At 50.1% G+C, this 71,732-nt stretch overlaps 1 protein-coding gene across 3 annotated transcripts; it reads left to right on the plus strand.

Annotated features, from left to right (window-relative positions):
• The first annotated feature begins 2,221 nt into the window (after positions 1 to 2,221).
• On the plus strand, positions 2,222 to 38,338 carry cd74b (CD74 molecule, major histocompatibility complex, class II invariant chain b). 3 transcript variants are annotated; one of them, XM_085996023.1, is made up of 10 exons: positions 2,222 to 2,475; positions 11,957 to 12,123; positions 13,000 to 13,082; positions 18,304 to 18,366; positions 19,265 to 19,360; positions 21,269 to 21,380; positions 22,084 to 22,194; positions 26,160 to 26,360; positions 29,899 to 29,943; positions 32,401 to 38,338. In XM_085996023.1, the coding sequence occupies exons 1-10, from the start codon at positions 2,375 to 2,377 to the stop codon at positions 32,406 to 32,408; spliced, it is 987 nt and encodes a 328-aa protein (XP_085852149.1). In that variant the 5' UTR covers positions 2,222 to 2,374; the 3' UTR covers positions 32,409 to 38,338. The 3 variants fall into 3 exon arrangements, with proteins under 3 accessions (XP_085852149.1, XP_085852148.1, XP_085852150.1); XM_085996022.1 differs by having other exon boundaries at positions 2,226 to 2,475; positions 11,954 to 12,123; XM_085996024.1 differs by lacking the exon at positions 26,160 to 26,360 and having other exon boundaries at positions 2,231 to 2,475; positions 11,954 to 12,123.
• Positions 38,339 to 71,732: the final 33,394 nt, after the last annotated feature.

The following is a 71,732-nucleotide window of genomic DNA, read 5'->3' on the forward strand; positions in this document are numbered from 1 at the left end:
CAGTGCTCCCTCAGTACTGCCCCTCCGACAGTGCAGCGCTCCCTCACTACTGCCTCTCCGACAGTGCAGTGCTCCCTCAGTATTGCCCCTCTGACAGTGCGGCGCTCCCTCAGTACTGCCCCTCTGACAGTGCGGCGCTCCCTCAGTACTACCCCTCCGACAGTGCAGCTCTCCCTCAGCACTGCCCCTCCAACAGTGCAGCGCTCCCTCAGTACTGCCCCTCCGACAGTGCAGTGCTCCCTCAGTACTGCCCCTCTGATAGTGCGGCGCTCACTCAGTACTGCCCCTCCGACAGTGCAGTGCTCCCTCAGTACTGCCCCTCCGACAGTGCAGCACTCCCTCACTACTGCCTCTCCGACAGTGCAGTGCTCCCTCAGTACTGCCCCTCTGATATTGCGGCGCTCCCTCAGTACTGCCCCTCTGACATTACGGCGCTCCCTCAGTACTGCCCCTCCGACAGTGCGGCGCTCCCTCAGTACTGCCCCTCTGACAGTGCAGCACTCCCTCAGTACTGCCTCTCCGACAGTGCGGCGCTCCCTCAGTGCTGCCCCTCCGACAGTGCGGTGCTCCCTCAGTACTGCCCCTCCGACAGTGCGGTGCTCCCTCAGTACTGCCACTCCGACAGTGCGGCGCTCCCTCAGTACTGCCCCTCCGACAGTGCAGCGCTCCCTCAGTACTGCCCCTCTGACAGTGCAGCGCTCCCTCAGTACTGCCCCTCCGACAGTGCAGTGCTCCCTAAGTACTGCCCCTCCGACAGTGCAGCGCTCCCTCAGTACTGCCCCTCCGACAGTGCAGCGCTCCCTCAGTACTGACTCTCCAACAGTGCAGTGCTCCCTCAGTACTGCCCCTCCGACAGTGCAGCGCTCGCTCAGTACTGCCCCTCCAATGGTGCGGCGCTCCCTCAGCACTGCCCCTCCGACAGTGCTACGCTCCCTCAGTACTGCCCCTCCGACAGTGCAGCGCTCCCTCACTACTGCCTCTCCGGCAGTGCAGCGCTCCCTCAGTACTGCCCCTCTGATAGTGCAGCGCTCCCTCAGTACTGCCCCTCTGACAGTGCGGCGCTCCCTCAGTACTGCCCCTCCGACAGTGCAGCACTCCCTCAGTACTGCCCCTCCGACAGTGCGGCGCTCCCTCAGTGCTGTACCTCCGACAGTGCAGCGCTCCCTCAGTACTGCCCCTCCGACAGTGCGGTGCACCCTCAGTACTGCCCCTCCGACAGTGTAGCGCTCCCTCAGTACTGCCCCTCCGACAGTGTAGCGCTCTCTCAGCACTGCCCCTCCGACAGTGCAGCGCTCCCTCAATACTGCCTCTTCGACAGTGCAGCGCTCCCTCAGTACTGCCCCTCCGACAGTGTAGTGCTCCCTCAGTACTGACACTCCGACAGTGCGGCGCTCCCTCAGTACTACCCCTCCGACAGTGCAGTGCTCCCTCACTACTGCCCCTCCGACAGTGCAGCGCTCCCTCACTACTGCCGCTCCGACAGTGCAGTGCTCCCTCAGTACTGCCCTTCTGACAGTGTGGCGCTCCCTCAGTACTGCCCCTCCGACAGTGCGGCGCTGCCTCAGTACTGCCCCTCCGACAGTGCAGCACTCCCTCAGTACTGCCCCTCCGACAGTGCAGCGCTCCCTCAGTGCTGCCCCTCCGACATTGCTGCGCTCCCTCACTGCTGCCTCTCCGACAGTGCAGTGCTCCCTCAGTATTACCCCTCTGATAGTGCGGCGCTCCCTCAGTACTGCCCCTCTGACAGTGCGGCGTTCCCTCAGTACTGCCCCTCCGACAGTGCAGCACTCCCTCAGTACTGCCCCTCCGACAGTGCGGCGCTCCCTCAGTGCTGCCCCTCCTACAGTGCAGCTGTCCCTCAGTACTGCCCCTCCGACAGTGCGGTGCTCCCTCAGTACTGCCACTCCGACAGTGCGGCGTTCCCTCCATACTGCCACTCCGACAGTGCGGTGCTCCCTCAGTACTGCCCCTCCGACAGTGTGGTGCTCCCTCAGTACTGCATTGGGAGTGCTGCACTGTCTTATTGCTCAAGTCTCTTGAGTGGGGTCTATGAACCCACAACCTTCTGACTCAGAGGCGAGAGAGAGAGAGAGAGAGAGCGCCGCCCACCGAGCCAGGGCTGACAGATGACTCTGGGAGCTTATATTCGAGATCGGCTCATGTTGCGTTAATTACGGTAGGGACTTTCCAGGCAGGTCAGTGCCAACTTCCTCTTCAAGACTGGTTTAGAAGTGATTAAAAAAAAGCCTTTATCAAGCTGCGCACACACACATCTCTCTCAGTACAAGAGTGAAGTCTTCAGTCTCGAACGGACACTGCAGCAGATATCTTGGTAAAGACAAGCTAGCGGAGTTTGTATCGACGAGGAGCCAGAATGTCGACTGATGAGCAGCAGAATGGTTTGCTGAATAACTCACAGCAAGATATTGCCAGCAACTCCAGTGTGGAAACCAGGGGCATTGCTACAGGGCAGAGGTAAAGCATTTATTTTTTAATTCGTTGGGGGAATTGTTGAAATCCTGGTGAGGGAACGGAGACACATACCTTTCGAGCCTAATGTTTGAATAATTGAACTTTGGCTGGTGTAGTTGGTTATAACAGAGGACTCTGCGAGACCCCTGAAGATGTTACAGGGTGGTTTCTTACCTGCAGCGTCCTGCCATTTAAAAAAAAAAACTAGTTTTCTGGATCTGGGCATCGCTGGCAAAGTCTGCATTTATTGACTATCCCTAGTTGCCCCTTGAGAAGGTGGTGGTGAGCCGCCTTCTTGAACCGCTGCAGTCAGTGCGGTGAAGGTGCTCCCACAGTGCTGTTAGGGAGGGAGTTCCAGGATTTTGACCCAGCGACGATGAAGGAACAACAACAACTTGTATTTATGTAGCGCCTTTAATGTAGTAAAACGTCCCGTGGCGCCTCACAGGAGTATTTTAAGACAAAAAATTTGACACCGAGCCACATAAGGATAAATTAGGGCAGGTGACCAAAAGCTTGGTCAAAGAGGTCGGTTTTAAGGAGCGTCTTAAAGGAGGAAAGAGAGGTAGCGAGGCGGAGAGGTTTAGGCAGGGAATTCCAGAGCTTAGTGCCCAGGCAACAGAAGGCACGGCCACCAATGGTTGAGCGATATATGTCTTGTCGGGATCGTGCATTTGACTCGGAGGGTTAATGCACTCAAAAACGTCTGCTCTCTCAGTTGGACGGAAAAGATCCCATGGCCACTATTTCGAAGAAGAGCAGGGGGGAGTTCTCCCCGGTCAATATTTATCCCTCAACCAACATCACCAAAAAAAAAACAAGTTTATCTGGTCGTTACCACATGGCTGTGTGCAAATTGCCACCTTTCTTACATTACAACAGTGACCACACTTGAAAAGTACTTCATTGGCTGTGAAGCGCTTTGGGACGTCCTGAGGACGTGAAAGGCGTTGGAGAAACGCGAGTCCTTTCTTTTCTCTGTCCCCTTTCACGGTGGCATAGTGGTTAGCACTGTTGCCTCACAGCGCCAGGGACCCGCGTTCGAATCCGGCCTCGGGTGACTGTCTGTGTGGAGTTTGCACATTCTCCCCGTGTTTGCGTGGGTTTCCTCCGGGTGCTCCGGTTTCCTCCCACAGTCCAAAGATGTGCGGGTTAGGATGATTGGCTATGATAAATTGACCCTTAGTGTTAGGGGGATTAAATACGTGGGGTTACGGGGATAGGGTGGGATATGTGTTGGTGTAGGGGTTACGGGGATCGGGTGGGATATGTGTCGGTGCAGGCTCGATGGGCCAAAATGGCCTCTATCTGCACTGTGGGGTTTCTGTGATTTCTGTGATTCTTGGCTCTTCGTGTCATGGGGGTTACGAGGAATCGTTAAAGTTATCACATCGCCCCGGGCTCTGGGAACAAAAGGCCGTTCGCTAACTTTCCAGCGATGGTTCAGTGGCCCCGCACAGCCCGTGACACAATCCGCTCGCTGCGTTTAAAGTCAAGAGACGGAATGTGGCAGCAGGTCGGTCAGAATCTGAAAAGTGAAAGGTTGACGTTTTGGGAGGGATCGGGGCTCAGAGTCATGTTCATTTAAAAAAAAAACCGAGGCAGTTGCTGTGCAATTTTGTTTGTTTTAAGTATTGAAGTTCTTTAAGAGTCCGCTGCTCTACCTTCAGATCTTTGTGTGTCCCCTCAGGCCACAGCTCGATCCTCTCCCTTTGTACAACATCAGAGCAGGGCTGTAGAAAGTACAGATCATAAATCCGGTGCTGCTCTACCCATCAATTTATGTCAATGAGGGGCTGCTGATTTATTTTCTCTCCTGTCTATCTAATTCTGTTCTAATCGGTTTAGCTTGGCTGGGGGAGCTAATTTCTTACATGACCGCTTTTAAAATTAATAAATACAAATGGTCTCAGGGAGCTGAGGCGGATCCTCATTTCCTCACAATCAGAATCACTCCCTTCCTCTTGACTCCCAGGTGGGCATTTTTCGTTTGGGACCTCGGACAGTGAGTGTCGACGGGCAAAGGGCATCGCAAGCAAATTCAGTGCTGTGCTCACCTCACACACAGGCACAGACACAGGCACACGCAGATACAGACACAGGCACACACACAGACACAGACACACACGCAGACACAGACACACACGCAGACACAGACACACACGCAGACACAGACACAGACACAAACACAGACGCAGACACAAACACAGACACAAAGTAGACCAAGATACAAAGCAGACACAGACATAGACACAAACGCAAACAGACACACACACAGACACAAACACAGATGCAGACACAAACACAGACACAAAGCAGACACAAACACTAACAGACACGACACAGACAGACACGACACAGACACAAACACTGACGCAGACACAGACATAAAGCAGACACAGACGCAGACGCAGACAGACACGACACAGACACAGACATGAACACTGACAGACACGACACAGACACAAACACAGACACAACGCAGACACAGACACAAACACTGACGCAGACACAGACATAAAGCAGACACAGACGCAGACACAGACACAAACACAAACACAGACACAGACATAAAGCAGACACTGACGCAGACACAGACATAAAGCAGACACTGACGCAGACACAGACGCAGACGCAGACACAGACGCAGACACAGACGCAGACACCGACACAGACACAAAACACACGGACTGTGCAGTGTGGGCGTTCACTGGACATTGGCCAGGAGCAGGAGCTTTAGTTTAATTCGATTCTCCCCCCCCAGGGACTTGCTGGGCTTTCTTTGTATCCTTTGGGTCTGAGAAGCTTTCAGTCGAGCCTAAGAAAAAGCATTTTGAATCTGAATCCAGGCACGAGCCGTGGTGTCTAGATTCATGCAGTTTGGACGAGTGCAGATGTTTTAACAATTTTTTTTTTTGCAGGACTTACAAACATTTGAATTTGTGGTTGGATCTCAGTCCATTTAGTTCCCATTGTCCTAGAGGTGATTTACATTGAAGTATATCATTGCGGGTTTTGGGTTTGGCTGGATTGTCTTGTATATTGGGAGAGGGTCAAGACTGACGATCCTGGGTTCGTGGGTGAGGGTTGGAGGGTGGGAGACTGATCTGTAGGCACGAGTGCATCGGGTCTACCTTATATCAGCTTTAGTGGGTATTGAACGTGGAGTGGGGTGCGAGTGGCACCTCACCTCTTTCCAGAAGAATGAGAGGTGATCTCATTGAAACGTATAAAGTTCTGAAGGAGCTTGCCAGGGTAGATGCTGAGAGGCTGTTTCCCCTGGTTACGGAGTCTAGAACCAGGGGCCACAGTCTCAGAATAAGGGGTCGGCCATTTAGGACTGAGATGAGGAGGAATTTCTTCACTCAGAGGGTGGTGAATCTTTGGAATTCTCTACCCCAGAGGGCTGTGCATGCTCAGTCATTGAGTATATTCAAGGCTGAGATCGATAGATTTTTGGACACTAGGGAATCGAGGAATATGGGGATCGGGCGGGAAAGTGGAGTTGAGGTTGATGATCAGCCATGATCTTATTGAATGGCGGAGCAGGCTCGAGGGGCCGAATGGCCGACTCCTGCTCCTATTGCTCATCTTCTAACTTCCCCCCCCCCCCAGATACGTCCCCTTGGTGAGGGGGAGGGGTAGGCAGAAGATCAGCCCATGGGCCCCCCTCATCGGAATTTAAAGGGGCAGTGCCGGTGTAATCAGGTTCGTTGAGTATATTCAAGACAGAGATTGATAGATTTTTGAATATTAAGGGAATCAAGGGATATGGGGATAGTGCAGGAAAGTGGAGATGAGGTAGAAGATCAGCCATGATCGCATTGAATGGCGGAGCAGGCTCGAGGGGCCAAATGGCTGACTCCTGATATCTTATGTTCTTAGAAACGCTCTCCCCAGGACTCTGGTTAGCATAAAACCAGAGACTCGGCTATTAACTAGGATGAAGTCATCAAAACTGGGACGGGCTAATGGGGGCACAGTCTTACTAACCTGTAGTGAGATTGCTCTCAAACAAAATGGCCACCCTTCTATTGGCACAACATTCTTCGAGATATCTTATTTTAATCGGGTCTAGGAGGAAATATCCATGAAGTTTGACCCCACACCATGTAGAGCAGTTGTGTATAATCCATTAGGCACAGGCCCAAGGTTATGTATCGACTGGGTAATCAATAATTGGCCTTTTTGTTTGAGGGCCTGTGTCTGGGGAGCGGCTGTCAATGAATAGTGTCTCTATGACTCTACAATGGCTTTAACTCAAGTCAGTAGGTGTGACACAGAAATGATGAAAAATTGAGATGAGTATTACAATTCTGGTAAATAATTTACTCAACAAGATTAATCTAAAATTTGATTTTAGGAAGGGTGAATTGAGCTGTGAAAATCACTACACGGTCTTGTTCTTTTCCCCTATTCTTTTGCCCTTTCACCTTTCGTTGCACAATAAGTAGAGGAGACCGTTATTCTCTCAGATTTTAATTACGGTTTTAAGCCCCTTCGTGCATTCCCTTGCAAGTACACAGCGTCCAGAACAAGCAACAAGAGCACTAACTATGGGGAAGGAGCAGGGAGGAGTGGAACTAAATTGGACAGCCCTTTCAAAGAGCCGGCACAGACACAAGGGGGCCGAATGGTGCTCCTGTAACCAGTTTTGAGTATTTAATTCAATCTTTTCTTATTAACTCACAGCAGGGTAAATTTGGGATACCCTCCCCCAACGGGAGGTAGTCTAGAACAACGAATCGCACCCCTCCACGTTATAGAACCCGCCCGGTTTTAATTCCCGTTGATTTTAATGGAATGAACTTCGACGGGTTCTATAATGGGTGAGCGATCGACTTTGCAGATTACCGCCCATTGCGAATAATTCAAAATCTAACCCATTGAATCACAAAGCCCGTCCTGTCTGATCTGTTACCCAGGACAACTCATCGCTTTTAACATAATTTTCTTACCCTTACTTCATTTCGCGGACTGCTCCTGATGGTCTTCCTCAACTAAATACGGCGGAATTAGAAGACCAACAAATTAACTGGCCATTGGCGTCTTTGAAGGTTACTGGCACAAAATGGCTGCCGCCTACATTAACAACAGTCACTGCGCTCCGCAATTCAGGCTGTGAAACACTTGTGAGCCATTTTGGCATGATAAAACACTATGTAAATGCAATTGTTAAAATTCGTTCTTGGGGTGTGGGGAAAGAAAGAAGGAAAGAAAGAAAGAAAGAAAGGAAAAACTTGACATTTCTCCAGCGCCTTTCACAACCTCAGGACGTCTCAAAGCGCTTTACAGCCAATTAAGCACTTTCTGAAGTGTAGTCATTATTGTAATGTGGGAAACGCGGCAGCATATTTGCGCACAGCAAGCTCCCACAAACAGCAATGATATAAATGGCCAGATAGCCTGTTTTAGTGACATAGGTTGAGGGATAAATATTGGCCTAGGACATCAGAACTCCCCTGCTCTCCTTCGAAATAGTGGCCATGGGATCTTTTACGTCCACCTGAGAGAGCAGACGGGGCCTCGGTTTAACGTCTCATCCGAAAGACGGCACCTCCGACAGTGCAGCACTCCCTCACTGGGAGTGTCAGCCTAGATTTTTGTGCTCAAGTCTCTGGAGTGGGACTTGAACCCACAACCTTCTGACTCAGAGGGAGAGTGCTGCCCACTGAGCAAAAGAACGGGAAGGGGTTTCTTACAAGGACTAGATGTCCCTTGAATTACTTTAGTTATTATTTGGTATACAGGCCAGTGGAAATTTCCAGAGATCCTGACTGCCAGTTGTGATAGTTTACTTTCAGAAAGCAGGGGATTTCCATGTTATGGTCCAATTTTTAATAACATCCTTAATTAAATAAAAATGAGTCATTAGCACAATCCTCAATCGAGAAACTCCCCCGTATGAATCAAGGCAGCTCCCTGAACATACCACAATCCAGCAACACCTCAAATTAAAAATTCTCATCCTCATGTTGAAATCCCTCCATAGCCTCGCCCCTCTCCCTATCTCTGTAACCTCTTCCAGCCCTTCGACCCTCCGAGATCTCTGCGCTCCTCCAATTCTGGCCTCTTGCGCATCCATCGATTTTAATCGCTCCACCATTGGCGGCCGTGCCTTCAGCTGCCTGGGCCCTAACCTCTGGAATTCCCTCCCTAAACCTCTCCTCCTTCATCATTTCCCCTTGTTTACACATTGACCATTGGCCCCTTGTTGGCTGATTGACCATTGCCTCCTTGTTGGTGGATTGACCATTGCCCCCTTGTTGGCGGATTGACCATTGGCCCCTTGTTGGCGGATTGACCATTGCCTCCTTGTTGGTGGATTGACCATTGCCTCCTTGTTGGTGGATTGACCATTGCCCCCTTGGTGGATTGACCATTGCCCCCTTGTTGGTGGATTGACCATTGCCCCCTTGTTGGTGGATTGACCATTGCCCCCTTGTTGGCAGATTGACCATTGGCCACTTGTTGGTGGATTGACCATTGCCCCCTTGGTGGGTTGACCATTGCCCCCTTGTTGGTGGATTGACCATTGCCCCCTTGTTGGCAGATTGACCATTGGCCCCTTGTTGGCAGATTGACCATTGGCCCCTTGTTGGCAGATTGACCATTGCCCCCTTGTTGGCGGATTGACCATTGCCCCCTTGTTGGTGGATTGACCATTGCCCCCTTGTTGGTGGATTGACCATTGCCCCCTTGTTGGTGGATTGACCATTGCCCCCTTGTTGGTGGATTGACCATTGCCCCCTTGTTGGTGGATTGACCATTGCCCCCTTGTTGGTGGATTGACCATTGCCTCCTTGTTGGTGGATTGACCATTGCCCCCTTGTTGGTGGATTGACCATTGCCCCCTTGTTGGTGGATTGACCATTGCCTCCTTGTTGGTGGATTGACCATTGCCCCCTTGTTGGTGGATTGACCATTGGCCGCTTGTTGGCGGATTGACCATTGCCCCCTTGTTGGTGGATTGACCATTGCCCCCTTGTTGGCAGATTGACCATTGCCCCCTTGTTGGCGGATTGACCATTGCCCCCTTGTTGGCGGATTGACCATTGGCCCCTTGTTGGCGGATTGACCATTGGCCCCTTGTTGGCGGATTGATCATTGGCCCCCTTGTTGGCGGTATGATCATTGGCCCCCTTGTTGGCGGTTTGACCATTGACCCCTGATAGCACTAGCTGAGTGGGGAAATCCCTGGGGCGTTCCTGGTCCTGTAAGACTCAGTTCCACAATTGGCCGTTGAACCAGATTTTAATTTTTTTTGTAATAAATCACCAAGTCCGATCATTAATCTGCAAAGACCTGGATTCTGGAAACACGATGTAAATCGGTCAAATTCGCGGATGATTTGCAGGACTGGGCTGGGCCTGTCGCAGTCCGATGAAACGGGCGCGGAATTATCCAACTGGACAACAGCGGCATTATTTGACAGAATTAATTCAATAAAGGTGCAAAGGTCTTCTACATTGGGCGAAAGAAAGGGGGAGATGCAGTCACTCATTGAATGGTGACCGACTAGCCGGGGAGAGGCTGAAAGAGAGCTGGCGATGCGAGTGGAGCAGCATTCAGCTAAAGCAGCGAGCTGAGCTACATTGCAGGATCAGCAGAGCGTGAATCTGAGTCTGTCACGCTGAAACAGTTTCGTGCTGTAGGTCAGGCACACGGACAAACAGTCCTGGAAGCGCTGCGGAGAACGGCCAAGAGGCCGATTACCTAGTGTTAGCTGATTGAGTTATAAAGAAAGGTTAGAGCAGAGGGAAATCAAGAGGGGCCCCTGGTAGGGTTGCCAAAGCTCCAGGATTGTCCTGGAGTCTCCGGGAGTTGAGGGTTAATTGTCAGCTGTGTTTCAGTGGGCAGCACTCTCTCTCTCTCGCCTCTGAGTCAGAAGGTCGTGTGGTTCAAGTCCCACTCCAGAGACTTGAGCATATAAATCCATGCTGGTACTCCAGTGCAGTGCTGAGGGAGTGCTGCACTGTCGGAGGTGCCGTCTCATAGAGTCATAGAGTTTTACAGCACAGAAAGAGGCCCTTCGGCCCATCGTGTCTGCGCCGCCCATCCCTCCCTGTCCAGTCTAATCCCATTTTCCAGCATTTGGTCCATAGCCTTGTATGCAATGGCATTTCAAGTGCTCATCTTTCGAATGAGGCCCCGTCTGCTCTCTCAGGTGGACGTAAAAGATCCCAAGGCCACTATTTCGAAGAAGAGCAGGGGGAGTTCTCCCCGGTGTCCTGGGGCCAATATTTATCCCTCAATCAACATCACTAAAACAGATGATCTGGTCATTATCACATTGCTGTTTGTGGGAGCTTGCTGTGTGCAAATTTGCTGCTGCGTTTCCTACATTACAACAGTGGCTACACTTCAAAAAGTACTTCATTGGCTGTAAATCACTTTGGGATGTCCTGAAGTCGTGAAAGGCGCTATAGAAATGCAAGTTCTTTTTTTTCCTAGAACACTGCTGGGAGCGACTCAAAAGGGGGCATTAAAAAAATAAATAATTTTGTTTCAACACTTTTGTTTCTCAGTTATAAAATGTTGGAGATGGGTGGGGGGGAGGGGGGAAGGGTGGGTGGTGGGGGGAGGGGTAAGGGTGGGGGGGAGATGGGGCGGCGGGTGGGGGGGAGGGGTAAGGGTGGGGGTGGGGAGGGTGGGGTGGGGGGGAGATGGGGAGGTGGGTGGGGGGAGTAGGGGTAAGGGTTGTTTGACCGACAGTCAAGGATCATCCAATCAGGTGACGAAGAGTCCGTTGACTTTCCAATTGGCCGTGGGGAGGCGGGCGCCTCGAGGACGGATATGTTGGACGACCAATGGCGGTAGAGCGTGGGGAGGCGGACGCCACGAGGACGGATATGTTGGGCGACCAATGGATGGATATGTTGGTCGACCAATGGATGGATATGTTGGGCGACCAATGGCGGTAGAGCGTGGGGAGGCGGGCGACCAATGGACGGATATGTTGGGCAACCAATGGACGGACATGTTGGGCGACCAATGGACAGACATGTTGGGCGACCAATGGCGGTAGAGCGTGGGGAGGCGGGCGACCAATGGACGGATATGTTGGGCGACCAATGGCAGTAGAGCATGGGGAGGTGGTCAACCAATGGACGGATGTGTTGGGTGACCAATGGACGGGTATGTTGGGCGACCAATGGCGGAAGAGTGTGGGGAGGCGGGAGCAGTTGGAGTGGAGAAGGTCATTTGATGAAACCTCCAGGGAGAGAGCCAGTCAGAGCTTGGCAACCCCTTGGACCTTAAAATGTAAAAAGGGAGTCGGACGGGTTCTTGAGGATGAGGAACTCACGGGGTTACGGACACAAAGCGGGGGATGGGGGACTGAGCACGACAGCACTTTCAAAGAGCCAGCACAGGCCCAATGGGCCGAACGGCCTCCTTCTGTGCTGTAAGTATCTGTGATTCTATCTATGATTGAGCATTATGGTATTCCTCCAACTTACTTGTCTGGTCTATATTTCAGCAGCAACAGGTGCTCTCGGAGCCTTATTTGGGCTGGCGTGTCCATTCTAGCCGCCATGTTGATTGCCGGGCAAGTTGCCAGCGTCATGTTTTTGCTGAAACAGCAGGACAAGATAGCGGAGCTGCAGAAGACAACAAATAGGATCGAAGACCGGTATCACAAACCAGCCAGTACGTACCTCCTCTTTCTTTTTGATTTTCTTTTTTAATTCAACCGTTTTGGTAAAGTCCCAAACAAATCTGAGGCCACTTGAAATGGAGCGATAGTAAATAGATCGCAGAGCAAACAGTCCTCGCAACAGTAACCTGAGTCAAAACCAAGCTCAAACCAATCTCTGAAGCAAGAAAGATTCCCAAGCCTGATAAAAATAACTCTCCAGGTGATTTCATTGGCAGTTATGGCGCGTACAGTTACGTGGATAGATTGGAGAAGCTGGGGTTGTTCTCCTTGGAGCAGAGAAGGCTAAGAGGAGATTTGATCGAGGTGTTTAAAATCATGAAGGGTTTAGATAGAGTAAATAAAGAGAAACTGTTTCCAATGGCTGAAGGGTCAATAACCAGAGGGCACAGATTTAAGGGCCAAAGAACCAGAGGCGACAGGAGGAAAAACCTTTTTACGCAGCGAGTGGTTAGGATTTGGAATGCGCTGCCTGATAGGGCGGTGGATACAGATTCAATAGTCGCCTTCAAAAGGGAATTGGATAAATACTTGAAGGAGAAAAAATTGCAGGGATATGGGGAAAGAGCGGGGGAGTGGGACTTTTTTTTATTCGTTCATGGGATGTGGGCGTCGCTGGCAAGGCCAGCATTTATTGCCCAACCCTAGTTGCCCTCGAGATGAGCAATAAATGCTGGCCTTGCCAGCGACGCCCACATCCCATGAACGAATAAAAAAAAAAGAAAATTCTTACTCCCTGGACTGACTGGATTGCTCTTCGAAAGAGCCAGCGTAGACTCGATGGGCCGAATGTCCTCCTGCTGTGCTGTGCTATTCCATGATTCTGTGAGATGTACTAAAAAATATTCCATTGCATTTTATTTCTTCAGGACCTAAACCTGTGATGCACCTGAGGCCTATGATGATGGACATGCCCATTGCCTACATTGATCCGGAGATGCACCAACCAAAGGTAATCTTCAGCCGAGAAAGTAGAGAAAGAACCTGCACTTGCATAAATCAATGAACGAATAAAAAAAACTCAACCAACACTACCAAAAGACAGATTAAGTCGCTGGTCATCTCGTTCACTGATTGCTGGATCTTGCTGTGCACAACATTGGCTGTTGAGTTTGGCCTACTTAACAAGAGTGACTGATCTTCAAAAGTAACTCATTGCGTATGCAGATGTCCGGAGGATGAGATCAAGCATTGCATAAATACAAGGGTCCCAAAATTGGGCTGCTGTTCCAACGGACTCTAAGTCCTGGTGGGAACTTGGTGGAGTCAAAGCAACTGGGCACCAGCGTAGCCGGGGCAGGGGTTAGGGGGCCAATGGCGGAGCCAGTGGAGGGAGAGGTCCTCACCTTGAGGTCAGCCAACACGGCTTTGGAGGACTTACTCCTCCGTCTTCGAGCTCCGAGTCCAGCCTGCGGGTCTGTGCAGTTTCCCGGCTCCGCTTTCGGACTAGGGTCAGTCGGCATTCTCCGCCCCCCCGCCCCCAATTCCCAACTCGATCCCCCCTCCCTGCCAAGTCGCCTAAATGTCACGTAGGACTCCCCTCCCTTCCCCCACACTTGTTCAAGTCAAGCCCCGCGTACCCTCAGTCAAGAGTGCAAACCCTCAGTCGGGACTCTGCATGATTGGCGCTGTAACGCCCGGTATCAGCAGACGTGCACGCGGGATCCCAGCAGGAGTGGGACCTGGAGTCCCATCGATCAGAGTGGAGGGGAACCTAGCGGGATATTCAAAATGGCCCCATTATTTGCTGGGATCATAGTGCCACAAATCTTCTAGACAACAGTCTTTCTCACTGTACAAAGTTCTCCAAATATGGCCTGCAGCAAAATCTCCCCATTAAAGTACTGACTGAGGAGTGGGAGGAACCGACTGACTGGTTTTTCGGTTAAGGTCAGAGCATCTAGTTTCACCAATTTGGGACTTTCCAACCCATTTTCGGTTAATCTTGTTTAGTGTGTATTTTGGGATGGCTGTACTAGGGTTTCAGCCCATGACCACCCGTACACTGAATTAATAAATGGAACGAACTTACATTTACACATCATCTTAGCTAAGGCTTAAACGGAGAACCCCCCCCCCCCCAACCTGCTCTTCTTCGAAATAGTGGCCGTGGGATCTTTTACGTCCACCTGAGAGAGCAGATGGGGGCCTTGGTTTAGCGTCTCATCTGAAAGACAGCACCTCCGACAGTGCGGCACTCCCTCAGTGCTGCACTGGGCGTGCCAGCCTAGATTTGACGTTTGAGTTTCACGGAGCGGGACTCCAAACCTGTTAAGTATGTGTATTGTATTGAACAATTAACACAAAGACTTAAACGTATAACTCAAACAGGTCTTTACTGGTTGGAGGTAGGGACTATACATAGGTCTTTACTTCATGCCCACAGGCGGGAACTGAGGGGAGATCAGTACCCACAGTACTATTTATACCCCTATGGCCAGGAGTGGTACTGCGTATCACTACGCCCAACAAGTAGTGCAGTCCTGTCCATAGGTTCAAAGTAGCACACATATTACATACACAACATTCCTCCCTTCCTAGCTTTACAGTCATCTCCCCATTTAACATAACGTAATAACATATATACATATATAACTTCAGGTTTACATAACAGAATAACATAGATACATAGATAACTTCATGTCAAAACAGATCACAGATTCAGTCTCTGCGGAAAACAGTTCACAGATTCAATCTCTGTGGTGGAGTCGGTTCACGTTGCTGGAGTGATTCATTCAATAGTCCTTCCATGGATTTAACAGTTTGAATTTCCGAACTGAATTGGCTCCGTTCGGAGGGACCACGTGTGTGATCTGGTAGAGGTAATAATGGTTCAGATGGGTCATCTTCTGTTTCGACTTTTCCTTTTCTGCTTCTTGGAGACTCTCTGGGCTCCACTGTCAGCTGCCAGCTGCATGCGCAGTTCCTCCTTCTCTCCCTCCTTTTTCCGTAGTAGAGCCACCTTCTCCCGATGTTCCGTAGACTTTCGGTGCTCCTCCATGATTTCTGTATGGTGGGAGTCGAAGTTACAAGTTGGGCAGGACAGGACATAGTAATATTCGGTGTCGTCCTGATCTAGGCCAGCGAGAGGGTCTTCTATTTCCTCCATACCCAGCTGGGCGTTAGCCAGCTTTTGTTCCAAGTCCAGACATCTTTCCTGAAGAGACTTCTTCATGCGTACCTCTTCATCCAGCTTTTTCTGGGCTTTCAGCAAGTCGTTTACTAATGACCTCATTTGAGATTTTACTACTTCAACTTCTTTTGGAGATTGATTGATCGGACTATTCAATCCCTCTACCGGAGCAGCTGTTTCAGCGGTCTGTTGTTCTACGTTGACGTGAGTCAGCGTACTTTTGGCATCCAAGGGCTGCTCTGTTGCAGTCATCTCAGTCTGTGTTGCCACCTCAGCTCTTCCAATAACCTTTGAGAGCTCCGAACCCCTTTCGTTTGAATATTGAAGTTCGTGTTCAAGTTTTTCCCATTTCAGAGTCCTGTCCTTTAGCATATGCAGGAGTTGGCTGACCGTTAACTCCTCTGACATCAGACGTTTTGTGTGCTCCTGCTCCATTTTCTCCATCAGCTGCTTCTGTTGTCTTTCCAGATTCTCCAACTCTATATCAAAGAACTCTTTCGTTGCATTCAACTCTTGCTCACAACGGCGAAGCATTTGTTCTAATTGCTGTTGTAGTTTGAAATGGAGTTGAGTTCGAGCCCGGTGTCCCTCAGAAATGGGCACATCAGTAGACTTGCCAGACTCAGAATCCACAGTTAAACTATGTTGTTGTTGCTCAGTGGAATTCTGTGCTGAAACTTTGTCTTTTGCACCTGAGTTGGGCTTACCATCATCCGTTCCAGAGTCTGGGCCGACTATCTTCACCGAGTTCTCACTCGTTATTGTTCGTAGGAAATGCCAGTCCATATTCATTTTCCTAATCCACTCCCGTCCTAGTAGTGGAGAACCTCCTTCAGATATCACATATAAGTCCATTATTTGACTGTCTTCGCCCTTGTGGACCACTGCAACCTCTATTTTCCCGATGGGGTACACTCTTTGCCCCGTGTATGTTTCCAATATAATCCCCGTATCCTGTAGGGGAATATGTTGGAATAACTTTCCGTAATCTTTCTTATTTATGACCGTCAATGCCGATCCAGTGTCCAATTCCAGTTTTACTTGGACTCCTTCTATCTGAAGAGTGACCCAAATTGTCTGGAGGTCTGCACCCTTACCAGCGTTGAGTACTCTTAAGCTAGCCAGTTCATTACAGCTTAAGCTAGCCAGTTCATTACTACTAGCGTCTGAATCGGACTCCTGTTCGGTCACCTTGTGTACCTTTGCGTATTTTCCTTGCGGTGACTTCTTGTTGCTGGTCTTCTTCCCTGACCTGCATACTCTAGCTATATGTCCAAGCCTACCACAAGTTCTACATTCTTGGTTTTTAAACCAACACTGGTTCTGATCATGCGTTGTCTTTCCACAACGATAACATTTGCCAGAACTCACACCCAATTTGTGTGCACTGAGCTCCGGTGACCGTAGCTGCATTACTGCCGTGCCTCTCGCTGCGGCTTCGTGTGCTGCTGCCATAGTGACCGCCTTCTCAAGCGTCAGCTCATTCTCCTCGAGCAGTCGCTTTTGTGTATCCTGTTTAAATAAACCACACACAAATTTGTCTCGAAGTGCCTCTGTCAGTCCCGTTCCAAACTGGCAATATTTCGCTAATTTACGCAATTCCAGCAAATAATCAGCATTGCTTTCATGCTGTAGCTGCCTTCTGTCGTAAAATTTAAATCGTTCCGCTAGCATCAGCGGCGTGGGGTTTAGATGATCTTTCAGGACAGTAACAATCTCATCGAACGTCTTATCCGCCGGTTCATCTGGTGATAACAGGTGTTTCAATTGCCCGTATGTCTTCGCACCCATTAAATTTAATAATGTTAGAACTTTATCTTGGTCATGAATTTTATTGGCCTTACAATAATTTTTTACTCTTTCAACATATATGGCCCAATCTTCGAGGTCACTATCAAAGGTGCTAATATTCCCGTGTTTAGGCATTGTAGATTTGCAATTTCTCAGATTTTATTTTGTTTACTTGTTATCAAAGATGGCGGCTTCCCGCTCTTGCCGTCGTCCTCCGCCCACAAAATGGCGGTTTTCCCGCGCTTGGCGGTCTTCACCCGTCCCCCGACGCCGTCTCCCTTCAGCCCCCGAGTGCGGCCCTTATCTTTGGTTCCGATCGCTGGCCCGCGCTGCGCCTCGCACTTGAAGCGGCTCCCGGGCTCTGGCTTACCCGCTCGCGCGTTTCACCGCGGCTCTTATCAGGGATTGCGATCGCCCTTATCTTCTCCAACTTCCCCAGCCCTGTCTTTGCAGCCAACACTGCACGGCTTACCCCACCACCTAGGTTGAACAAGGAAACTGCAGAAAGACTTCTGTCAGTCGCTGGAAGCTGTCAGGATGTTTGCTGCACTCCAGTGCTCAGTCGCTGATGGAGGCTTCAGAGTCCTAAAGCCTGTCGCTTCTAGTGGGGTGGTGATGTTTGAAACCTCTCTTCAACTGCCGCAGGGTAAGAACCTGACTCGTCGCCAGTGTTAAGTATGTGTATTGTATTGAACAATTAACACAAAGACTTAAACGTATAACTCAAACAGGTCTTTACTGGTTGGAGGTAGGGACTATACATAGGTCTTTACTTCATGCCCACAGGCGGGAACTGAGGGGAGATCAGTACCCACAGTACTATTTATACCCCTATGGCCAGGAGTGGTACTGCGTATCACTACGCCCAACAAGTAGTGCAGTCCTGTCCATAGGTTCAAAGTAGCACACATATTACATACACAACAAAACCCACAACCTTCGGACTCCCGAGGCGAGAGAGTTACCCGCTGAGCCAATGTTTCCTTCCTGAGGTTCGGTGCCCAGAACTGAAGGCGATATTCCAGACGGGATCTGACCTAGACGGTGCGATGAATCTTGATTTGAGAACGCTTCAAGAAAGAACGGCTTGCATTTCTATAGCGCCTTTCACGACCACCGGACGTCCCAAAGTGCTTTACAGCCAATGAAGTACTTTTTGAAGTGGAGTCACTGTTGTAATGTGGGAAACTATATTTATTACTATAACCTGTAAAGTAATGTAATTTGTTTTTTGATTGTTATCTCACAGGCCCCGAAACCAACTCCGGCCAAACCCATGACTCTGCTGGAACAAGTGCAGGAACTGCTGAAGGTAATGTTGGAGGGAAACTTTCAAAGCTAATGTCAAATTATAGATCGATACAGCACAGAGGGAGGCCATTCGGCCCATCGTGCCTGTGCCGGCTCTTTGAAAGAGCTCTCCAATTAGTCCCACTCCCCCCCCCCCCGCTCTTTTCCCATCGCTCTGCGAATGTTTCCTTTTCAAATATTTATCCAATTCCCTTTTGAAAGTTACTATTGAATCTGCTTCCACCGCCCTTTCAGGCAGCGCATTCCAGATCACAACCACTCGCTGCGTACAAACATTCTCCTCTTCTGCCCTCTGGTTCTTTTGCCAATTACCTTCAATCTGTGTCCTCTGGTCACCGACCCTCCTGCCACTGGAAACAGTTTCTCCTTATTTACTCCATCAAAACCCCTCATGATTTTGAACACCTCTATTAAATCTCCCCTTAACCTTCTCTGCTCTAAGGAGAACAACCCCAGCTTCTCCAGTCTCTCCACATCACTGAAGTCCCTCATCGCTGGAATCATTCTGGTAAATCTCCTCCGCACCCTCTCCAAGGCCTTGACATCCTTCCTAAAGTGCGGTGCTCAGAATTGGACACAATGCTCCAGCTGAGGCCCAACCAGTGGTTTTATAAAGCTTTATAAAAGTGATTTAATAAGGGAAAATTTGCAGGGCTGTATGGTTCTATAGCAACAACATGCTGTCATATCACGACTTGAACGTAGAGAAATGCCCCAAGATACTGAAGGCTTTGACCCTTCGCCCAAGTTTCTCAACTATGAGAGGAAAAAAAGCACTCGATGGACTCTAAGAAAGTCTGAACGTGGCAGGAGGTTTAACATAATTGAGCTGTGGTGTGCCTACACCTTTGGAAGAATGGTTGGTCGACCGTGACATTTTCTTTTCCTTTCAATGGCAGAAAGAGAACGGAACTAAGGAGATTCCAGAATTCAACAACACCTTCTCCACCAACCTCAACATGCTGAAAGAGAGCATGGAGGAAGCTGATTGGAAGGTTAGTGTTGTTTGATGCTTCATTACGGAGAATTACATAGAATGTACAGCACAGAAACTGGCCATTTGGCCCAACTGGTCTATGCCGGTGTTAATGCCCCACACGAGCCTCCTCCCACCCCTCTTCATCTCACCCTAGCAGAATAATCTTTCTATTCCTTTCTCCCTCATGTGTTTATCTAGCTTCCTCTTAAATGCATCTGTGGCGTACCGATCACAGAACGGACACAATCCGCTTTCCGGTCCGTAGACTATAAATCAGGCGTCATGCCTTTAAGAAGGATCACACCTTTAAGAAACTCGATCTGCAACATAGTTAAGCCCAGAGCGGGGGAGGAGCAGTCGAAGCTGTGCACTGATGAAAGAGATTTGTACTTTGTGTAGTCTCTGACTCCATTTTGTGTTCAGCATGCAGCCTCAACAATTAAACCTTTTCTGTTGAACCTCTCCGAGTTCAGTATTTTTTGCTAGGAGTACGTAGACTCCTACACATCCACACTATTTTCACCTCAACCACTCCCTGTGGTAGCGAGTTCCACATTCTCACCACTCTCTGGGTAAAGATGTTTCTCCTGAATTCCCTATTGGATTTATTAGTGACTCCCTTATATTGATGGCCTCTAGTTTTGGATCACCCCCCACAGCATAGGAACTGGGGAGAAAGCAGGGACAGGGTACTGAATTTGGATGATCAGCCATGATCTCATTGAATGGCGGAACAGGCTCGAGAGGCCGAATGGCCTACTCCTGCTCCTGTTTCTATGTTTCTATGGAGTGGGTCATTCAGCTCCTCGAGCCTGTTCTGCCATTCAATGAGATCATGGTTGATCTCCACTAACTTGCACTGATTTCAACTGAACGTCGGAAAAGCCGAATATCTCGCTGCAGAAATCGTGAGATCTTTGTGGGAAACTTACTTCGGGGTTAACAGCGAACGTCTTGACTGCAAATTTTGGGCCATTACTGAGGAAACTCTTACCCTTCAATGGTCTGTGCTTGATATGGAAGGTGCCTCAATATTAACATGTAGAATAAATTTCATTCTCCAGCTTAAAGTAAGCCCAGTTGGAAGCAGCCCTTTCCAAATATTTTTTAAATGGCGAGAAACTTTCAAATATTGGTGTTCAGAGAGATTTGGGTGTCCTTGGGCAAGAAACACAGAAAGTTAGCATGCTGGTACAGCAAGCAAGAAGGAAGGCAAATGGCATGTTGGCCTTTATTGCAAGGGGGTTGGATACAAGAGTAAGGAAGTCTTGCTACAATTGTACAGGGCCTTGGTGAGACCACACCTGGAGTACTGTGCACAGTTTTGGTCTCCTTATTTAAGGAAGGATATACTTGCCTTGGAGGCGGTGCAACGAAGGTTCACGAGATTGATTCCTGGGACGAGAGGGCTGTCCTGTGAGGAGAGATTGAGTAGATTGGGCCGATACTCTCTGGAGTTTAGAAGAATGAGAGGTGATCTCATTGAAACATACAAGATTCTGAGGGGGATTGACAGGGTAGATGCTGAGAGGTTGTTTCCCCCTGGCTGGAGAGTCTAGAACTAGGGGTCACAGTCTCAGGATAAGGGGTCGGCCATTTAAGACTGAGATGCGGAGGAATTTCTTCACTCAGAGGGTGGTGAATCTTTGGAATTCTCTACCCCAGAGGGCTGTGGATGCTCAGTCGTTGAGTATATTCAAGGCTGAGATCGATAGATTTTTGGACTCTAGGGGAATGAAGGGATATGGGGATTGGGCGGGAAAGTGGAGTTGAGGTCAATGATCAGCCATGATCTTATTGAATGGCGGAGCAGGCTCGAGGGGCCGAGTGGCCGACTCCTGCTCCTATTTCTGATGTTCTTATGTTCAAATCTTTAGATACTGACCGTGTGATATATTTTTATTTTTAACTGCATTGTTTACAGGACTTTGAATCTTGGCTCCGAAACTGGCTGCTCTTCCAACTCATGCAGCAGGAGGATAAGAAGACACCGACAACCAGTGCACCCGAGCCCGAGCCCCAGCCCAGACCCAGTGGTGCGGATGAGTCATATCATTTAATCTTTCTCTTTCTCGACCATTTTCCTCAACGATTTCCTCCCCTCTCTCTCCGCTCTCTAGTGTGATCGCACTGGAGGGGGCGCAGAGGAGATTTATGAGGATGTTGCCAGGACTGAAGAATTTTAGCTATGAGGAAAGATTGGAGAGGCTGGGGTTGTTTTCATTGGAACAGAGGAGGCTGAGGGGAGATTTAATTGAGGTGTATAAAATTATGAGGGGCCTGGATAGAGTGGATAGGAAGGACCTATTTCCCTTAGCAGAGAGGTCAATAACCAGGGGGCAGAGATTGAAAGTAACTGGTAGAAGGATTAGAGGGGAGTTGAGGAGAACCTTTCACCCAGAGGGTGGTGGGGGTCTGGAACTCACTGCCTGAAAGGGTGGTAGAGGCAGAAACCCTCATCACATTTAAAAAGCTCTCGGAGGGTTGTCGGGCTGGAGGAGGTTACAGAGATGGGGAGGGGGGCGAGGTCCTGGTGGGATTTGAAAACAAGGATGAGAATTTTTAAATCGAGGCGTTGCCGGACTGGGAGCCAATGTAGGTCAGCGAGCACGGGGGGAGGGGGCGGGGGGTGATGGGTACCGCGGGCATCAACCCGCTCGCTATAAGCGGTGGGGATTGTATCACCATAATATTTTGTTACGTGTCTTGAAACTGCCGCATCATTTCTGTCTGCGACAGGGAGAAGGTCGTACACGAGCATACTGATGAAGCCAATGATGGCGGACCTGCCAATCACATCCGACGCATCAAAGGAGGCCAAAACTCCCGATGTTGTGCCTGAATCAGAGGGTAACTATGGCAACTGATGCTTAATCTACAGGAAACGCAGGATTGGAAAGGCCCGGCGTGGCTCGCTGGGTTGGTGCCAGTGAAACCGTGAGACTAGCGCAAGGGGAAACACAGATTCAAACTGGTGGAAGGCAAATTTAGGAATGGCGCCATGAAGTTCAACTCACACATGGGTCACCCTGTCCAGAACAGGAGAACCAGAGGACACGGCCTACGCTTGAAGGGGGGGTAAATTCCAAACTCACCTGCGGAAACAATATCTCAGTGAGCGAGTGGTCAATCTGTGGAACAGGCTCCCTCGGGAGACGGGGGGAAGCAGTTAATTCAGTCACATGAAAATTAGAGAGATTTCTTTCTGAAAATAATATTTTGGGATCCAGTGTCTGAGCAATTTGAGACGTGTCGTGTGGTGACTGTAGCGAGCTCGGGAGGAACAGGTGACTTTGGACCTGTGGTTCCCAAAGCTCTCCACCACTGGGGGTTTTCCTCGCCCCGTGTCTGGGTCTGTTGTCGACTCATTGATCGAGATTGATCGCCGTGATCAGTCAACAGCTCCCAGTATTGTTGGAGTGGGGCTTCAAGCCAAAGGCCTGAGCGAGTACAGGATAGATTCACCAGAAGGCTGCTGGGGTTGCGTAAAGGTGATGAAGAGAGACTTGAGATATTTGGGACCATTTGCACTGGAGACGAGAAGGCCAAGAGGAGATTTAATTGAGGTTTGTAAACTTTTGAAGGGCTTTCGATTAGGGAATTGGTTAGGGGAAAGATTGCTTCCTATTGTTGAGGAGTCAATGACGAGGGAGTTTCGGAGAAACGTCTACATGCAGAGAATAGCTGGAGCGTGGGAATCTTTGCCACTGGGAGTTGGGGCAGAGACCAATGCATCTTTTAAGGAAAAACTGGGTAAATATTTGATGCTGAAAATACAGGGCTATAGGGAGAAAGCCTGGCTGTTGGATTTGGGTTGGACTGCTCTGGCAAAGAGGGGACAGACAAGATGGGCTGAATGGCTTCCTTCTGTGCTTAAAGTTCTAAGGCGCTACCATGAGGTTCGACAGCCACAGAGAGCCAAGCTGACACCAGTCGACACAAAAGGCTTTGAATCATCACTGACAACCATTCGATAATTCAGAAAAGCTAACCAGGTTCTACGCACATGCGCTGCACCAACTGCAAAGAAAGTTAACTTCAGTCACAGGGACAGCATTTTTGCGGGGTCGGGGCGGGGTTGGGGGGGGATTATGATTCATTCTTGGGAGGTGGGCGTCGTTGGCAAGGTTGGCATTCATTGGCGAAGATGGTGGTGGGCCTTCATCTTTGAACCGATGCATGCCGTGTGATGTTTGAGTGTCTCGCTGGGCCACTTCAGAGGGCAGTTCAATCAACCACGCCCTGGTGTGGGACTGGAGTCACGTGTAGGCCCAGACCGGGTAAGGATGGCAGGTTTCCTTCCCTAAAGGGGCATTAGTGAACCAGTTGGGTTTTTAATGACAATCCGACAGCTTCATGGTCACTTTTACTGAGACCAGCTTTTCATTTCCAGATTTTAGTTTTGAACTTAAAATATTCAGACTGCTGTGGTGGGATTTGACATCACATTACTGAGATTAATCGTCCAAATCACTGGATTACAAGTTCAGTAACATAACCACCGCACCGTATTTAAGTACCATATTTAACCTGCGATCCTGCAAACATAAGAAAGCATGGAGGGAGAAAAGCAAATCAACCATGTTCCTCCCACAGCCCATGTACACTCCCCCCTATCATGGTCTCTACCCACCCATTTAATCTCCCCCCACAGCCCATGTACACTCGCCCCTATCATGGACTCTCCCCACCCATTTAATCTCCCCCCACAGCCCATGTACACTCTCCCCTATCATGGTCTCTACCCACCCATTTAATCTCCCCCCACAGCCCCTGTACACTCGCCCCTATCATGGTCTCTACCCACCCATTTAATCTCCTCCCACAGCCCATGTACACTTGCCCCTATCACGGACTCTACCCACCCATTTAATCTCCCCCCACAGCCCATGTACACTCGCCCCTATCATGGACTCTACCCACCCATTGAATCTCCTCCCACAGCCCATGTACACTCTCCCCTATCATGGACTCTACCCACCCATTTAATCTCCTCCCACAGCCCATGTACACTCTCCCCTATCATGGACTCTCCCCACCCATTTAATCTCCACCCACAGCCCATGTACACTCTCCCATTTCACGGACTCTACCCACCCATTTAATCTCCTCCCACAGCCCATGTACACTCTCCCATTTCACGGACTCTACCCACCCATTTAATCTCCTCCCACAGCCCATGTACACTCTCCCCTATCACGGACTCTACCCACCCATTTAATCTCCTCCTACAGCCCATGTACACTCTCCCCTATCATGGACTCTCCCCACCCATTTAATCTCCTCCCACAGCCCATGTACACTCTCCCCTATCACGGACTCTACCCACCCATTGAATCTCCTCCCACAGCCCATGTACACTCTCCCCTATCATGGACTCTACCCCCCCATTTCATCTCCTCCCACAGCCCATGTACACTCTCCCCTATCATGGACTCTACCCACCCATTTATTCTCCTCCCACAGCCCATGTACACTCTCCCCTATCATGGACTCTACCCACCCATTTAATCTCCTCCCACAGCCCATGTACACTCTCCCCTATCATGGACTCTACCCACCCATTTAATCTCCTCCCACAGCCCATGTACACTCTCCCCTATCATGGACTCTACCCACCCATTTAATCTCCTCCCACACCCCATGTACACTCTCCCCTATCATGGACTCTACCCACCCATTTAATCTCCTGATTAAAAAAAATGAGGTTCTGCATAAAAACTCCCTGGTGTCCATCAAGGAAAATTCTAAAATATTAATTCATCACGCATTTCCACTGTTCAACACTATGCTTCTGTTAACTTGTCAACCATGGGCCTGAAGAATTGCTGGAAGCTCAATTCACAAGAGGTCTGAGCGAGGGGAGACGTCAACCCAGTGTTCGGGTTCCATTTTATCCCAGAGGTATGAGACTGCGCCCTCGTCCATTCTCCACGTTGACCAAGTCAAGACCGATCTGCTCACTTCTGGAGAGATACAATCCGAAGGAATGGCTCACTCAAGGAAAACTGCCTGGAATGTTCTTGAATGCTGCACCGTGGAGTGATTAAGTCACAGGTTTGCACCTACAAATGCTTCCAAAAGCTCTTAAGTCCTTTGGTATCTCCCCGGAGACTTGCTCGATGTTCCTTTCACTTTTTGCTGTGGAGGCTGAGATACAACCTCTCTCTCCCCATCACCTTCTTTTACTGGGGAGGCAGGAGTCAGAACAGTTACGAATCCCGGCCCCAGCAACATCTCGCTATCACGCACGCCTTGAATGGAGACTCCGAGGCATCAAGGTTGACGTGGGGGAAACAACAACAACTTGCATTTACGTAACACCCTTTAATGTCCTAAAACGTCCCCAAGACACCTCACGCGAGCGATTATCAAACAAGATTTGACACCGAGCCACATAAGGAGATATTAGGACAGGTGACCAAAAGCTTGGTCAAAGAGTGGGTTTTAAGGAGCAGTTTAAAGGTGGAGAGGGAGGCGGAGAGGTTTAGGGAGGGAATTCCAGAGCTTAGGGCCCGGTAAAGCTGAAGGCACGGCCGCCAATGGTGGAGCGATGGAAATCGGGGAATGAGCAAGAGGCCAGAATTGGAGGAGCCCAGAGATCTCGGAGGGTTGTAGAGCTGGAGCTGGTTACGAAGATGGGGGGTGGTGGGGCGGGGGTTGGGGGGGGGGGCGTGGTCAGGGGGAGAGGCAATGGAAGGATTTGAACACAAGGCTGAGAATTTTAAAATGCAGAAGGCAGGATACAAGCAGAGGACGTTGGCATATGAAGAGCACCATTATATGACGCCCATCATTATCTTCCCCTCGTTCAGTGCGCAAGGCGGACACCGACTGCGAGAGGCGGCGCAAGGAGACAAAGATTGTTCCTGGCACCTACCGCCCCAGTTGCGATGAGATGGGCAACTACGAGGCAAAGCAGTGCTGGCCAAGCACGGGATATTGCTGGTGCACGTTCCTGAATGGAACTGAGGTCCCAGACACAGCGACTCGTCACCCATTGACTGGCTGTGAAAGTACGTTTTAGTTTTCTTGATGTACCTGTGTGAACGAATGTGATTTTAAAAAGTCCCCCCTGTCATAGGAACATAGGAAACTGGAGGAGGGCATCCAGCCCCTTCGAGACTGCTCCGCCATTGAATCAGATCGTGGCTGGTCTCCACCTCAACTCTGTTTTCCCGCCTTTGCTCCATATCCCTGGATAACCCTCAACCATAAAAAAAATCTAATCCAGGCTTGAAAGCCCCAGTTGACCCACAGCCTTTTGGGGAGTGAGGGTTCCAGATTTCCACTACCCTTTGTGCAACCTTCCTCCCCGCTAAGGTGCACGTGCACGCAGCCGCGCATCGATTGGGAGGTCCCGTGTAGGCTGCTCACCAGCATTTGCCGCAGGAAAAGATACCAAGCACGAAAAAATAATTAGAGGGAGCATTGCCTTTGTGTGAAGAAGTGCTTCCTGATTCCATTCCTCAACGGGTCTTGCTCTAATTTTAAGACGAGGTCCCCTCGTTCCTGATTCTCTCGCCTCCCCCACCCCCCACCGCCCCTCATCAGAATAAATAGTTTATCTGTATTTACCCAATCAAATCATGTTAAACACCTTGCTCAGATCACCCTTCAACAGTCTCTACTCCAAGGAAATACAAATTCAGTCGAGCCCAATGATAGGCTCACACGATGCCCATGCATTAGAACCTTCCAGAAGGGGTCACCCGACAGGAATCAGGAGCAAAAGCTCTTGGGGTACTGAGTTGAATTATAGCGAACCCCCAAACGCTACCGCAGCCGCGGTCAACCTACGCGGCACATTTTGGGGGGGTTGGCCTTTAGATTGCTGTGGACTCTCGACTAGAATTGGATTTTCCTCAACTCTTCAATGTACATCTTCAGGTCTCTGAATTAAATAACCACATACTGAGACCGAAGCTCATTGGACAGTCGTGCCTACCCAGACTCCTTAGTAAAAGTGAAAGCACTCCGTGATCTGGCAAAGTTGATTTGTCTGCAGGGATTCAAGGGTATGAGCCACTGCCCTCTTGCTTTACATTCTATGGATTGTGCACACAGCAACCACTTGGCACAATAACACTCTGCCCACGAGATGAGGGAGGATGGTTTCACAGGTCAATGCACAACCATAAGAACATCATGAAGCATAGCATGAGAAAAGCATATTCAATCCATTACTCCTACACCTCCCACAGCCCATGTACACTCTCCCCTATCACGGACTCTACCCACCCATTTAATCTCCTCCCACAGCCCATGTACACTCTCCCCTATCACGGACTCTACCCACCCATTTAATCTCCTCCCACAGCCCATGTACACTCTCCCCTATCATGGACTCTACCCACCCATTGAATCTCCTCCCACAGCCCATGTAAACTCTCCCCCATCATGGACTCTACCCACCCATTGAATCTCCTCCCACAGCCCATGTACACTCTCCCCTATCATTGACTCTACCCACCCATTTATTTCTCCTCCCACAGCCCATGTACACTCTCCCCTATCATGGACTCTACCCACCCATTTAATCTCCTCCCACAGCGCATGTACACTCTCCACTATCACGGACTCTACCCACCCATTTAATCTCCTCCCACAGTCCATGTACACTCTCTCCTATCATGGACTCTACCCACCCATTTAATCTCCTCCCACAGCCCATGTACACTCTCCCCTATCATGGAATCTACCCACCCATTTAATCTCCTCCCACAGCCCATGTACACTCTCCCCTATCATAGACTCTACCCACCCATTTAATCTCCTCCCACAGCCCATGTACACGCTCCCCTATCATGGACTCTACCCACCCATTGAATCTCCTCCCACAGCCCATGTACACTCTCCCCTATCATGGACTCTACCCACCCATTTATTTCTCCTCCCACAGCCCATGTACACTCTCCCCTATCATGGACTCTACCCACCCATTTAATCTCCTCCCACAGCGCATGTACACTCTCCACTATCACGGACTCTACCCACCCATTTAATCTCCTCCCACAGTCCATGTACACTCTCTCCTATCATGGACTCTACCCACCCATTTAATCTCCTCCCACAGCCCATGTACACTCTCCCCTATCATGGACTCTACCCACCTATTTAATCTCCTCCCACAGCCCATGTACACTCTCCCCTATCATAGACTCTACCCACCCATTTAATCTCCTCCCACAGCCCATGTACACGCTCCCCTATCATGGACTCTACCCACCCATTTAATCTCCTCCCACAGCCCATGTACACTCTCCCCTATCATGGACTCTACCCACCCATTTAATCTCCTCCCACAGCCCATGTACACTCTCCCCTATCATGGACTCTATCCACCCATTTAATCCCCTCCCACAGTCCATGTACACTCTCCCCTATCATGGACTCTACCCACCCATTGAATCTCCTCCCACAGCCCATGTACACTCTCCCCTATCATGGACTCTACCCACCCATTTATTTCTCCACCCACAGCCCATGTACACTCTCCCCTATCATGAACTCTACCCACCCATTTAATCTCCTCCCACAGCCCATGTACACTCTCCCCTATCATGGACTCTACCCACCCATTTAATCTCCTCCCACAGCCCATGTACACTCTCCCCTATCATGGACTCTATCCACCCATTTAATCCCCTCCCACAGTCCATGTACACTCTCCCCTATCATGGACTCTACCCACCCATTGAATCTCCTCCCACAGCCCATGTACACTCTCCCCTATCATGGACTCTACCCACCCATTTATTTCTCCACCCACAGCCCATGTACACTCTCCCCTATCATGAACTCTACCCACCCATTTAATCTCCTCCCACAGCGCATGTACACTCTCCACTATCACGGACTCTACGCACCCATTTAATCTCCTGCCACAATCCATGTACACCCTCTCCTATCATGGACTCTACCCACCCATTTAATCTCCTCCCACAGCCCATGTACACTCTCCCCTATCATGGACTCTACCCACCTATTTAATCCCCTCCCACAGCCCATGTACACTCTCCCCTATCATCGACTCTACCCACCCATTTAATCTCCTCCCACAGCCCATGTACACGCTCCCCTATCATGGACTCTACCCACCCATTTAATCTCCTCCCACAGCCCATGTACACTCTCCCCTATCATGGACTCTACCCACCCATTTAATCTCCTCCCACAGCCCATGTACACTCTCCCCTATCATGGACTCTATCCACCCATTTAATCTCCTCCCACAGTTCATGTACACTCTCCCCTATCATGGACTCTACCCACCCATTTAATCTCCTCCCACAGCCCGTGTACACTCTCCCTTATCCCGGACTCTACCCACCCACTTATGCTAATTCTATATAATTATTCCCTGATCCCCAAAGAGAATCAACTTCAACATATCCAGCCCTCCTCCACTCTCAAAGAGTAATGCATAGTGTATCAGGAATTGGATCTTGCCTACACTAAATTGGATTTTATAGAAGTTTTAATAAATTATCATTCTTATTTACAATGTTAGTCTGTCTCCCACCTTCAATTATTGTTTCTTTCAATCCTCAGGCCACAGACAAGCAAAAGATCTGAACGTCATCGGTATGAGGGCAAGTAAGTAACCAGTGATTTTTTTATAAGTTCCTTAAATTACATAGAATGTACAGCCCAGAAACAGGCCATTCGGCCCAACTGGTCCGTGCCGGTGTTTATGCTCCACACCAGCCTCCTCCCACCCCTCTTCATCTCACCCCATCACCATATCCTTCTATTCCTTTCTCCCTCGTGTGTTTATCCAGCTTCCTCTTAAATGCATCTACGCTATTTGCCTCCACCGCTCCCTGTGGTAGTGAGTTCCACATTCTCACCACTCTCTGGGTAAAGAAGTTTCTCCTGAATTCCCGATTGGATTTATTAGACCGCCTACTTCCATCTCCTTAACATCGCCCGTCTCTGCCCCCGCCTGAACTCATCTACTACTGAAACCTTTATCCATACCTTTGTTACCTCTAGATTCGACTATTCCAATGCTCTTCTGACCAGCTTTCCACCTTCCACATTCCACCCTCCATAGTTGAGCTCATCCAACACTCGGCTGCCCCATGTCCTAACTCACACCCAGTCCTGTTCACCCATCACCCCCTGTGCTCACTGCCCCGTGTCCTAACTCGCACCAAGTCCCGTTCACCCATCACCCCCTGTGCTCACTGCCCCGTGTCCTAACTCGCACCCAGTCCTGTTCACCCATCACCCCCTGTGCTCACTGCCCCGTGTCCTAACTCGCACCCAGTCCCGTTCACCCATCACCCCCTGTGCTCACTGCCCCCGTGTCCTAACTCGCACCCAGTCCCGTTCACCCATCACCCCCTGTGCTCACTGCCCCGTGTCCTAACTCACACCCAGTCCCGTTCACCCATCACCCCCTGGGCTCACTGCCCCGTGTCCTAACTCACACCCAGTCCCGTTCACCCATCACCCCCTGTGCTCACTGCCCCGTGTCCTAACTCGCACCCAGTCCTGTTCACCCATCACCCCCTGTGCTCACTGCCCCGTGTCCTAACTCACACCCAGTCCCGTTCACCCATCACCCCCTGTGCTCACTGCCCCGTGCCCTAACTCACACCCAGTCCCGTTCACCCATCACCCCCTGTGCTCACTGCCCCGTGTCCTAACTCACACCCAGTCCCGTTCACCCATCACCCCCTGTGCTCACTGCCCCGTGTCCTAACTCACACCGAGTCCCGTTCACCCCTCACCCCCTGTGCTCACTGCCCCGTGTCCTAACTCACACCCAGTCCCGTTCACCCATCACCCTCTGTGCTCACTGCCCCGTGTCCTAACTCACACCCAATCCCGTTCACCCATCACCCCCTGTGCTCACTGCCCCGTGTCCTAACTCGCACCCAGTCCCGTTCACCCATCACCCCCTGTGCTCACTGGCCCGTGTCCTAACTCGCACCGAGTCCCGTTCACCCATCACCCCCTGTGCTCACTGCCCCGTGTCCTAACTCACGCCCAGTCCCGTTCACCCATCACCCCCTGTGCTCACTGCCCCGTGTCCTAACTCACACCAAGTCCCGTTCACCCATCACCCTGTGCTCGCTGACCTACATTGGCTCCCGGTCCGGCAACACCTCGATTTTAAAATTCTCATCCTTGTTTTCAAATCCCTCCATGTCCTCGCTCTTCCCTATCTCTGTAATCTCCACCAGCCCCACAACCCCCCGAGATCTGTGCGCTCTTGCACATCCCTGATTTTAATCACTCCACCATTGGTGGCCGTGCCTTCCGCTATCTAGGTCCCAAGCTCTGGAAATCCCTCCCTAAACCTCTCCGTCTCTCTACCTCTCTCTCCTCCTTTTGAGATGCTCCTTAGAACCTACCTTTTTGACCAAGCTTTTGGTCACCTGTCCTAATATCTCCTTATATATAAGGCTTGTTGTCAAATTTTGTTGGATTATGCTCCTGTGACCCCCCCAGCCCCAATAGCTTTTGGGGGAGAGAGTTCCAGATTCCCACCACCCTTTGTGTGAAGAAGTGCTTCCTGACATCACCCCTGAACGGCCTGGCTCTAATTTTAAGGTGATGCCCCCTTGTTCTGGACTCCCCCCACCAGAGGAAATAGTTTCTCTCTCTCTACTCTATCAAATCCTTTAATCATCTTAAACACCTCGATTAGATCACCCCTTAATCTTCTATAATTGAGGGAACACAAGCCCAGTCTGTGCAACCTGCCTCCAAAATTTAACCCTTTTATCCCCAGGAGGGCGGGAGTGCGAAGGAGGGAGGCGGGTGTGGGGGGAGCGGACAGGGAAAGGAATTGCTCTGCTCACCGTGCGCTGTAACATTGTAAGTGCGTTCCCCAATGTTTTACGCTTAGCGTTCGATAGAAATTGCAAGTACAGCCCAAACGAAATGTCGAAGGCAGTGATCTTCGCAAACACCTTTACAAATTGTGCACACACACACAGAATGCAGAGGAAAGCCAATTCTGAGAAGATTGTTGAAACAGCAAAACTTTTTGGAGGCATTTTTTTAAACTGATGTAAACTCTTCCTCTTTTTTTTGCAGTGAACTAAGAGTGAGGACGGACTCACGCTGGACAGACAAGCGCACCCTGACTGGCTTCGCTCCACAAATCTTACATTAATTGCAAATACTGATTTTTTTTTCATTAACATCGGGATTGATTGATAACTATTGACAGCTGACCCCATACCCGGCAGATACACTTCCCACTCCTGTTAAAGATTTACCCTTGGGGGTTTAAAAAAAAAATAAACCGATAAAACAAATCGCCCTAATCTTTGAGGTCGTTCCCTTTGCACCCAGAAGGCAAGATATATTCTCGCCTGGAAATTCCACAGGGCTGCTCCCATCGCACGCCTGGGCCGGGGAGGGGGGGGTGCGGGGGGGCGGTGGAGCGGTCTGAACACGGCCCCGTGTACACCATTCTCCCGAGGTTTCTGCCCATCTCCCGCCGGAGTTAGGACAGGAGTCCCAGCAGATCAACTGCTCGGAATTTCAGAGCCTAAAAAAAATGTTATTGTTTTTTTTAAGGTTGTAAAATGCAGGAGGTCCAACTAGTTAAAATGGCACGATAGCAAAATACTGCGGATGCTGGAAATCCGAAATAACAACGGAAAACGCTGGAAATACTCAACAGGCCAGGCAACACCCGTGGAGAGAGAAACAGAGTTAACGTTTCGGGTCGAAGACCTTTCGTCAGAACTGGAAAAAAAGCAGGAAATGGAACAGATTTTAAAGCAAGTTTGGGGGCTGGGAAATGGGGGGAGGGGACCGTTTGTTCTTTCGTCCCCTCCCCCATTTCCCAGGCCCCAAACTGGCCTTTTTAATCTGTTTCATTTCCTGCTTTTTTTCTCAGTTCTGACGAAGGGTTTCGACCTGAAACGTTGACTCTATTTCTCTCTCCACGGATGTTGCCTGGCCCGCTGAGTTTTTCCAGTGTTTTCTGTTTGTTGTTTTAGTTAAAATGGCACACAGGCGTGGCTCAATCGCGGGAATCCCAGCCGCATCCGGAGACTGGTCCAAGACAAAAAATCTGAGATTAATAATTGAAAGTTTGGCAACACACAGCTTCTGAAAGGGGACCAAGATGGTGCAATGGTTTGGGGTTGGGAAACCCTTGATTGGGGCCTGGTCTGATGATGGGTCCCACCCGTTACGTTAACCTGCAGTTCCCTTTTTTAGATTCTGACCCGTCCATCAGTCACGCACGCACACACACCGCCCTGACTTGAACCTAAAACCCCCACCCACCTCCCCAGTTCCTTCATCGACCCTGGGTCATGACCCTGGAACTCCCTCCCTAACACCACTGTGGGAGCACCACCACCACACGGACTGCAGCGGCTGCAGAAGAAGGCGGCTCACCACCGCCGCCGCCTTCTCCAGGGGCAGTTAGGGGGACGGGCAATAAACGCTGCCCTCGCCAGCGACGCCCGCACTCAGATTCACAAGTAGATATTTTGATTTCAAAATTGTTCCTTTGCAATTTCATTTCGTATGTAGTAATTTTTCTCCCCCGCTCCCCCCCTCCTCCATCCCCACACTTTGGGGCTCAGGATATGAGCCCGTTACAGGAGTATCAGTTTATATCTCCCGGGATATACTTCACCCTACATTACGGAAATGTTATACCTATAAGACTGGTTATTGATCACTTTGTTCTAAGCTAGTATTGCCTATAATTAACTCTTTAAACAATAATATTGCTTCTTGATCTCCTTAATCGTTACTCAATGGTGATTGCTAACTGTAGCTGGGGAAAATGATTTTGCAATAAAGGGAGGGGATGTTATTCTCGTGGTTTTTTTTTGCACGATAGGAGCACCTGTATCTGGCTGACAGAAAAATAAAAGGCCAAGTGACTGCCCAGTTCATGGGGCCCAGCAACTGGGGCCTCCATCCAATAACGAGGCTTGGTGGTTTTAGCGGAGAATGGGGCAGTTCTGGCATACGGGCGCCACAACCCTCCAGGACTGCCCTGGAATCTCCAGGGATTGAAGATGAATAAACCCAGGAGAAAAATCATAGGCTCATTTTTTAAAAAGAGTTATGTGTGACCTTTTTGGGAGCAGGAGTCGGCAATTCGGCCCCTCGAGCCTGCTCCGCCATTCAATAAGATCACGGCTGATTTTCGACCTCAACTCCACTTTCCCGCCCGATCCCCATATCCTGTGATTCCCCTCGAGTCCGAAAATCTATCGAACTCAGTCTTGAATATACTCAACGACTGAGCATCGACAGCCCTCTGGGGTAGAGAATTCCAAAGATTCACCACCCTCTGAGTGAAGAAATTCCTCCTCATCTCAGTCCTAAATGGCCGACCCCTTATTCTGAGACTGTGACCCCTGGTTCTAGACTCTCCAGCCAGGGGGAAACAACCTCTCAGCATCTACCCTGTCAATGCCCCTCAGAATCTTATGTTTCAATGAGATCACCTCTCATTCATTCTAAACTCCAGAGAGAAAAGGCCCAATCTACTCAATCTGGAACCGTTACTGGTTATAGTGGAGACGGGATAACAAGGCTGTTTGACTGACTGCCAAACATCATCCAATTGGGTAGTTAGGAGCCTTCCAGAGGGCGCGGGGATGGACGTGTCGGGCGTCCAATGGCGGGAGCGTGTGGGGGGGTGCGGGGCGGGGCGCGGAGGCTGGAGGTCATGTGATAAAACCTTCACGAATGCGGCCATCCAGAGCTGGCGACCTGAGAGTAGTGGCTGTTGGCACGTTTGACCGTTTCACTGTACTTTCCCGTGCCCAGGATCGAGGCACCTTTAGAGGAAAAGAAATCACCCCCTAAAGGCCATGAAAATAAAGACTTGACAAAATCCCCTCGGGTTTCCCTGTTCTCCAATGGACCGCGTGTGTGATATAAAAAAGAACAGGGGCGATTTGAACCCTACTGGCGGGCGGGGCGGGGCGGGCACTTAGCTGTTCGAAAGCCGCCATGATCGCAACAGAATTAAGGCGATTGGCAAAAGAACCAGAGGCGACATGAGGGGAAGAACAATTTTTAGGATTTGGAACGCGCTGCCTGACAGGGCGGTGGAGGCAGATTCAATAGTAGCCTTCAAAAGGGAATTGGATAAATACTTGAACGAGAAAAATTTGCAGGGATATGGGGAGAGAGCGGGGGAGCGGGACTGACTGGATTGCTCTTCGAAAGAGCCGGTGCAGACTCGATGGGCCGAATGGCCTCCTTCTGTGCTGTACTATTCTATGATTCTATAACACCTGCACAATTTTAACCTGCGCCCGGAGCCAACAGGGTCCTTCATTACATAGGCATGTTGCGGCCCGATGACATCATTGAGAACTGAATGTAATTTTAACTCAGCGGGGATCCGCCTGGAGTTAAAACCGGGCCCCACGGCAAAAAATGTACACCAAGGAGAGTAACGTTATAAAGAGCTCGTTCCGCCTTGTGTCCACCACCTGCTCCCCCTTAACCGCTCGTAAGAACACCCATGAAGCAGATATGTCACTCTTTACCAGTTCTCCCTGACAGATCAACAGAAGGAGAAAAATAAGTACAACATGTGTAAGTTCGGCCCTCGTAGTCATCGGATCTTACAGCACGGGAGGGGAAAGGTGAACCTCTGCACCAGCCAATCAAGTTGAGGAATGACAGTGAGGCCCACGACCTCAATTATAGAATCTTACAGCACAGAAGGAGGCCATTCGGCCCATCGTGCCTGTGTCGGCTCTTTGAAAGAGCTCTCCAATTAGTCCCACTCCCCCCTGCTCTTTCCCCGTAGCCCTGCGAATTTTTCCTTTTCTAGTTTATATATCCAATTCCCTTTTGAAAGTTATTCTAGAAGGGGCATTGGTTAATAAAAAAACAGCCGCAGATTTGTTTTTTATTGGGAAACCCAAGCGAAGAGGCAAGACTTAAAATATGGGACAGGAGTCAGGCTGGAAACAAAAGTATTGTGTGTAGAGAGGAAGGTGGGGTTCGACAGGGCCTGCTCGTGGCTCGCTCATGCATCTTGTCTGGGGGCGATGCAGGGCTCTGGCATCTTTCAATAACAATCTGAAAAAATATAAAGGGTGCAGTTCAGATGTTCATGAAGAACTTGCCAAAACAAAAGTAGGTTGAAAATAGAAAAAGGAACTTGACTTTGCAGCTCGTTCCACAGGGGATTCTGAACTACTCATGCAGAAACTCTGAGACTTCCCCTGGCGGCTTTCAGTGGTTTACTCAGTGTGGGTGTTTCATCTGTGATTGGTGCATGAGGATAAACTTGAGAGAACTTTGAGGGGTAATTTGTGACTGTTTACATAGAATGTGCAGCACAGAGACTGGCCATTCGACCCGACTACGCCGTGCTGCTGTTTGTGCTCCACACGAGCCTCCTCCCACCCCCACTTCACCTCAACCCCCGTCAGCATAACCCTCCTCTTCCTTTCAGTCTCAAAATGCATTGAACTGGAAGCTGATTGGGAAATTCAGACCGGGAGCCGTCACGCAAGACAGGCTTTGCCAGGCGAGGGTGTGGGCGTGGAGAGGGTTTGGGGGCAATTTACGGATCCCTGCAGAACCAGAACACAAGAAACAGGAGACGAGAAAATGTTCACCGGCCTCAACCATCTGGCCCTTGCTAGGTAGGGGAGGCGAGTTCACCCAATGGTCAGGTTGGGATCCTGCTGTGCGATTCTCGGGATGGGATGAACTTCCTTAATCCTCTACTCGAACAAGATTTGTACCACCTCATTAAAACCGTGGACGGACACATTCCCCTGTGGACAGGTTAAAGTCCCGGACCACCGCCAAGATCGCACAGTTTAACCTGAAGGGTGAAAACTCTTCTACCTTCATTCCGGCCGATCGTCTCACCGAGGCAGATCCCAAAACCGGTCAGATCCCCACGCTGGGTGCGGGACAGCCGCAATCGCGTTAATCTGTCAAACGCTCCGCGACGGCTGGAAAGCCGACCTTGCCGGTCTCGTCGGTCAAACCGGCAGGCACGCTAAGCCCCTGAGGTGAATAGTGGGCTGCACATTTTGATAACGTGACCCAACGCCATTTCACCGCCTCTTACCAGCCGCACTGCGATTCCCATTAACTTCTCGGCCTCCCCCCCCAAAAAAGAAAACCCCCCAACCAATGTCAGGATGTCCCCGGTTGAACTGGGCAGTTTTGGCAAAAGGCGTCCGCCGCCCCCGCACAGCACCATTTTCTGTCAGTGCGAAATGGGTCTCTGGATTCGTTCCAGCTTCAAACAATATATATCGTTGCATTTTTCTTTTTGGTTTGTAAGCTTGAGTTTGAACAAGGTCGCAATGTTTCTACTGACTTAGTGTTAGGGCACCGAGATGATTTTTGTTGATTTGCCATTTATATACATCGAAAGAAAATGAAATTGCGATTATAATTTTTTTTTTCTGCGGTGACGGATTTATAACCTGAACTCTTCTCAAAGACAGTAGATATTTTTCTGGATTATTAACCCATTTTAATTTGGATTGGCAAGAACTGCTTCAGCGTTAACCAATCGCCACTGTACTTGATGACATTTGTGTGTTTTTTTTTTTGCATTTATTGTTTAAGTTTTTGCACAATAAAATGAAGATGGCTTCAAATATAGGTTTTCCTGCGGGTATTGGCCTGAGCTTGGGTCGACGCTGATGGTAAAGGTTAAGGGAGAGGGACATTAGCCTAGAATGAGCTGCACTCTTATGTCGGGATGGAAGATCCTTGGCCCTCCCGAAGCCCCAACGACCTGAAGGAACCCATTGTGAGCCACTGGTGTCTCTCGCAAGGGTCTCTGGGTGATGGCTCTTGTCTACTCGAGGCCGCACTTGCACCCTTGCTGCTGGTGGTGTCACAGAGGTGACTTCATCCTCGGGTGTTTGTTGGGCTTTAACAAAGGCTCTGAAATCAGTATGAGATAAGAGAATGGCTTCTGATTTCTACGATTTGTAAATATTTGGATTTGTTGTAAAGGAGAAGCAAGGGAATAAAGGTCAGAGGAAAATGACGTGACTGAGTGTCCTTGTGTTACATCGCCCGGCTCCGCCCCCGCCTCAGCCCATCTGCTGCTGAAAACCTCATAGAAACATAGAGGATAGGAGCAGGAGTAGGCCATTCGGCCCCTCGAGCCTGCTCCGCCATTCAATGAGATCATGGCTGATCATCCAAATTCAGTACCCTGTCCCTGCCTTCTCCCCATATCCCTTGATCCCTTTAGCCTTAAGAAATATATCCAACTCCTTCTTGAATATATTTAATGAATTGGCCTCAACTGCCTTCTGTGGTAGAGAATTCCACAGGTTCACCACTCTCTGGGTGAAGAAATTCCTCCTCATCTCTGTCCTAAATGGCTTACCCCTTATCCTTAGACTGTGACCCCTGGTTCTGGACACCCCCGCCATCGGGAACAGCCTTCCTGCATCTAGTCTGTCTAGTCCTGTTAGAATTTTATAAGTTTCAATGAGATCCCCTCTCATTCTTCTAAACTCCAGCGAATATAAGCCCAATCGACCCAATCTCTCCTCATACGTCATTCCTGCCATCCCAGGTATCAGTCTGGTGAATCTTCACTGCACTCCCTCCATGGCAAGAACATCCTTCCTCAGATAAGGCGACCAAAACTGCACACAATACTCAAGGTGTGGTCTCACCAAGGTCCTGTACAACTGCAGCAAGACATCCTTGTTCCTGTACTCGGACCCTCTCGCTATAAGGACCAACATACCATTTGCCTTCTTAACCGCCTGCTGCACCTGCATGCTTACCTTCAGCGACTGATTTTGTTACCTCCAGACTTGACTATTCCAACGCTCTCCGGGCCGGCCTCCCACATTCCACCCTCCGTAAACTTCAGCTCATCCCAAAACTCTGCTGCCCGTGTCCTAACTCGCAACGAGTCGCGTTTACCCATCACCCCCTGTGCTCGCTGACCTACATTGGCTCTCGGCCCGGCAACGCCTCGATTTGAAAATTCTCATCCTTGTTTTCCAATCCCTCCATGGCCTCGACACCCCTCCCTATCTCTGTAATCTCCTTCAGCCCCACAACACCCCGAGATCGCTACACTCCTCCAATACTGCCCTTTTGCACATCCCCGATTTCCATCGCTCCACCATTGGCGGCCGTGCCTTCAGCTCCCTGGACCCTAAGCTCTGGAATTCCCTCCCTAAACCTCTCCACCTCGCTACCTCTCTTTCCTCCTTTAAGACGCTCCTTAAAACCTCCCTCTCTGACCAAGCTTTTGGTCACCTGCCCTAATTGATCCTTATGTGGCTCGGTGTCAAATTTTGTTTGATAATCGCTCCTGTGAAGCACCTTGGGACGTTTTACTACGTTAAAGGCGCTATATAAATGCACATTGTTGTTATTGCTGTGCTGACAATAAGTGATGCACGCGCTGTAGGCAGGAGCTGGGTAAGAGTTTGGATCTATCAGCTCCTGCCTTGCTAGCATGGGTTTCAGTTAACAAGCCTGCGCCTATCAGTACTGAGGGACGCTGCACTGTCAGAGGGGCAGTACTGAGGGAGCGCCGCACTGTCAGAGGGGCAGCACTGAGGGAGCGCTGCACTGTCGGAGGGGCAGTACTGAGGGAGCGCTGCACTGTCGGAGGGGCAGTACTGAGGGAGCGCCGCACTGTCGGAGGGGCAGCACTGAGGGAGCGCTGCACTGTCGGAGGGGCAGTACTGAGGGAGCGCTGCACTGTCGGAGGGGCAGTACTGAGGGAGCGCTGCACTGTCAGAGGGGCAGTACTGAGGGAGCGCCGCACTGTCGGAGGGGCAGAACTGAGGGAGTGCTGCACTGTCGAAGGGGCGGCACTGAGGGAGAGCTGCACTGTCGGAGGGGTAGTACTGAGGGAGAGCTGCACTGTCGGAGGGGCAGTACTGAGGGAGTGATGCACTGTTGGAGGGGCAGTACTGATGGAGCGCTCCTCTGTCAGAGGGGCAGTACTGAGGGAGCGCTGCACTGTCGGAGGGGCAGTACTGAGAGAGCACTGCACTGTCGGAGGGGCAGTACTGAGGGAGTGATGCACTGTTGGAGGGGCAGTACTGATGGAGCGCTCCACTGTCAGAGGGGCAGTACTGAGGGAGCACTGCACTCTCGGAGGGGCAGTACTGAGAGAGCACTGCACTGTCGGAGGGGCAGTACTGAGGGAGTGCTGCACTGTCGGAGGTGCCATCTTTTGCATGTGACGTTAAACCGAGGCCCAGTCTGCTCTCTCAGGTGGACGTAAAAGATCCTGCGGCCACTATTTCGAAGAACAGCAGGGGGGAGTTCTCCCCGGTGTCCTGGGGCCAACATTGATCCCTCAATCAACATCACTAAAACAGATTATCTGGTTATTATCACATTGCTGTTTGTGGGAGCTTGCTGTGCGCAAATTGGCTGCCGCGTTTCCTACATTACAACAGTGACTACACTTCAAATAGTACTTCATTGGCTGTAAAGTGCTTTGGGATGTCCTGAGGTTGTGAAAGGCGCTATAGAAATGCAAGTCTTTCTTTCTTTGAATCGTGAGATGGTGCTATTAAAGATGGTCACACAGAACTGCCAGAAGATAGGAAGAGGAGGAGGCCATTCAGCCCCTCAAGCCTGTTCCTCCATTCAACTAGATCATGGCTGATCTGTACTCCAGGACCATTTACCAGCCTTTGCTCCATATCCATTGATACCCAACAAAAACCTATCGTTCTCAGTCCTGAAAGTTTCAATAGAGCCCCAGCATACACAGCCTTTAGGTGGAGAGAGTTCCAGATTTCCACCGCCCTTTGTGTGAAACAGTGCTTCTAGATTTCATTCCTGAACGGCCTGGCTCTAATTTTAAGGTTCTGCCCCCTGGTTCTGGACTCCCCCCACCAGAGGAAATAGTTTCTCTCTCTCTCTACCCTGTCAACTCCTTTAATCATCTTAAACACCTCGGTTAGAGCACCTCAATCTTCTAAAGTAAGGGGAATGCAAGCCTTGTTTTTGCAGCCTGCCCTGGTAATGTAACGCTTGAAAACCTGCTCCCCCTCCAAGGCCAACGCGCCCTTCCTGAGGGGCGGGGCCCTGAACTGAACGCAGTGTCCAGGTGGGGTCTGTCCAAGGCCCTGTACAGTTGAAGCATGACTTCCTCCCCTCTGTATTCCAGCCCCCTCGAGATAGAGGCTAACGTTCCGTCAGCCTTTTGAATTATTTTTTGTACCTCTCCACTAGCCTTTCGTGATTTCTGCACTTGGGCCCCGAACTCTCTCCGCCCCCCCCACAGCTCCCAGCTTCTCACCATTTAGAAAATGGCAAGTATTAAATGACAGCGCATGAGGGAGAAAGGAATAGGAGGATATGCTGATGGGGTGAGATGAAGTAGGGTGGGAGGAGGCTTGGAAGCTAAGCCAGAACCAGGCCTGGTTAGTACCTGGAGGGGTGACCATCAGGGAAGACCAGGTGCAGAAGGTCACGGAAGGAGCCCCGGGAGGGGCGGCTGATGAGCAGGCCCGGGTGTTGGGCTGAAGATTGTCGGACAGGAGGAATGGTGGAAATGGAATGGCGGCGCGCACAGACGCAGCGGCTTTGCTTCTCCCAGGACGGTGCTATTTACGTTTAATGTTAGTGTTATTTGTACTGGACTCATGGGAGCTTGCAAGATCACATTTCGTTGTTCATGTACTTGTGCAATGACAATAAAGTTGAATTATTATTAATTATTATTAAACACCGGCACCGACACATTGGGCAGAATGACCTGTTTCTCTGTCGTAGGTTCAATGTGATTCTATATGCAGTGAACTCCCTGAAAAATGAGCTGAATGATTAGAAATGGCAATTGAGGGGGTCATAAGGATAATGATGATAGAAACATAGAAGATAGGAGCAGGAGTAGGCCATTCGGCCCCTCGAGCCTGCTCTGCCATTCAATGAGATCATGGCTGATCATCCAAACTCAGTACCCTGTCCCTGCCTTCTCCCCATATCCCTTGATCCCTTTAGCCTTAAGAAATATATCTAACTCCTTCTTGAATATATTTAATGAATTGGCCTCCACTGCCTTCTGTGGTAGAGAATTCCACAGGTTCACCGCTCTCTGGGTGAAGAAATTCCTCCTCATCTCTGTCCTAAATGGCTTACCCCTTATCCTTAGACTGTGACCCCTGGTTCTGGACTCCCCCGCCATCGGGAACATCCTTCCTGCATCTAGTCTGTCCAGTCCTGTTAGAATTTTATAAGTTTCAATGAGATCCCCTCTCATTCTTCTAAACTCCAGCGAGTTCAGGAGGTGCGGGGTCCAGGTGGGGTCTGTCCAAGGCTCTGTACAGTTGAACCATCACTTCCTCCCCATTGTATCCCAGCCCCCTCGAGATAGAGGACGACATTCCATTAGTCTTCCTGATTGCTTTTTGTAGCTGCCCGCGAGCTTTCAGTGCAGCCGTTACACTCCATTTATCTCATTGGTCCTGATTTTAACTTCAGGGGCTAGAAAAAACAACAAAGGCATTGGGAGATTTTTAATCTCCCGGCCCTCATTAAAATGCCACGAAGGAAAGTAAAAAATACCACAACCCAAGCCTTCCTGTCTGGGCCTCTTCATCGACTCCCCGCAGGAGACTTTCCCCCCGCCCCCCACGATCGGGGCGATGATGTCATCGCACCCCCTATCTGCCTACTTACAGAAGGACCCCGCCGGCTTTGGCCTTCCGTCCGAAAGCCCGCGACTTTCCCGGCGGGCAGGTAATCCCCGACCTTTCAACCCCGCCCAGGTGGACCGCGAGGCGGGATAGGGTCAAAATGTTTCGATCGGAAACAAACTATAGCCCAATATTGTCCGCTAAAATCGCCAAAAGCCAACTGTAACTGGGTGAGGGGGGGTCGCCAACCCTCCAGGATTGGCCTGGAGTCTCCAGGAATTAAAGATTAATCTCCTGGACAGAGAGCTGGGGGAAAAAAATCATTGGGGCACTTAAACAAAATCAGACGCTTTTTTTTTTCATTTTCTCTTTCAACACAATAGTTCTAACAGTATTGGAGTTGGGGAGATAAGGCCGAATTGACCGACAGTCAAAACTCATCCAATGGGGTAATGAAGAGACTGTTCGCTTTCCGATTGGCCGAGGGAAGGCGGGGCGCAGCATGGATGGACGTGTCGGGCGACCAATGGCGGGAGATCGTTGTGGGGTGGTGGGATGGGGGGGAGGGGCTGGTTGAAGGCAGAAGGTCGTGTGCCGGAACCTTCGGGAATAGGTGCCGGCCCGTCTAACCGATTCGTGTACCAAAGTTCAGCGGAAGCTCCTCATCCCTGGGACCGTTCTGGCAAATCTCCTCCGCACCCTCTCCAAGGCCTTGGTGTCCTTGGGGGAGGCCAGAACCAGGGGTCACAGTCTAAGGATAAGGGGTAAGCCATTTAGGACAGAGATGAGGAGGAATTTCTTCACCCAGAGAGTGGTGAACCTGTGGAATTCTCTACCACAGAAGGCAGTGGAGGCCAATTCATTAAATATATTCAAGAAGGAGTTAGATATATTTCTTGGGGCTGAAGGGATCAAGGGATATGGGGAGAAGGCAGGGACAGGGTACTGAGTTTGGATGATCAGCCATGACCTCATTGAATGGCGGAGCAGGCTCGAGGGGCCGAATGGCCTACTCCTGCTCCTATCTTCTATGTTTCTATGTTTCCTAAAGTGCGGTGCCCAGAATTGGATGCAGTACTCCAGCTGGGGCCGAAGCTGTGTTTTATAAAGGTTTAACATAACTTCCTGGCTTCTGCACACTATGCCTAAAGCAAAGGATCCCGTATGTTTTGACAGCCGTCTCAAGTTGTCCTGCCAAAGATTTGTGTACATGAACCCCTCAGGACTCTTTGTTCCCGCACCCCCTTTAAAAAGCAGGTCTCTTGGCGGAACAGGCCCGAGGGGCTGAATGGCCTTCTCCTCTTCCTATTTCCTATATCCCGCCGCTGGGCCTGAAGGAGCAGAACAATGACTTATCCAAAGGATGATATAAAATAAAAGAAGCCTTCTTAAGTTCAAATAAAACACAAAGAATGAATGAGAATACAGTCACACCACTGGAGCTGCGCTTAGGAGCGATAAATTATTTGACGTAATTGCAGCTTTTCTCAATGGCAGGTAAGGGCCTGACATGAATCAGTCATTCATGAAAGAAAGACTTCTGAAATAATACTGAGCGGCCTGCGGGTGGCGCTGTCCAGGGAGAGTATAAATACTCGGGCACGGGCCCAGCTTGCGCAGGACATTCTTAACAGGAACTAGTGAAGGACACAACTAGACCTCCATGTTGTAGAACAGTTGATTAAAGCTTTGTTTAACGCTGAGACCAAGTGCCTAGTAGTTTTCTTACATCAGGGCCCAAAACCCAAAGACAGAAGGTGAAGAGAGAGAGATTTGACGAACAGAATCGGTCCGACCAACATGGAATGTGTGACTAGGGTCTGGGAAACCGGGCAGGGGACTCTCTAAGAAATCTGCTTTGCTGACCTCTTACTCATCCCCAGTTCCCATCGCCCCACCATTGGCGGCCGTGCCTTCAGCTGCCTGGGCCGCAAACTCCAAAATTCCCTCCCTGAACCTTTCCGCCTCTCCGCCACCCTCTCCTCCCTTAACAGCCTCCTTAAAACCCTTTGACAAAGCACTTGGTCACCTAGGAGGATAGAGCAGATGAATACATGGCTGGGGAGATGGTGCAGGGGGGAGGGCTTCAGGTTCCTGGGGTGTTGGGGCCGGTTCTGGGGGAGGTGGGACCTGTACAGGCCGGACGGGTTGCACCTCAGCAGGGTCGGAACCAATGTCCTCACGGTAGTGGGGGTTTTGCTAGTGCTGTTGGGCAGGATTTAACCAAATTTGGCAGGGGGATGGGCACCAGGATGTGGCATTCGGCAGGAGAAACAAGGTGCACAAAGGATGGGGAGAGACAGATAGCACTAGAGTAAGAAATTGTAAGGTATTAGGTGGGGCCAGGCTAAGAGAGAATACAAGAAGGTCTAAGACAGGTTTACAGTCCATGGCCTAGAAATTCAGTCTGGCCACTTTTGGGGCGGTAAAGTCGGGCGGTCGCTAAAGTTAGCGCCCGCCGGAAAGTGTAGGCCACTTCGCCGAAATTCAGTAGATTTGGCCAAGAGTTTGGGCGAGCGCTGAAACTGGCGTTGCACTGCTATCTTCAGGCGCTAAGCCGGCGATGCGGACTGATAACGCCGAGGCCGGGCGCAGCGCAGGTGCGGTCATGTTTTGATAGACAGCAGACACCCTGACGCCGGCCAGCTCTTAAAGGGGGAAGGGTCGACTTTGACTGCTGCCACGCCCTGCATAGTGGAGCCCTGCAGCTAGGCCTCAACACTGCTGGTGGACCCAAATAGCGCCTGAAGCCATGGAGAAGGCCCGTGAACGAGCGCAGCGCTTCTCAGAGCATGCTTTGAGGGTGCTGGTTAATGGTGTGGAAAAGAAAAGAGAGATCTTGTGCCCGGACAGTGGCAAGAAGGCTCCCAGGAGCCAGTACAGGAGAGCCTGGAAGAAAATCGCCCGCAGGGTGTCATCCACCAGCGATGTCCTCAGGAGTGCGGACCAATGCCGCAAGAAGTACAACGACCTCACTCGGATGGTCAAGGTGAGTACCCTTTCCAGTGTCCTCCTCATCCTTGCATGTGCACCTCACATTATGGGCAAAGGGACCTCAAAGGCCTAATGGGCAGCCCTCCTCCCGCGGCTATGGCACTGGCATGATCATCAATAGCACTTTCTGCACTTAACACACTGGCCAAGCTATTCGACCATGGGAGGCAGTGCACACAGCAACAGGGCACCACACTGGCCAAGCTATTCGACCATGGGAGGCAGTGCACACAGCAACAGGGCACCACACTGGCCAAGCTATTCGACCATGGGAGGCAGTGCACACAGCAACAGGGCACCACACTGTACTTAGAGGCCATCCTTTCTCTTGCAGGCCAAGCTGGCGCGGAATTTGAGGAGCCAGTCTGTCACCGGTGGAGGCCGTCCCGAGTACCAGGCGCTCAGTGAGCTGGAGGAGAGCGTGGCTCGACTCATGCGTGGCCGGGTGACTGGCCCTGTTGCCATTGGAGATGCGGACCCTGTACTGGGACCCACTGGTAAGGACATGACCGGTTGGACCTCTCTCGTTGCCCTTGCGCTTCAGATCTACATCCTTTCCCACTGTCCGACCAATGCGCATAATGCCACCACTCATGCCTCCCTCGCTGACGCCCTGTCCTCACTCTAAAGCTACTCTTGTGCCTTCCTGCTTTCAGCTGGTGAGGAGGAGGTGGTCCCTGAAGCTCAGAGTGTCAGGCCCTTGGAGGAGGAGGACGACGAGGACCAGGAGGAAGGCGGCACATCGGGGGAACCCTCATCCGCGCCAGGGGATGGCAATGGAGGGGAGACGTCTGGCCTGGAGGAGAGGCAGGGGGAAGTGTTGCAGGGGGGTGTAGCTCCTGGGCCCAGTGGGGTCGAGGCACGTGGGAAGGGTCGGGCAGCACGGCGGCCTTCTCCCCAGAGGGGGGAAGTGTTGCAGGGGAGGGCAGTTCCTGGGCCCAGTGGGGTCGAGGCACGCGGGAAGGGTCGGGCAGCTCGGCGGCCTTCTCCCCAGAGGGAGAGTCCGCCCTCCAGTCCGGAGACGGTCCTCACCCAGGAGGTGCGCCTCCTTGATGAGATGTCCGCGGCGTCGGAGCGGCGCCACAAGGAGTTCATGGGGGTTGTGGGACAGTTGCCTCAGGCCATTGAGTCCCTGGCTCATAGTGTGGTCGCTTTCGGGGAATCACAGGCCAGGGGGGTCGAGCAACTCGCGGCAGCACACGACAGGGGTGTCCAGCAACTCGCGGCAGCGCAGGACAGGGGTGTCCAGCAACTCGCGGCAGCGCAGGACAGGGGTGTCCAGCAACTCGCGGCAGCGCAGGACAGGGGTGTCCAGCAACTCGCGGCAGCGCAGGATGCGAGTCGCGAGTCCATGAGTGGTGCCGTCCAGACACTGGCAGATCTGATGCGGGCACATACCAGGGCAGTTCGGGCACTCACTTCTGCCACACTCGCTGTGGCGCGGAAGCATCGCCAGGGCACCCGCCGCCCTGCTGCAGCACAGCGGTCTGGCCTCCACCAGATTGCTGCGCTTGCTGCACTGCCAGCCCGGCCGAGTGCCAGTGTCTCTGGCGAACAGCGCGCGCCTGGCATCAGCCAGCTTGCCCCCATTGGTGCAGCCGACACTGCCACTCCCCCAGCCAAGGTGCGACGAGCTGCTGCTGAGACTGATGCTGGCCAGCCACAGCTGCAGCAGTCAGCAGCCGGCCCCTCCCGGGCCGGGCCTCGTCTAGGCCGACCCCCAAGGGCATCTGCCGTCACGCATTGTGGCCCTCATGAGCCTTCCCCCAGCCTTGCCACACCCACAGGGCCCAGGTTGAGGCGGAGCAGCAGGTCGGGCAGGGGCCGGAGAAGCCTGCATAAGGACTCGCCCTCTCGGCACACCCAGTAGAGTGTGGTGATAGCGTTTTTTTTTATATGGGGGTGTTTGTGTTCTGGGGGGGGCTTATTTTGGTAAGGCCGAAGATGAAGGCATTTTTTGTTTTTATGGGGGTGTTTGTGTTGTGGAGGGGGGGGCTTATTTTTGTAAGGCCGATGATGAAGGCCAATTGGATGGGCAAGTTTTGTTATTCCTCCCCAGGTTGTGGGAGTGACAGATGTTTTTGACTGTTTTTTGGGGGTCTCGTCTGTTTTTCTGTTTCATGTGGGAAGGGCCCTGAGTTTGTTAAATAAAGCTTTTTATTTATTCAGCATGTCCAGGTGTCATGTTTCAAGTGGTTGTTGCGTTAACCGGCTGAGGGCTTGCGGAGCGGCTGCATTCAGGTGCGTTCATTGCCACAGGCCATTCCCTGACAGGGGGCCTAGAAGTGTCGTTCAATAAGCCGCCGGCGGACGGCCCTTGGACCTTGTGGCTCCCTCCTGGGCTGGTACTCCTCCTCCTCCTCCTCCTCCTCCTCATGGTCCTCCTGCTCGTCCTCCTGAGGTGGTGGTGCAACGTCAGGTGGCAGTGCCTGAGTCCTGCGGATAGCCAGGTTGTGCAGCATGCAGCACACGACGACGAACTGGGAGACTCTATCCGGCGAATACTGTAGAGATCCGCCGGAACGATCCAGGCAGCGGAACCGTTGCTTGAGGACGCCAATCGTTTGCTCTATGATGTTCCTTGTGGCTTGATGGCTTTCGTTGTATGCCTCCTCCGCTGGGGTCCTGGGCGCGCGGAGCGGGGTCATGAGCCATGTACACAAAGGGTAGCCCTTGTCCCCAATAAGCCATCCCCTTGGTGGAGGCTGTGCCTCGAACATGTCAGCCACAGTCGTCTGGCGCAGGATAAATGCATCGTGGCTGCTTCCTGGAAAGCGGGCATTGACAGCTAGGATGCGCTGCCTGTGGTCACACACCAGCTGTACATTGAGGGAATGGTAGCCCTTCCGGTTGCGGTAATCCTCGGCATTGTCGATAGGTGCCCGCATAGCCACATGCGTGCAGTCAATGGCGCCCTGCACCATGGGGAAGTCCGCGATCCTGCCAAATCCGACTGCACGCTGCTCCTGCCTCTCTAGGGTCATGGGGAAGGAGATGAATTGGTGTCTCCTCGCGAAAAGTGCATCGGTGACCTGCCGGATGCAGCGATGCGTGGCGAACTGGGAGATGTTCGCTATGTCCCCAGCAGCGGCTTGGAAGGAGCCGCTTGCATAAAAGTTCAGAGCCACCGTGACCTTCACTTCCACCGAGAGAGACGTCCTGCACATCAGCTGTGGACGCAGATCTCTGTGAAGCAGCTGGCAGATCTCTGCAACCACCTCCCTTCTGAAGCGCAGCCTCTTAACACAATGCACGGCAGTCATGGTGAGATAGGACACCTGCTGCCGGTATTGCCTGAGTGGGTAAGGCCTACGTTGCCGACGCCTGATGGCCCCTCTGCGTCTAGGCATGGCTGGACCTCTCACACAGCGTCTGCGAGCCCTTCGCACATAATGCTGCAACTGAGGGTTGGAACCCCATACAGCCCCCATAATAAACTTGCAAACAGTGAAATCACAATGATTCAAATGTCAAAGCTCTGGCCAGAAGCCAAAAATACCTCTCCTATGTTGTCCCAAATCAGTAAGCTCTGTTCCTTGGTCTCTGTCCAGAAATCCAAAGCAGTAAAGTCATTGCAGCAAAATGGCTGGGCTTTATAGGTCAGTGTAAGTGCCCTTTAATTAGCGCTCCCCGAGGCCCACAGGGCCTCTGTTGCGTTCCACTTCACAGTTCTTAACAGCGCCACGCCCACATTGGGCGGGCGCCACTGAATTTCCGGTTTGGGGCGCACAAACAGCGTTGCACGACGAAATGACGTCATAAGCTGCGCGCGCAGCTGAGCGGGCGCAAACACTTTGCGCCGGCGCTAAATGTCTACTGAATTTGGGCGTAGGCGCAGATCGGCCTGCGCCCGGGCGCTAAGTGCCTAGCGCTGGAAATATACCCCTCTTATGGCGTTAACAGCTGGCGAACGCAACTGAATTTCTAGGCCCATGTGTGTAAACGCACGAAGCGTGGTAAATAAGGTTGGTGAGCTGCAGGCGCAAATAGCCACATGGGAATATGATGTCATGGCGATAACGGAGACCTGGCTCAAAAAAGGACAGGTTTGGGTTTTAAATATTCCTGGGTATAAGGTGTGTTCAGGAAAGATAGGAGGTGGGGTGGCAGTATTGATTAAGGAGAATGTTACAGTGCTGGAGAGAGAGGATGTTCTGGAGGGGTCAAGGACAGAATCTATATGGCTAGAGTTAAGAAATAATAGAGGTGCCATTACACTACTGGGTGTATTCTATAGGCTGCCAACTAGTGGGAAGGATATAGAGGAGCAAATTTGCAGGGAAATTACAGAAAGGTACATGAACTATAGGGTCGTAATAATGGGGACCTCAACTATCCTAATATAGACTGGGATAGTAATAGTGTAAACGACAGAGAAGGGGAAGAATTTCTGAAGTGTGTTCAGGAGAACTTTCTTGATCAGTATGTTTCCGGCCCGACGAGGAAGGAGGCATTGCTGGATCTGGTTCTGGGGAATGAGGTGGGTCAAGTGGAGCAAGTGTCAGTAGGGGAACATTTAGGGAACAGTGATCATAGTATCATAAGGTTTAGATTAGCTATGTAAAAGGGCAGGGAGCAATCTGGAGTAAAAATACTTAATTGGCAAATTTTAGTGGGCTGAGAACGGATCTGGCCCGGGTAAATTGGAATCAAAGAATGGCAGGCAAAACTGGAATCAAATAATAGGCTGGCTTTAAAGAGATGTTTTGTGTACAGTCGAGGTACATTCCCGCGAGGGGGAAAGGTAGGGCAACTAAAGCCAGAGCTCCCTGGATGATGAAAGAGATAGAGAGTAAGGTGAAGCAGAAAAAGAACGCGTATGACAGATGTCAGGTTGAGAATACAAGTGAGAATCAGAATATAGAAAGTTCAGAGGGGAAGTGAAAAAGAAAATGAGAGGGGCAGAGAGAGGGTATGAGAATAGATTGGCAGCTAACATTAAAGGGAATTCAAAAGTCTTCTTTAGGCATATAAATAATAAACGGGTAGTAAGAGGAGGGGTGGGTCCGATTAGGGACTAAAAGGAGACCTACGCATGGAGGCAGAGGGAGGTTAAGGAGGAAATCGCAGAGGTACTGGCAATAATATTCCAATCCACCATAGATACAGGGGTGGTGCCCGGGGACTGGAGGATTGCAAATGTTACACCCTTGTTCAAAAAAGGGTGTAAAGATAAACCCAGCAACTACAGGCCAGTCAGTTTAACCTCGGTAGTGGGGAAGCTTTTAGAAACGATAATCAGGGACAAAGTTAACAGTCACTTGGACAAGTGTGGATTAATTAAGGAAAGCCAGCACGGGTTTGTTAAAGGCAAATCGTGTTTAACTGACTAGATTGAGTTTTTTGATGAGGTAACAGAGAGGGTTGATGAGGATAATGCAGTTGACGTGGTGAACATGGATTTCCAAAAGGCGTTTGATAAAGTGCCACATAATAGGCTTTCCAGCAAAGCTGAAGCCCATGGAATAAAAAGGACAGAGGCAGCATGGATACAGAATTGGTTAAGTGACAAGAAACAGAGAATAGAGGTGAACGGTTGTTTATCGGACTGGAGGAAGGTATACAGTGGTGTTCAGGGGTTGGTGCTAGGACCACTGCTTTTCCTGATATAGATTGGCCCAGAAATTCGGCTCTCCCCGGGTGAGTACGCACGGGGTACTCACCCGTAGGCCGAATGGAATTGCCGGTTTCCTGCATGCACTGCGCATGCGCGGGGAACCGGCACTTCCGATCCTCTGAACGAAGAGGTTCAGAGGTCGAACACGTGCGCAGGGGAGGCTGCGCGTGCGCTTTGAACTTAGGTTTTTTTTGCAGGTTTTCCCGGGAGGGTAAGCCTGCAGGATTTACACATTTAAAAAGCAGGCGTAAGGCCTGCTTTTTGCAAGGTAAGTGGTCAATTAATTAAAATTAAAACATTTTTTCCACAGGTTTATTATTTTTAAATATTTTAAAGCAAGGTAAGTTTATTTTTAGCCCCATTATAATATAAAATTATTTTTTCAAAAATTTAAATTATTGTTTAAAATAGTTATTTGATGTAATTTATAGTTTATTTAAAAAGTGTGATTTAAAATTTTTTTTATTTGACGGTTTACTGCTATTTTGGGCCCGTAGTATTTATAAGTTTTGACAGGTCTTCCTGTCAATCTTATGAATGGGCTTTTCCCTCCTCCGATTGGCTGCCCATGGCTCACGTGATCCCAGGGGACGTATCGCACTAACTACGCCCCTGGGACACGCAAGCACAGCGCGCCGGCAGCTGGGCCAGGCCCCGGAGCGGAATTCCACGGGGCCCTACAGCTCAACTGCCGGCACGCAAGGTAAGTGCAGGTCGGGGGCATACACTCGCGGGAAGCCCCCGACCTTCTGGGCCATTAATGACTTGGACTTGGGTGTACAGGGCACAATTTCAAAATTTGCAGATGATACAAAACTTGGAAGTATAGTTAACAGTGAGGAGGATAGTGATAGACTTCAAGAAGACATAGACAGGCTGGTGGAATGGGTGGACACGTGGCAGATGAAATTTAACGCAGAAAAGTGCGAAGTGATACATTTTGGTAGGAAGAATGAAGAGAGGCAAAATAAACTAAAGGGTACAATCCTGAAGGGGGTGCACGGACAGAGAGACCTGGGGGTATGTGTGCACAAATCATTGAAGGTGGCAGGGCAGGTTGAGAAAGTGGTTAAAAAAGCTTACGGGATCCTGGGCTTCATGAATAGAGGAAGTTATGATGAACCTTTATTAAACACTTGTTCGGCCTCAACTGGAGTATTGTGTCCAGTTCTAGGCACCGCACTTTAGGAAGGATGTGAAGGCCTTAGAGAAGGTGCAGAAAAGATTTACGAGAATGATTCCAGGTATGAGGGACTTCAGTTACGTGGATAGACTGGAAAAGCTGGGGTTGTTCTCCTTAGAGCAGAGAAGGTTGAGAGGAGGTTTGATCGAGGTGTTCAAAATCATGAGGGGTCTGGACAGAGTAGATAGAGAGAAACTGTTCCCATTGGCGGAAGGGTCGAGAACCAGAGGACACAGATTTAAGGTGATTGGCAGAAGAACCAAAGGCGACACGAGGAAAAACGTTTTTACTCAGCGAGTGGTTAGGATCTGGAATGCGCTGCCTGATAGGGTGGTGGAGGCAGATTCAATCGTGGCTTTCAAAAGGGAGTTGGATAAGTACCTGAAGGAAAGAAATTTGCAGGGCTACGGGGAAAGGGCGGGGGAGTGGGACTGGCTGAAGTGTTCTTGCAGAGAGCCGGCACGGGCTCGACGGGCCGAATGGCCTCCTTCTGCGCTGTAACCGTTCCATATTTCTATGAATTTTGTCCAATTATGTCTTGGATGGCTGTGTGCTGTTAGCAGAACAATTTACCCAGCTCCACAGAATTTCCCTTTATTAGAATCTGATGTAATCACTGGATGAATAAATGGGAGTGGATGTAAGCCAAGGGCAGTGAGGGACTTTCCGTGCTGTGACGGAATGGTGTCACTGAATGATATAATTCACGGAAGATCTGCAGCCACAGTTCCCCTCGATAATTCCCAGGTTATGAAGGGGTCGGTGCAATTGACTAAGTCACCATGGAGGAAGGGGAATGCCTTCACCAGCCAATCATGTTAAGGAATGACAATAACACTAGTGGAGTTGCCCCCAAGGTCTTTGGGAAGAGACGTTAAACCGAGGCCCCGTCTGCTCTCTCAGGTGGATGCAAATGATCCCAGGGCCACTAAATGGAAGAAGAGCAGGGGGAGTTCTCCCCGGTGTCCTGGGGCCAATATTTATCCCTCAATCAACATCACTAAAACAGATTATCTGGTCATTATCACATTGCTGTTTGTGGGAGCTTGCTGTGCGCAAATTGGCTGCCCCGTTTCCTACATTACAGCAGTGACTCCACTTCAAAAGTATTTAATTGGCTGTAAAGTGCTTTGAGACGTTCTGAGGTCATGAAAGGCGCTATAGAAATACAAATTCTTTCTTTAATTTATAGCATCTGTCTGATTTTTATTCCATTGATTTCACCGGTTTCTATAAAGACGGGTGATCTGCTCGGACAGGTTACTGCCCGAGGCATTGAGGACAAAATAACAACCTCTGTCTCAGCGGTGAGGGAATGGAGACAATGGCTTTGGTTTTCCCAATATTTAATTTGCAGAAATTTCTGATAGGCAATGAGAGGTTGTTTCCCCTGGCTGGGGAGTCTAGAACCAGGGGTCACAGTCTCAGGATAAGGGGTCGGTCATTTAGGACTGAGATGAGGAGGAATTTCTTCACTCAGAGGGTGGTGAATCTTTGGAATTCTCTGCCCCAGAGGGCTGTGGAGGCTCAGTCGTTGAGTATATTCAAGGCTGAGATCGATAGATTTTTGGACTCTAGGGGAATCAAGGGATATGGGGATCGGGCGGGAAAGTGGAGTTGAGGTCAAAGATCAGCCATGACCTTATTGAATGGCGGAACAGGCTCGAGGGGCCGAATGGTCGACACCTGCTCCTATTTCTTATGTTATGCTCATGCAGGACTGGATGTCAGACAAGCAACGTGGCGAATCAGAGGCAGCGGAGGGGTTGAGAGAGGTGGTGGTGAGGTAGAGCTGGGTGTGGCCAGCGTACATGTGGAACCTGGCCTGTTTTTGGATGATGTCGCCGAGGGGCAACATGCTTGGCACAACGGGCGGTCGATTCGCTGGCGTCCATTTTCCACAGCCACCTGAAGGTCTCGTTCACCCCAGTGTGTTCCAGTGATGGCCGTCCTTTTAATGAAAAAGTCAAGCTGTAAATTTGAAATGCGCTAAAGATTCTGGTGAAACAGCGAGCGAAGGAGTCGTACGAGGGATTTTATTTTCCCCGCTGATCCCCTGCCAATTTGTCTCCAGGCTTCTGTGCCTTGATAAGGACTGAGGTCATGGGCAGAGGCCGCCAGGGTCAGACCAGGAGTTTCGAGCTGGACGATTCTTGAGTAATGTTGCTGATTTCGGGCTCCACCTGTTTGTGGTTTTCTTTTGATAAAAGTTTAAAGTACAATGGCATCAATCTCCGCTGTATCAAGCAGGAAAGGCTGATGAGATGTGAGTGAACATTGGAAAGCTCCCAGAAAAAGCATGAGCAGACATGTCCCGGACACGTAAACTACACCCTGTACTACAGGTCCTGCTGATGGGAGATCAGCGATTCCAATCTGCACCTGGAATGCGAGACTCCAGATCCAAAAAGACTCCAAGAGTCAACCTCAAAGCCAGTTGTTAACGACAGGCTGTCTCCAATGGCTCATCGTGCAAATGTACTGCTCACCCAGCCCAGTGATAGTACAACACCAACTTGCATTTATATAGCGCCTTTAACATAATAAACTGTCCCAAGGAGCTTCACAGGAGATGTTATCAAACAAAATTTGACACCGAGCCACATAAGGAGATACTAGGGCAGGTGACCAAAAGCTTGTTGAAACAGGTAGGTTTTAAGGATCGTCTTGAAGGAGGAGAGAGAGGTAAAGAGGTGGAGAGGTTTAGGGAGGGAATTCCAGAGCTCAGGGCCCGGGCAGCTGAAGGCACGGCCACCAATGGTGGAGCGATTAAAATCGGGGGATGCTCAAGAGGCCAGAGTTGGAGGAGCGCAGAGATCTCGGAGGGTTGTAGGGCTGGAGGAGGTTACAGAGATAGGGAGGGGGGCGAGGCCCCGAGAATTTTTAAATCGAGGCGTTGCCGGACCGGGAGCCGATGTAGGCCAGCGAGCACAGGGGGAGATGGGTGAACGGGCCTTGGTGAGAGTTTGGATTGGGCAGCAGGTTTGAATGTGATCAGGTTCATGGAGGGTGCAAGGTCGGAGGTCAGCCTGGAGAGTGTTGGAATAGTCGAGCGGTGAAAAAATGGCATGGATGAGGGTTTCAGCAGCGGACGGGCTGAGGCAGGGGCAGAGACGGGCGATATTACGGCGGTGGAAGTGGGTGGAGATTGGGAACCCCAGGTGGGCAGAGGGAACGCTTCAAGGACACCCTCAAAGCCTCCTTGAAAAAGTGTAACATCCCCACCAACACCTGGGAATCCCTGGCCCAAGACCGCACAAAGTGGAGGAGAAGCATCCGGGAAGGCGCCGAACACCTCGAGTCTCTTCGCCGGGAGCAAGCGGAAGCCAAGCGCAGGCAGCGCAAGGAGCGCACGTCAACCCAAGCACCTCACCCACCCGCCCCTTCAACCACCGTCTGCCCCACCTGTGACAGAGACTGTAGGTCCCGCATTGGACTCATCAGTCACCTGTGAACTCATTTTTAATGTGGAGGCAAGTCATCCTCGGTTCTGAGGGACTGCCTAAGAATCTCAGGGTCAAATAGGATGCCAAGGGCAATCTGTTTGAGCCTCAGACAGTGGCCAGGGAGAGGGGTGGAGTCAGAGATTTGGGAACGGAGCTTGTGGCAGGGACCGAAAACATTGGATGGGATTTTCTGTACTTGGGCGGTTCGGGTGCGGACGGTTGGCGTGGCGGGTCGCGACCCTGTTTCTGCCTCCATCCCGCTGCAGAAAACGATTTTGCGATAATGGGGCCTATCAAGCCCACCCTACGCGTTACCCGACCCAATTAAATGGTGCGGGTCTGATGACGTCATCCATGACGTGTTTTCAGCCGGGATATTTAGAGGAGCCACGGCCACATTGCATTGGAAGGTTCATCTAGGAGTGTGCAGGCAGCACACTGGAGGTTTTCATTGCTCCAAAGAGTTGAAGAGATGGCTGCACAGAGGCAGAGGGCTGCACCCAGGTTCTCCGATGACTCCCTCCATGTCCTTGTGGCGGGAGTCAGAGCACGCAGGGAGGTCCTCTTCCCTTCTAGTGGGCGGAAGAGGCTTTCCCAGGAGACTAAGGGAGCCTGGCTCCAAATTGCAGAGGAGGTGAACAGCAGGGATGTGTTCAGCAGGACCTGGGCGCAGTGCCGCAAACCTTTCAATGATCTCATTAGATCAGGAAAGGTGAGGAGTACAAAACCACACTCAACTTCATCCTGCTGTGCCTCTCATCACATCCCCATCACTCTGCCTTCCCAACCCTACTCCTGCACATCCTTACTCACACCAACTTACCTTGCACCTCCACCCATCTCTCTCCCTCTATCTACATTATCACATCCCCCTCTCACTCGCCACCCCTCACACTCACCCACATCCTAATACAATCATACCAACTGACAACACACAAGGCGGCCACTTGGCTTTGCCACCCCACTCCATCATAGTCTCCCTCTAAAGATGTAACCCATCCATTCCTTACACTCATTCCATCACTCCCACTCAACCTTCTCTTCTTTCCCACCTTACAGGAGAAGAGAGCCCGCAACAAGAGGGAGAGGGGGAGAACTGGGGTGGCACTCTATCATTGGCCACCCTCACAATAGCAGAGGAGGCTGCGTTGGAAGTATCAGGCATGGCCGAGCAGCTGTAGGTGGGAGACGGAGAGAGGGGGACATCTCAGCAACCTGGTGACAGAATTACATCTCATACAGCTACATGGCATACAGCAGTCACTCATATGGGGACTGATGTCAGCAGCCATTGAATGATCATCATGTGTATAGTGGTATCTGTACTCATGCTTCATATGACATATCTAACTCATCTCATTACTCTCCCACAGGGCCATCAAGAGCCCCCCCCACCCGCCCCACTGTCTAGGAAGAGGAAGACGATTCTTCAGAGGAGCCTCCAGCCTCTGAGGGCGCAGCGTCACCAGACTTGAGCGCACCCAGCACCAGCACAGAGACACACACCTCGGTGGGTCCAACGCGAGATAGAATAGTGTTGTCACCGGGTCCGTCACAAGTCACAAGTGAGCAAGAGCAGATGGTGGAGACAGGGACAGCAGTGGAGACTCCTCGGCAGAGGGCACAGGACGCTCCTAGCTCTGCTCAGCTGCATGCAGACACTGAGCCTCGGGGGCCATCCAGAAAGAGGGCGATCCTGGAGGTGCAGGAAGAAGTGCAGGGGGCTCTGACAGGTTTTTCGAGCGCGATGTCGGCAAATGTTCAGTGAATGGAGGAGTCCATCTCCAACATGAGCACCACCGTGTCGCAGGCGATGGTGACTATAGTCTCTTCCATGGATAGGATAGAAACATAGAAACATAGAAGATAGGAGCAGGAGTAGGCCATTCCGCCCTTCAAGCCTGCTCCGCCATTCAACGAGATCATGGCTGATCATCCAAACCCGAGCACCCGGTCCCTATACCGACAGCCATCCCACCCAAGCCCTATCCTATCCCCGTAACCCCACGTATTTAATCCCCCCTAACACTAAGGGCCAATTTTTATCATGGCCAATCAACCTAACCCGCACATCTTTGGACTGTGGGAGGAAACCGGAGCACCCGGAGGAAACCCATGCAAACACGGGGAGAATGTGCAAACTCCACACAGACAGTCACCCGAGGCCGGATTTGAACCCGGGTCCCTGGCGCTGTGAGGCAACAGTGGCCACCTGCATGGAGCTGCTAATGCGCCACTCAGGGGTGCACATGCTATCTATGGAGAATAGATAGCAGAGGCTCATAGACCTCCTCTCTAGGAGGGCTGTCAGCGTAGACATGGGTCCTCATGGCCCCACTGATGTGCAGCAAGGTGCTCTCCAGCTCCTTGCTCACAGGGAAGTGTGAGTGGCCCATGAGAGGGATGATGGTGAGAGGGGAGAGGGAAGTGCTCACACTTCTCCCCCATTGCCATCCCCTCAGTCAGAGTCCCAGATGCCTCCTTGGATCACAATAGCCGAGTCTGCCCCTGCACAGTCGCAGGAGGAGCAGACTTGTGAAGAGAAAAAGATTGGTGAAGTCAAGCGTAGGTCCCTTGCAGTCAGAATCGGGGGAATTTATAATGGGGAACAAAGAAATGGCAGACCAACTAAATACATATTTTGGTTCTGTCTTCACAAAGGAGGACACAAATAACCTCCCAGAGATGCTGGGGAACATAGGGTCTGATGAAAGGGTGGAACTGAAAGAAATCAGTATTTGTAGGGAAATGGTGTTAGGAAAATTGATGGGACTGAAGGCCGATAAATCCCCAGGGCCTGATAATCTACATCCCAGGGTACTTAAGGAAGTGGCCATAGAAATAGTAGATGCATTGCTGGTCATACATAGATACATAGATACATAGAAGATAGGAGCAGGAGTAGGCCATTCGGCCCTTCGTGCCTGCTCCGCCATTCGATGAGATCATGGCTGATCCTTTAATTCAGTATCCCGTCCCCGCCTTCTCTCCGTAACCCTTAACCCCTTTTGCCCATAGAAATATATCTAATTCCCTCTTAAATATATTTAATGAGCTGGCGTACACTGCCCTCTGTGGCAATGAGTTCCACAGGTTCACCACTCTCTGAGTGAAGAAATTCCCCCTCATCTCTGTCCTAAATGGTTTAGCCCTTATCCTTAAATTATGTCCTCTAGTTCTGTTCTCACCCGCCAAGGGAAACATTCCTTCTGCATCCAGTCTGTCTAGACCTGTCAGAATTTTATACACTTCTATGAGGTCCCCTCTCAATCTTCTAAACTCCAGTGTGTACATCCCTAAACTACATAGTCTCTCCTCATAGGTCATTCCCGCCATTCCTGGTATCAGCCTGGTGAATCGCCGCTGCACCCCCTCCATGGCAAGAACATCCTTCCTCAGATGAGGCGACCAAAACTGTACACAGTACTCGAGGTGTGGTCTCACCAGTGCCCTGTACAGCTGCAGCAAGGTATCCCTGTTCCTGTATTCTAACCCTTTTGCTATGAAGGCCAGCATACCGTTTGCCTTCTTGACCGCCTGTTGCACCTGCATGCTCGCCTTCAGTGACTGGTGTACAAGAACACCCAGGTCTCTCTGTACTTCCCCCTCTCCCAATCTATTGCCATTTAAATAATAATTTGCCCTCCCGTTCCTGCACCCAAGGTGGATAACTTCGCACTTGTCCACATTATAGTGCATCTGCCATTTATCCGCCCAATCGCCCAGTCTGTCCAAATCGCTCTGGAGCTTCCTGGTCTCTTCCTCTGAGCCCACCCCCCCTCCTAGTTTAGTGTCGTCTGCAAATTTGGAAATGCTGCATCCGACTCCCTGATCCAGGTCATTAATGTAAATTGTGAACAGCTGGGGGCCCAGGACAGATCCCTGTGGTACCCCACTTGTTACTGCCTGCCATTCAGAAAATGAGCCGTTTATTCCAACTCTCTGTTTTCTATCTGACAGCCAGTTCCCTATCCACGCCAAAACTTTCCCCTTTATCCCATGAGCCTCAATTTTCCATGCTAATCTTTTATGTGGGACCTTATCGAAGGCCTTTTGGAAGTCCAGGTACACCACATCTACTGGCTCTCCCCCATCTATTCTACCAGTTACTCCCTCAAAAAATTCCAATAGATTAGTCAAGCACGATTTACCCTTTGTAAATCCATGTTGACTCTGTCCTATCCTGTCCCCATTTGCTAAGTGCTCCGCTATTTCATCCTTAATGATGGACTCCAGCATTTTGCCCACAACTGATGTAAGGCTTACAGGTCTGTAATTACCTGCTTTTTCCCTACCCCCCTTTTTGAATAGTGGGGTAACGTTAGCTACCCTCCAATCCATCGGCACTGTTCCCGAGTCTAATGAATTCTGAAAAATCATCCTTAGTGCATCCGCTATCTCTAGGGCCACCTCCTTCAGTACCCTAGGATGCATGTTATCAGGCCCTGGGGATTTGTCCACCTTCAATCCCTTTAGCTTCCTTAACACCATATCCTTAGAGATATTGATTTGCGTCAGTTCCTCCTTTGCCAATGTCCCTATTTTTCCCGATATCCCAGGGAGGTTTTTTGTGTCTTCCTTCGTAAAGACTGACCCAAAGTATGCATTTAGTTGATCTGCCATTTCCTTATTTCCCATTATATATTCCCCCGTATCTGACTGCAATGGACCAACTTTGGTTTTCACCAGTCTTTTCCTTTTGATATATTTATAAAAGCTTTTGGAGTTAGTTTTTATATTTTCCGCCAGCTTGTTTTCGTAAGCTATTTTGCCCCTCTTGATCATGCCCTTTGCCCTCCTTTGCTCTATCTTAAACTGTTCCCAATCTTCCGCTCTGGCGCTTTTTTTGGCTATTTTATACGCCCTATCTTTGGATTTTATGCTGTCTCTAATTTCCCCTGTTATCCACGGTTGAGTCACCTTTTTAGATTTCCTTTTATGCCAGATTGGTATAAACAATTTTTGCAATTTTGTCATTCTATCTTTAAATGTTTGCCATTGTTTATCTACCTCCAGTCCTCCCAGGAACGTTGTCCAATCAGACCTACTCAGTTCCCGTCTCATGGCATCATAATTCCCCTTGTTTAAATTCAGGACCTTAGTCTCTGAGTCAATTTCTTCGCTCTCCATTTCGAGTGAGAAATCGATCATGTTATGATCGCTCTGACCCAAGGGTCCCCGTACAACAAGATTACTGATTAGTAATCTTCCGGAACTCGATAGACTCTGGAATGGTACCCATGGATTGGCGGGTTGCTAATGTTACCCCACTATTCAAAAAAGGCGGGGAATTATAGACTGGTAAGCTTGACATCGGTAGTGGGGGAAATGCTAGAGTCCATTATAAAAGATGTAATAGCAGAGCACTTGGAAAGCAGTGACTGGATCGGCAAAGTCAACATGGATTTACAAAAGGTAAACTAAGCTTGACTAATCTACTGGAATTTTTTGAGGATGTAACTGGTAAAATAGATAAGGGAGAACCAGTGGATGTGATGTATTTGGACTTTCAGAAGGCTTTCGATAAGGTCCCGCATAAGAGATTAGCGTGTAAAATTAAGGCACATGGGATTGGGGGCAAGGTATTGACTTGGATAGAGAACTGGTTGGCGGACAGAAAGCAAAGAGTTGGAATAAACGAGTCATTTTCCGAGTGGCAGGCAGTGACTAGTGGGGTACTGCAAGGATCGGTCCTAGGACCCCAGCTGTTCACAATATATATTAATGATCTGGATGAGGGAATTGGATGTAATATCTCCAAATTTGCAGACGACACAAAGCTGGGTGGGAGGGTATGCTGTGAGGAGGATGTCGTGAAACTCCAGTACGATTTGGACAGGTTGGGTGATTGGGCAGAAACATGGCAAATGCACTATAATGTGGATAAATGTGAGGTTATCCACTTTGGTGGCAAAAACAGGAAGGCAGATTATTATTTGAATGGCAATAGATTGGGAGAAGGGGAAGTGCAAAGAGACCTAAGTGTTCTTGTGCACCAGTCGCTGAAGGTAAGCATGCAGGTGCAGCAGGCGGTTAAGAAGGCAAATGGTATGTTGGCCTTCGTAGCAAGAGGGTTCGAGTACAAGAACAAGGATGTCTTGCTGCAGTTGTACAGGGCCTTGGTGAGACCACACCTTGAGTATTGTGTGCAGTTTTGGTCGCCTTACCTGAGGAAGGACGTTCTTGCCATGGAAGGAGTGCAGCGAAGATTCACCAGGCTGATACCTGGGATGGCAGGAATGACGTATGAGGAGAGATTGTGTCGATTGGGCTTATACTCACTGGAGTTTAGAAGATTGAGAGGGGATCTCATTGAAACCTATAAAATTCTGTCAGGCCTGGACAGACTAGATGCAGGAAGGATGTTTCTGATGGCCGGGGAGTCCAGAACCAGGGGTCATAGTCTAAGGATAAGGGGTAAGCCATTTAGGACTGAAATGAGGAGGAATTTCTTCACCCAGAGAGTGGTGAACCTGTGGAATTCTCTGCCACAGAGGGCGGTGGAGGCCTGTTCATTAAGTATATTCAAGAAAGAGTTGGATATATTTCTTAAGGCTAAAGGGATCAAGGGATATGGGGAGAAGGCAGGGACAGGGTACTGAATTTGGATGATCAGCCATGATCTCATTGAATGGCGGAGCAGGCTTGAGGGGCCGAATGGCCTACTCCTGCTCCTATCTTCTATGTTTCTATGTTTCTATGTTTGGCGGGGCCCTCACAGGCTCCAAAACCCAGAGAACGTCTGCCAAGTGTGTCTACGCAGTTGCAGCAGGGAAGTGAGCAGGCTGCCTCTACCTCTGCTGAAACCACAGGGGTAGCACCTCATAGAAGCATGCGGAAGAGAAAGTTGGCACACAAGTAGATTCACAAGGGTAGCCACTTGAGTGTTTTAGTCAATGTTAATGGCAAGTTTCCATTAATGTTATGTCAACCATTAAAATCTTTATCTTCACCACTTTCCCGTTTTGGACACATTTGTGTGTGCCTTTGGAAGTGAGTTGCAGTGAATGGTGAGACATAACGGCACCTCCACCAATGGTGAATGGATTGGTCATTGTGGGGATGGTTTATGGTGCTGGTGTGGGGTGGTGCCAACCTGACGCAGCATGTGACAGCCATATGGGTGTACAGCGTAAAGTTAATTAAATCTGGCCACGATGAGGCGATCCCTGTCCTCCCGGGCAGCAATGTGCTCGGGTGCTGATGCCCTGTGTCCTGTGCAGCATCAGGTGATTGCGGTGAAGATTGGTGGTGTTATTGTTGGTGCTGCTGGTGTTGGGGCTGATTGTGGTCTAATTCTGAGAACCAAGATGAGACAGTATGATCGGCACCCATGTTGATGGAATAGATGGCAGGTCAAATAGAGTTGACAGAAGCAATCTGTCAATGGTGAGAGAGGTTCTGCCAATGAGGTGACACCGGATGGGGACTTTGCTGGAAACACTTGCAGCCTGTAGAATCTGTGCTGGGAATGCTGTCAGCAACAGCTTCTGCCTGAGGAAAGTGATCAGCTGCGAGGTGGGAGCTTTTATACTGCATTTCACGCTGTCAAGTAATCAGCTGGAGCAATGGCCACTGAACTCCCGCCTCAGGTTGACAGATGTGGTTCCCGAGCTGCGTGAATCCCATGGCCATCAAGGGGAATTTGAAATGTAGGGGGGAAAAAAAGCTCTTAAGTGTCTGACAGCAAGTTTATAATGATTTCAATTAGGCCGCCCACCTCTGCTGGTCGGGTCGCTGCCCTAGCAGAAAACACGCCCGAGGGAAAGGCACGTGGGGCGGGATGAAGGCGCGTTCCCGGCCCGCTCTGACTTTTTTCAAACTTCCCACCCGACCCAGCTCCGATCGCACCCGCACGGACCCCAGAAAATCCCGGCCAATGGCTTCGGTGATCCCAATATTTAATTGAAAGGTATTTCTGCTCATCCAGTACTGTATGTCGGACAAGCAGTGGGATAACTTAGAGGCAGTAGAAAGTGCTGGTGGTGAGGTAGAGCTCGGTATTAGTGCTACAAATTCCCTGGATTAAAGAGCGGATAAATCAGCGTCCCGGGCCACTAACCAGCTACCTCTGCTGGAACACACGCTTGTTTGGAAGCCAGGTTCAAGATGGGGCTTGGGGGGTGCGGTGCCCCCCGAATCAGCCTGCTGAAACTCAGCTTCCACAGGAATAATCGGGTGGATGTAAGAGAGCCCACAGCACGGGTTAGGAACATAGGAACAGGAGGAGGCCCTTCAGCCCCTCGAGCCTGTTCCGCCATCCAATGAGATCATGGCTGATCTGCGACCTAACTCCATATACCTGCCTTTGGCCCAAATCCCTTAATGCCTTTGATTAACAGAAATCTATCAATCACAGATTTAAAATTAACAATCGACCTAGCATCAATTGCTGTTTGCGGAAGAGAGTTCCAAACTTCTACCACCCTTTGTGTGTTGAAGTGTTTCCTAATTTCACTCCTGAAAGGTCTGGCTCTAATTTTTAGACTCTGCCCCCTAGTCCTAGACTCCCCAACCAGCGGAAATAGTTTCTCTCTATCTACCCTATCTGTTCCCCTTAATATCTTGAAAACTTCAATCAAAGAAAAACCCTAGGGTTAGGGTTAGGGTATGAGGAAGAGCAGCAAGATTTTCCACTGTTTGGGCCAACATTCCTCCCAGGCTGAAAAAAACAATTCAGACAAAATCCAGGAAGTTGTGCTAAATCTTTGTAAGTCACTGGTTGGTCCTCAGCTGGAGTATTGTGTCCAATTCTGGGCACCGCACTTTAGGAAGGAGGTGGGAATCGGGTGAGAAAGCGGAGCTGAGGTAGAAGATCAGCCATGATCTCATTGAATGGCGGAGCAGGCCCGAGGGGCCGAATGGCCAACTCCTGCTCCCAATTCTTATGTTTTTATGTCAAGGAGAGGGTGCAGAGGAGATTTGCCGGAACGGTACCGGGGATGAGGGACTTCTGTTTTGCGGAGAGACTGGAGAAGCTGGGGTTGTTCTCCTTAGAGCAGTGAAGGCTAAGAGGAGATTTAATAGAGGTGTTTAAATTCAAGGTTTTTGATCGAGTAAATAGGGAGAAACTGTTATCACTGGCAGAAGGGGTTGGTAACCAGAGGACAGAAATGTAAGATAATTGCCAAAAGAACCAGAGGGGGAGATGAGGAGAATTTTTTGTACACAGCGAGTTGTTGTGATCTGGAACGCGCTGCCTGAAAGGGCGGTGGAAGCAGATTCAATAGTAACTTTCAAAAAGGAACTGGATAAATACTTTGTCATGAATCTTATTGTTCATGAAGAAATGACTCATGAAATAACACTGGGGGGCCAGCTGGTGGCGCCGTCCAAGGAGTATAAATACTCGGGCGTGGGCCCAGCTTGCCCAGGATGTTTTTGTAACCAGGAACTAGTGATGTAACTAGAATCTCATGGTTGTGAAACAGTTGATTAAAGCCTTGTTTTACACTCAAACCAAGGGCTCAGTGAGTTATCTTACATCACACTTGAAATGGAAAAATTTGCAGGGCTGTGGGGAAAGAGCAGGGAGAGGGGTGGGACTAACTGGAGAGCTCTACCAAAGAGCCGGCACAGGCACGATGGGCCGAATGGCCTCCTGCTTCTGTGCTGTATCACTCTTTGATGCCATCTGTTTTTTTTTGTTTGGTTTGGGGTTCTTGCTGAAGGTAATGTTGTGATTGCAGGGGAAGAGGTGAGCATGCAGGGGGCACAAATCGGAGAATTGTAGACCTATGTTTGATCTTGTGAGCAAGGCGTCTTCGCTGGGAAGGTAGGGTCTCACCTTGCTGTGCTCTCATTGGCTGCTGTGTTTGCCCACCCAACAACAGTGACTACACCTCAGAGGTTGTGAAATAATCTTTGGAGGATTCGTTAACACACTATAGAAATGTAAGTTCCTTCTTTCCTTTCAGGCTGGGTTGGGTGAGATACCCAAGCATTCCCATGAACCATTCTCTCCAATGCGTCGTCCCTATAGCGCCTTTCACGACCACCGGACGTCTCAAAGCACTTTACAGTCAATGAAGTACTTTTTGAAGTGTAGTCGCTGCTGCAATGTAGGAAAAGTGGTAGCAAATCTGCGCACAGCAAGCTCCCACAAACAGCAATGTGAAAATGACCAGGTCATCTGCTTTTTTGTTATGGTGGTTGAGCCTCCAAACAGTAGTGGTAATGTAGGGGAGGGCATCAAACAGGAAATTAGAGATGCATGTAACAAGGGCATCACAGTAATCATGGGTGACTTTAATCTACATATAGACTGGCCAAACCAAATTAGCAATAATACTGTGGATGATGAATTCCTGGAGTGTGTACGAGATGGTTTTTTAGACCAGTACGTTGAGCAGCCAACTAGGGAACAGGCTATCCTAGATTGGGTATTGAGCAATGAGAAGGGGTTAATTAATAATCTTGTTGTGCGGGGTCCTTTAGGGAAGAGTGACCATAACATGATAGAATTCTTCATTAAGATGGAAAGTGAAGTAGTCCAAGCTGAAACTAGGGTCCTAATTCTAAACAAAAGAAACTACAAAGTTATGGGTTGGTTGTCATCTTCCAAAATTCTATAGATTATGGAACAGTTCCTGCAGATTGGAGGGTGGCAAATGTAACCCCACTATTTAAAAAAGGAGGGAGAGAGAAAACAGGAAACTACAGACCAGTTAGCCTAACATCAGTAGTAGGGAAAATGCTAGAGTCTATTATAAAGGATGTGATAAATCCGATAAATCCCCAGGGCCTGATAATCTGCATCCCAGAGTACTAAAAGAGGTAGCTATGGAAATAGTGGATTTGAGTACAGGAGCAAGGATGTCTTACTACAGTTATACAGGGCCTTGGTGAGACCACACCTGGAGTACTGTGTGCAGTTTTGGTTTCCTTACCTAAGAAAGGATATACTTGCCATAGAGGGAGTGCAGCGAAGGTTCACCAGACTGATTCCTGGGATGGCAGGACTGTCGTATGAGCTTCTGGCCTTCACACCAAACCGAGCATGGTAATAACAGAAACCGGTTGTTGGAGGCGTCGAGGCAGGGCCCTTTGGGGCGGGGCGTTTCGCGACGGCGCAGTATTGTTGTCGGACCGCGTATATTTTATCCGCCTCTTCGGCGAGTGCTATGCAATCCCCGGCGTCCGATCTGGCGAGGGCCGCCTGCACCTGTTCGGGCAGTTGACTGAGGAACAGTTCGCGGAACAGGAAACATTGCGGTTCAGACCCCAGGAGTGTGAGCATCTGACTCATCAACTCCGAAGGTTTGGAGTCTCCTAACCCGGGCAGCGTGAGTAGGCGGCGTGCGCGCTCTGCCTTCGTAAGGCCGAATACCTGCATTAGCCGTGCCTTAATGGCGACATACTTGTCGGTGGCCGGGGGGTTCTCCAGTAGGCTGATGATCCTCGACGCCGTCGAGCTGTCGAGTGCGGAGACCACGTAAAGATAACGGGTCTGATCCTGCACGACATTGCGGAGCTCGAACTGCGCCTCCGCTTGTACGAACCAGGAGGTCGCCTGTTGTTCCCAAAATTGGGGGAGCTTCAAAGCCACTGCATTGGCTTCCATCATGGCCCTGCGTTCCGTTTCCGCCGTGAAGAACGTCTGCGAGGATTCGGGTTCACCAATGTAGGAGTGCTTGAACTCCTAACGAAAGCACTGAGACTGAAACTAGCAGTTAACCAAACGTGGTTTGATGCACTAGTAAAAGTTACAAACAAAAACGCAGGAGAAACTCTATACAGGTCTGTACACCAACTGGTACCATGAGGACAGAGAGGGAGCGCCTCTCCCCTCTGACGTCATGACGTCATCACGTTTCCCGCCGTTGGGATCGTCACATGACCTGCGTGATGACGTCATTGCGCTGGATCGCCATTTTACTGAACCCGCGCTGTTTATACAGAGCAAGCACTTAAAGGTAACAAGCCCCTGTTAAAGGCAATTATATACATTACTGCAAGAGTCTCTTGGTGGCTTTGCCACAATACTTGCCATAGAGGGAGTGCAGCGAAGGTTCACCAGACCGATTCCTGGGATGGCAGGGCTGTCGTATGAGGAGAGATTGGGTCGGCTATGCCTGTATTCACTAGAGTTTAGAAGATTGAGAGGGGATCTCATTGAAAAGTATAAAATTCTGACAGGGCTAGACAGACTGGATGCAGGGAGGATGTTTCCCCTGGCTGGGGGGGTCTAGAACGAGGGGTCACAGTCTCAGGATACGGGGTAGGACATTTAGGACTGAGATGAGGAGAAATTTCTTCACTCAGAGGATGGTGAACCTGTGGAATTCTCTACCACAGAAGGCTGTGGAGGCCAAGTCACAGAAGGAGATAGATAGATTTCTAGACACAAAAGGCATCAAGGGGTATGGGGAGAGAGCGGGAATATGATATTGAGATAGAGGATCAGCCATGATCATATTGAATGGCGGAGCAGGCTCGAAGGGCCGAATGGCCGACTCCTGCTCCTATTTTTCAATGTTTCTATCTTCTATTTTCCTAAATGTTGGCCAGGACACCAGGGATAATTCCCCTGCTCTGCTTCGAAATAGTGGCCGCGGGATCTTTTACATCCACCTGAGAGAGCAGACGGGGCCTCGTATTAACGTCTCATCCAAAAGATGGCACCTCCGACAGTGCAGCGCTCCCTCAGCACCGCGCTGGAGTATTCAGGAGAGAAGGGGGGAAAATACTTCAGCAATAAAACGACATACATCGGCATGTCTAGGGCAGAAGTATAAACTTCTTCGGAATAAAGTGGTCAGTCTATCCTTCCTCTTATGTACCTTGGAAATTGTAACTTTGTGTTTCAAACGAAATGTGATAGTTCCAATCTTTCATAGAATCATAGAATATTCCAGCTCAGAAACAGGCCAGTCGGCCCATCGAAAAGTATAGGCCCAGAACTTCGGGTCCCCACGGGTGAGTACGCGCTGGGTACTGACCCGTAGGCCCAACAAAAGTGCCGGTTTCGTGCATGCACTGCGCATGCGCTGGAAACCGGAACTTCCATTCCCTTAAAGGAAGGGGTTCACAGGTCGAACGCGTGTGCCGGAGAGGCAGCGCGTACGCCTGGTACTTCCGGTTTTTTACAGGTTTCTCCGGGAGGGTAAATCTCCAGGAGCTACGCTTATAAAAAGCAGTCGCAAGTCCTGCTTTTAACAAGGTAAGTGGTGAATTAAGTAAAATTAAAACATTTTTCCACAGGTTTATTATTTTTAAATACTTTAAAGAAAGGTAAGTTTATTTTTAGCCCCGTTAGAAAATGTAATTAATTTTTTCAAAAATTTAAATGATTGTTTAAAGTAGTTATTTTATGTAATTTATAGTTATTTTAAAAATGTGATTTAAAAAAAAAAATTATTTGAAGTTTTAGTGATGTTTTGGGGCCGATCTCTATTCATAGATTTGACAGCTCTTCCTGTCAAATCTATGAATACAGATTCCCTGCTACCATTGGCTCTCCATGGTCCACGTGATCCCAGGGGACACATCGAATTAACTGCGCCCCTGGGACACGCAAGCACCGCGCACCGGCAGCTAGAGGAGGCCCAGGATCGGAATCCCACGCGGGCCCACAGTACAACGGCTGGTGTGCTAGGTAAGTGCAGGTTGGAGGCTTGCACCCGCGGGAAGCCCCCGACCCGAATTTCTGGGCCATAGGTATCTATCCAATTTTTATGTGCAGGTGTGTCGGTTCTAGTCTGATTTACGCTCCTGTGCAGCGCCTTGGGATGTTTTACTACGTTAAAGGCGCTATATAAATACAAGTTACTGCTGTTATTTACCTTGTCAGGACCATTTACAATCTCCACAACTTCTATCAGATTCCAACGTTAACCTGAGCCATGCAGTGAAGGATGATACCAGAACTGAAAGGTTCTAACCATCAGGAACGACTGAACAGGCTGGGGCTCTTTCGACTAGAAACGAGAAGAGGGATGACTTGATAGAGGTCTCTAAAATTATGAAAGGGGTTCGATAGGGTAGACATGGAGATGTTTTCACTTGTAGGGAAGACCAGAACTAAACTCATCGAAACATATAAAATCTCATCGAAACATATAAAATTATGGCAGGCCTGGACAGGCTGAATTCAGAGAGAATGTTTCCAATGGCCGGGGAGCACAGAACCAGGGGCCACAGTCTAAAAATAGCGGGCAAATCATTTAAAACAGAGATGAGGAAGAATTTCTTCACTCAAAGAGTGGTGAGCCTGTGGAATTCCCTGCCACAGAGGGCTGTGAAGGCTAATTCAATAAATATTTTCAAGAGAGAATTGGATATATTTCTGAAGGCTAAGGGGATTAAGGGTTACGGAGAAAAGGCGGGGACGGGGTACTGAACTGGTAAGATCAGCTATGATCTCAGACGAAGATCAGCCATGATCTCATTGAATGGCGGAGCAGGCTCGAAGGGCCGAATGGCCTACTCCTGTTCCTATCTCTATGTAAACGAAGAACTTACATTTCTACAGCGCCTTTCATGACCACCGGATGTCTCAAAGCACTTTACAGCCAATGAAGTACTTTTGAAGTGGAGTCACTGGGCCATAAATATAAGAGAGTCGTTAATAAATCCAATCGGGAATTCAGGAGAAACTTCTTTACCCAGAGAGTGGTGAGAATGTGGAACTCGCTACCACAGGGAGTGGTTGAGGCGAATTGTGTAGATGCATTTAAGGGGAGGCTGGACAAACACATGAGATAGAAGGATATGTTGATGGGGTGAGATGAAGAGGGGTGGGAGGAGGCTTGTGTGGAGCATAGACACCGAAATAGACCTGTTGGGCCGAATGGCCTGTTTCTGTGCTGTAAAACTCTATGTAAAAACAATGCCTATCTTCTCAAGTCTCATTTCACAATTTTATCTTCTTCGAGACACTCACTGTAAACCATTGACTTCACCTCCCTCGGCACTGAGGAATGTAGGAGGTGAGTTAACCGCATCGCGATCGGGAATCCTGCTAAAGCTTGCGATATTGGTCCGGGGGTTGGGGTTGGTGCACAGGGCAGATCGTGGAGGGAGCGGGGAGAGAGCGCGGAGGGGGTGCCGTGACCCGCAATATTCTTATGGGGCCTGGAGGGTGGGGGCGGCGGGGGGCATTGCTCCTCCTGGACCCACCGGTCTATCATTTCCTGGTTTCTCTCTCCTTTCTTAAGTATTGGAGTTACATTTGCAATTTTTCAATCTAAAGGGATTATTCCTAGATCGAGAGATTTTTGGAAGATTATGGCTAAAGCATCTGTAATTTCCTCACCTCCTTCCTGTAGAACCCTAGGGTGGAAGCCATCAGGTCCTGGGGATTTGTCGGTCTTTAGTGTCATTATTTTTTTCTAATACTGTTTTCTTGCACACGTTAACTTCAGTGAGTTCCAGTCCTTGATTCATTATTAATTTCCCTGGAAGGTCAGGTATATTATCCACTTCTACAAAGTGTCAACAAGTCTGCTATTTCCTTATTTTCGTTTGCAATATTACCCCCATCTGTTTTTAAAGTGCTCACATTACCCTTGACTAACCTTTTTCTTCTAAGACAGTAATAAAAACCTATTGTTAACCTCGAT

The sequence above is a fragment of the Somniosus microcephalus genome, chromosome 8, assembly GCF_052327205.1.
Source record: "Somniosus microcephalus isolate GS21.2 chromosome 8, FLI_Smic_1.0, whole genome shotgun sequence".
Classification (NCBI taxonomy): Eukaryota; Metazoa; Chordata; class Chondrichthyes; order Squaliformes; family Somniosidae; genus Somniosus; species Somniosus microcephalus.

Bases quoted from the DNA above. Each gene is read 5' to 3' on its own strand.
- cd74b (XM_085996022.1), top strand. From the start codon at position 2,375: ATGTCGACTGATGAGCAGCAGAATGGTTTGCTGAATAACTCACAGCAA. The intron at 12,124-12,999 runs GTACGTACCTCC...TTATTTCTTCAG, and splicing joins CCGGTATCACAAACCAGCCA to GACCTAAACCTGTGATGCAC. The intron at 19,361-21,268 runs GTTAGTGTTGTT...CATTGTTTACAG, and splicing joins TGGAGGAAGCTGATTGGAAG to GACTTTGAATCTTGGCTCCG.